At 37.5% G+C, this 72089-nt stretch overlaps 1 protein-coding gene across 1 annotated transcript; it reads right to left on the bottom strand.

Moving 5' to 3' along the window:
• Positions 1-32596: 32596 nt before the first annotated feature.
• Positions 32597-52777, bottom strand: LOC122023936 (annexin D3-like). The gene is made up of 6 exons (XM_042582379.1): positions 52503-52777; positions 52267-52412; positions 34809-35036; positions 34367-34579; positions 33031-33120; positions 32597-32962 (listed from the first exon to the last, which is right to left on the bottom strand). Exons 1-6 carry the CDS (start codon positions 52708-52710, stop codon positions 32756-32758), a joined length of 1092 nt encoding a protein of 363 aa, XP_042438313.1. The 5' UTR covers positions 52711-52777; the 3' UTR covers positions 32597-32755.
• Positions 52778-72089: the final 19312 nt, after the last annotated feature.

The following is a 72089-nucleotide window of genomic DNA, read 5'->3' as shown; positions in this document are numbered from 1 at the left end:
GCTGGCATCACTGTAACCCTTTACAGTTAGCTCATCATTGCCTCCATATATCAAGAAATATTCTTTAGTCCTTCGTAAGTACTTAAGAATATTCTTGACCGCTATCCAGTGACTTTCACCTGGATCTGACTGGTATCTGCTCGTCATGCTCAAAGTATACGAGACATTAGGTCGAGTACACAGCATGGCGTACATGATCGATCCTATGGCTGAGGCATAAGGGATCTGATCCATGCGGTCTCTCTCCTCTCTAGAAGAGGGACCTTGAGTCTTCGAAAGACTCACGCCATGTGACATCGGTAGAAATCCCTTCTTGGAGTTCTGCATGGCAAACCGAAGGAGTACCTTGTCAATATATGTACTCTGACTTAGGCCAAGCAATCTCTTAGATCTATCTCTATAGATCTGTATCCCTAGAATGCGGGATGCTTCACCTAAGTCCTTCATTAAGAAGCAACTCCCTAGCCAGGTCTTGACAGACTGAAGCATAGGGATGTCCTTCCCAATGAGTAGTATGTCATCCACATATAATATGAGGAAGACAACTATGTCCCCTACAACCTTCTTGTAGACACAAGCCTCATCTTCGTTCTTGATGAAACCAAACTGTTTGATCGCATCATCAAATCGAAGATTCCAGCTCCGAGAAGCTTGCTTTAGTCCATAAATAGACCTTTGCAGCTTGCATACTCTGCTAGTATGCTACAAACCCTCAGGTTGTGTCATGTACACATCCTCGAGTATGTTTCCATTCATAAACGCGGTTTTGACATCCATCTGCCATATCTCATAGTCATGGTAGGCTGCAATAGCAAGCATGATCCGAATGGACTTAAACATCGCCACTGGAGAAAAGGTTTCATCATAGTCAATACCATGAATCTGCTTGAAACCTTTAGCTACCAAGCGACCCTTATAGATAAGTCCATCCATGTCAGTCTTTCTCTTAAAGACCCACTTGCACTCAATGGGTTTTACCCCTTCAGGTGGATCAACCAAAGTCCATACTTGGTTGGTGTACATGGATTCTATCTCGGATCTCATGGCTTCTAGCCATTTCTCAGAATCTGGTCTCATCACAGCTTCTTGATAGGTGGTAGGCTCATCCTCTATGAGCACAATGTCATCATGGTCAGACAAGAGAAATGAGTATCTCTCAGGCTGACGACGTACCCTATCAGACCTGCGAAGAGGTATGTCTACATGAACCGGTTGTTGTTCCTCAACTCCTTGTGGAACAATATCATCCACAACACTTTGTGGTTCCAGTTCAATTTCCATCGTGGCATTAGTGCTATTGTTCACATCTAGAACTTCTTCAAGATCGAACGCGCTCCCACTAGTCTTTCTAGAAACAAAGTCCCTTTGTAGAAAGACCCTAGTCTTTGCCACAACGATCTTGTGCTGACTGGGAATGAAGAAGTAATATCCCTTAGTTTCCTTGGGATATCCGATGAAATAGCACTTGTCAGATTTGGGTCCTAATTTGTCTGAGACTTGACGTCGTACGTAAGCCTCACAACCCCAAATCCTCATGAAAGACACCTGGGCATCTCTCCCAGTCCATATCCTATATGGTGTCTTTATCACGGCCTTTGATGGAACTCGGTTGAGTATGAAAGCTGTCGTGTCTAGAGCATATCCCCATAGATATGTCGGAAGATCTGTGTGACTCATCATAGATCGTACCATATCTAATAAGGTACGATTCCTCCTTTCGGATACACCATTCCACTGTGGTGTTCCAGGAGGAGTGAGTTGAGATAAAATCCCACACTCAGCTAAGTAGTCACGAAACTCATGGCTTAAGTATTCACCACCTCGATCTGATCGAAGTACCTTAATACTCTTGCCAAGCTGGTTCTGTACTTCATTCTTGAATTCTTTGAACTTTTCAAAGGATTCAGACTTATGTGTCATCAAGTACACATAACCGTATCTACTAAAATCATCAGTAAATGTGATGAAGTATCTATAACCGCCTCTAGCAACAACATTGAAAGGGCCACATACATCACTATGTATGAGTTCTAACAAATCAGTTGCTCTCTCGCTATGCCCACTAAAGGGGGTCTTGGTCATCTTGCCTCGTAGGCATGACTCGCATATCTCATATGATTCTAAATCAAATGAGTCCAAGAAACCATCCTTATGGAGTGGATAAGCGCTTGTTTATATGACCTAAGCGACAGTGTCAGAGGTATGTTTGGTTCATGTCATTTGACTTGAACCTCTTGGTACTAATGTTATATATAGGGCTCTCAAGGTCTAGAATATAGAGTCCGTTTATTAGTGGTGCACTACAATAGAACATATCTTTCAAATAAACGAACAACATTTGTCTTTTATTATAAAGAGTATCCTTTCTTGTCTAAACAAGAAACTGAAACTATGTTCTTAGTAAGAGCAGGCACATAACAACAATCATCTAAATCTAGTACAAGCCTAGAGGGCAGAGATAGTGATAAGTTCCTACAGAACAACAGCAACCCGTGCTCCATTGCCTACTCGTAGGTCCACCTCGCCCTTTGCCAATGCTCTGCTATTTCTCAGCGCCGCACATCAGTACAAATGTGAGAAGCACATCCAGATCTAATACCCATGATGTAGAAATAGATAGATTGACTTCTATAACATATATACCTGAAGTGGAAGTCTCACTTCGCTTCTTTTAAGATCCTCCAAGTATACCTTGCAGTTCCTCTTCCAGTGCCTGGTCTGACCGCAGTGGAAGTAGGTAGCATCCTTGGCAACCCCTCCTTTCAGTTTCCCTTACCTTTGGGCTTGCCCTTGCCCTTGTGCTTCTGGACCATCAGAATGGGCTTAACCTTCTTAAGGTTAATCTCAGTAGTTCGTAACATACTAAGTAGCTCGGGCAGTGGCTTGTCAATCTCGTTCATGTTATAGTTGAGAACGAATTGATTATAGCTATCTGACAAGGACTGCAAGATCAAGTCAGTGGCCAGCTCTTGGCCAAGTGGGAACCCCAGTCTTTGTAGGTTCTCTATGTACCCAATCATCTTGAGTACATAAGGACCTACAGGAGCCCCGTCTAACATCTTGCACTGAAACAGTGCCTTCGAGATCTCAAATCTCTCATGCCTCGCTTGTCCCTGATATAGTTGGCGAAGATGCTCAACCATATCAAAAGCGCCCATCAACTCATGTTGCTTCTGAAGCTCTGAGTTCATGGTCGCGAGCATTAGACAGGACACATCTAATGCGTCGTCTTGATGCTTCTTGTAAGCATCTTTGTCGGCTCACGGGGCATTGGCAGGAGGAGCCTCCGGAATGGGCTGCTCCAGAACGTACAGCTTACGCTCCTGGGTGAGAACTATTCTCAAGTTCCTGTACCAGTCCAGGAAATTCGCTCCGTTGAGCTTGTCCTTCTCAAGGACAGATCGCAGGGAGAAGGAATTCGTGTTCGACGTCATGGTTATCTACAATAGAAAATTTGCAGAAATAAATATCATATTCTTTAAAATCATTTAATTAGGCCTTTAATTAAATGATGCTCCCATTGAATTCTATAATTCTTGTGGGACAAGATCCACATCATACTAACCCTTGAGTTAGCTTTGGCTAATACGCCCAAGGCTTAGTATGATCGGTAGGTAACGATTACCAATTACATCTCTATGCAACTCTTGTTTATAGAATCAATATCCGCATTTATATTAAAACTCGAGTTAGCTTTGGCTAATACGCCCGAGAGTTAATATAGATGTGATTTTGACCTATCTTTCCAACTATTGGAAGAATGCCTATAGTTGACTCGATCCAACCGAGTAACTATGAATACTCAATCTAATTGAGTTTGTATTCACCCATGCGTTGATAGACGGGACCAAGATTGTCCCTCCGTACCCTACCAAGATAATATGTATTGCTCTGCTTTGGCAGATTCAACAATACATGTGATCGAGGTAGTGATAGGTATCACGGCACGGTTAAGCATTTAGAGTTGAGTCGATTGAGATCTAATCTAATCGAAAGGGATGCATCTTGTGCACGACTTAGATCTAATCTAATCGCAAGGGTGCATCATGTGCACGACTTAGATCTAATCTAATCGTAAGGCACTAATTAATTAACTACTTATTAAATATGCATCACATACACAAGCAATTAATTAATCTATTTGTGATTTAGTCATGGCCCTACTACGATCTTCTCAAGCCAATGAGAAGATCGATTGGTCAACCTAGGGTCAACAGCTTCTTCAAGCTCCTCCCTTTGACCAGCTTGTGTTGCTCGTGCCCGCCTCGAAACTCCGTCTCGTGTGGACCCTCCACCACTCCAATTTGTACATTACAATTTGAAACTCGAGTTACATTCGAGTCTAAATCTAATTTATAACAAGAAAATAAGAGAAGGCACGACGCGCAGGTCGCGAATATAATACAACACTCGCAAACACATAACGGCACGCAGGCCGTATTATGAATTACAACACAACCAATCATATTGGGCTTTGGGCCATGACTATCACAAATTAATATATAATTCAAAATTATATATTTTTCATAATTTTCTATAATTTTAAAATAATTTTTACAATTTTTATGAATAAAATTTCTCGGCGGTCCCGTTAACCTGAATCAGGCGCAATCGCGGAACGGATCCCCTTGCGGGGCCCAGGGGCAGCGCCCCTACCCGCGATCTAACCATCGCGAGGGTTCCATTGCGATCCAACAGCGCCTAAACCCGCTGTCCCAAAAGGATTTGGGTCAAGACATTGCCGTTTCGGAAAAATCTTCCCGGCGGGTTCGTTTTTAGCGATTTCGGGTGCAATCGCGAAGCAAATTCCCTTGCGGGATTAGGGGCTATGCCCTACCCACGATCTAACCATCGTGAGTTGCTCCTTTGCGATCTAATGGCACCCGACCCCGCTGTCCCAAATGGATTTGGGGCAAGACGAAGCCGTTTAAAAGAAAACTTTCCGGTAGCCGAAGCCTACAAGTGCCGAGACACTTGTGCTTCGCTTCTACGGAAAAAGTACTCATAAAAACTCTAAAAACTCAATTTTTACAGAAAATTACAGAAGGTTTATTTTTCATAAAAAAACAAACGAACTCGTACAAGTCTTTGCACGTGGCTCTGATACCACTGTTGGGTTCGTCGGGCCGCGAAAACTACTTTTTTGCGTCGCGGAAATCCCGAGTCACCCAAAGCCGTAGATCCGTGCAAAGATTCGTAAACAAAAACTTTTCGAAAAACCTTTTCTTGTACGAGTTTGTAAAACCTTTAGATCTACACTAGATAAGGGTTATACCTTCGAAGCGTGTCTTTCGCTTATCCCGCTCGTCCAAGGGGTTGCCGGATCTCTAGACCGTCAAGCGCCGGTCCTCTAGAAGTATCCACACGGACACGTAGGTGGAGGAAAACCTCACACAAAGGTGTGCTAGCACCTTGGTGAGATTCGGCCAAGCAAGGAGGAGAGGGAGAGGGAGAGGGAGAGCTTGAGAGGAAGAAGGAGGAAGATTCACCACACTTGAATGAAAATGAATTCACCCACATTCACAAAGTGGCCGGCCACTTTCATCTAGAGTAACTCCCCATTAATTGCAATTAATGTGAAGTTAATAAGAAAATGGCTTTGTAACTTCCATGAGGTGGCATCCATGATGATGTGGAATATCATCATTGGTCCACCTAATGCCAACTCACCAATGAGGTGGCAAAAGGTCAAGTCAAAATTGACCTTTGGTCTTCCATCTCTAGTCAAGTCAAACTTGACCCAATCTCTACCATGGTTGATCTAATCCAACCATTTGATTCGAGCCAACCTAATATAATGAATCTAATTCATTAAATTAAATTGATTTAATAAGTCATAATCTAAATTAGACTCATTAAATACATGAATCAACTTAAGTCGAACTCAAGTTAGCCCAATTAGGATTACTCTTAATCCAATTTGATTCATCAAATGAATCTAATCCTCTTGGTTCATCATATGAATCTAATCTCCATCTAATTGTCCTAAGTGTGTGACCCTATAGGTTCTTGTAACGTTGGCAATGCCCTAAACCCATTTAGGAGCATAAGTAATGAGCGGTATCTAGCAACACATCATTACTACCCAAGTTACAAGAATGTCGAGATCCGACATCACCTTGTGACAACTAATTGTGACTCCTCACAAAATAATGACAAGTGTCCTTCTATCCGAGACATCTAGATTGATCAATATGAGGCATAGACCGTGTCATCCTCTAATCAATCTAAATCTTGAACTCCAAGTAGACTCACTCGATCAAATGAGTTCAACATCTAATGTTGACTCATTTGGGCATGGTCATGCGCTTAGTGGTCTCACTCTATCAAGAATAGCGATGTCGCTCCCGTCATATGGGAGGGATAGATCCCATCTACATCACTCATATCCCTCTGCATAATTCGTTACATACCCAGTAATCGCCTTTATAGTCCACCCAGTTACGGGTGACGTTTGACGAAACTAAAGTACGTAACTCCTTATGTAGGGATCCATGGTGACTTCAGGTCTAAGGACTAATAGTCATACTAATAGCCACATGAGAAAGTATATGACACTCATATAACGATCCATGATACTTTCTCATGGTGGGTCATTCAGTATACATTCTCTAATGCATACCCATGTGTCAGCTTGATATCTCTATATCCATGACTTGTGAGATCAAGTCATCGAGCTGACCTACATGCTAGTCTTATTGTATTAACATTGTCCCTGAATGCTAATACTCGACTAGGAATGATTTAGAGTAGTGTTCCCTATATCATCTCACTATCGATTCAACTAATCGATTGATATTGGTATGAACCTTCTACTCAAGGACGCTATTATACTTAGTCTATTTGGCACTAATATAAATATGTATAATAACCAAACAAATGCCTTTATTAATATACAAGAATATGATATACATGAGTCCATACAATCATCAAATGATTAGCTCTTGGGCTCTAACTAACAACTGGGAGCGAACAGAATACTTCTGTTCGTTCGGTCAGTGTGGAGCAGTCGACTGCTAGTTTTTGCAATCGACTGGTATCGAGCCGTTGAGATGTAACGGTCGAATTTCCACAGAGGGAAGTCGACTACATGTTTTGGCAATCGACTGGTAGGCGGGGTTTTCAACCCGCGGGCTATATAACCAAAGCTTGGGAGCTTGGTTTTAGTTGATGAAATTAGTGGTGATAAACCCTAATTAGTAGTCTACTTGTTCTCAAGTGTTTGTGAGTGTTGTGGTGAGGTTTCTCCACCCACAAGGAGCTACTTGTGATAGCCGGAGTGTGTCGGAGGCTAATCCACCGACGGATCGGGATCGTCCACCTCAAGGACACGCCGTGGAGTAGGAGCCCTAATCTCCGAACCACGTTAAACAAATGTGTTAGCGGTTTGCATTTCCTTTCTTAGTTTTAGTCTTTAGCTTGTTTGTTGTTTGTATTTCTGCTACGCAAGCTAACAAGTGTAGGAAGCAAGGATTTGGGGGTGTCGTCTATCCAACCCCCCTTCTAGCCGGCCACCAATCACCCAACACTAAACACCTATACCACAACATGGAAGAATTCTAGTCAATCAATTTGCATTTCATACATATACTATGCATTATTACGTTGTCAATCGTAGGAGTAAAGGTGTTCAATTTATAAAACTTATCAACCAAGGAATCATTGCCAACCAATACTGAATTAAAGAAAATACTGAAAATTAAATTTCTAAATAAACAAGAATAATCTAATTTATCCAAATAAGAAATTGAAATTAAATTCCATCAAAAAGACGATACAATAAATATATTTTCTAAATCCAAAAAAATATTGGTTCCTAAATAAAGCCTAAAAATGGCAATTAACTCGGCTTTAGTCTTCTTTCTATTTTCTATATAGATGTATCTTTCACCATCAAGCGGAAGTCGGCTCTTGAAAAATCCTGCATAGTGACACTTATGTGAGTAGTAGCATCGGTATCTATCCACCAAGTGTCAGTGGGTATAATAGCTATACTGACTTTCGAACAAGCAAAGTTGAGAAGTTTACCTTCCTTTACACGCCAGTTGGCATACTTAAGGCAGTATTTCTTCATATGACCTTTCTTCTTGTAAAAGAAACAAGTGGATAACTTATTCTGCTTCTTGTTCACTTTATGGCCATTACCTCTAGAATCTGCAGTTTTTTTTTCTTTTCTTTTATTATTGATCCTTTTTCATTTCTTGCTCACACTTTGAGAACCAGATGCTAAGTGAGCACTCTTAGATGTCTCAATCTTTAGTCTTTCTTCCTCTTGCACGTATTGAGCAATGAGCTCATTCAATGTCCATTTTCCCTTTTGAGTATTATACGATATCTTTGTTAGTTAGAGCCCTAGAGCCAATCATTTGATGATTGTATTATGGACTTATTGTATCATATTCTTATATAAATAAAGGCATTTGTTTTGGTTATTATACTTACTTGTATTGGTGTCAAATAAACTAAGTATAATAGCCTCCTTGAGTAGAAGGTTCTCACCTATATGAATCGGTTAGTTGAACCGATAGTGAGATGATATAGGGAACACTACTCTTAATCATTCCTAGTCGAGTATTAACATTCAGGGACAATGTTAATGCAATAAGACTAGCATGTAGGTCAACTCGATGACTTGATCTCATAAGTCATGGATATAGAGATATCAAGTTGACACATGAGTATGCATTGGAGAATGTATACTGAATGACCCGCCATGAGAAAGTATCATGGATTGTTATATGAGTGTCATATACTTTCTCATGTGGCTATTAGTATGACTACTAGTCCTTAGACCTGAAGTCACCATGGTTCCCTACATAAGGAGTTATGTACTTTGGTTTCGTCAAACGTCACCCGTAACTGGGTGGACTATAAAGGCGATTACTGAGTATGTAACGAATTATGCAGAGGGATGTGAGTGATGTAGATGAGATCTATCCCTCCTATATGACGGGAGAGACATCGATATTCTTGATAGAGTGAGACCACTAAATGCATGGTCATGCCCAAATGAGTCAATATGAGATATTGAGCTCATTTGATTTAGTGAGTCTACTTGTAGATCAAGATTTAGATTGGTCAGAGGATGACACGGTCTATGCCTCATATTGATCAATCTAGATGTCTAGGATAGAAGGACACTTGTCATATATTGTGAGGAGTCACAATTAGTAGTCACAAGGTGATGTTGGATCTCAACATTCTTGTAACTTGGGTAGTAATGATGTGTTGCTAGATACCGCTCATTACTTATGCTCCTAAATGGGTTTAGGGGCATTGCCAACATTACAAGAACCTATAGGGTCACACACTAAGGACAATTAGATGAAGATTAGGTTCATATGATGAACCAAGAGGATTAGATTCATTTGATGAATCAAATTGGATTAAGAGTAATCTTAATTAGGCTAATTGAGTTGGACTCAAGTTAATTCATGTGTTCAATGAGTCCAATTTAGATTATGACTCATTGAATCAATTTAATTAAATGAATTAGATTCATTATATTATATTGGCTTGAATTAAATGGTTGGATTAAATCAACCATGAGAGAGATTAAGTCAAGTTTGACTTGACTTGAGAGGAAGATGAAGAGTCAAGTTTGACTTGACTTTATGCCACCTCATTGGTGAGTTGGCAAGATGTGGACCAATGATGATGCTCCACATCATCATGGTTACTTAAGTGTGTGCCACATCATGGAGGTTACAAGCCTCCTTTCCTTTTAATGTGGCCGGCCACATTAATTGTATAGGAGTTAAAATTGTGGCCGGCCACACATAGTGAAGGGAATTCATTTTTTCTCATTCAAGGCTATTCACTTCTTCTTCCTCCTTGAGTTCTCTCTTCTTGCTCTCCCTCTCCTATCTTGGCCGAACACCCTAGGTGCTAGCACACCTTTGTTTGGTCCTTCTCCATCTAGTGTGTTCGTGTGGATACGTGTAGAGGATTGTCTACGTTGATAATCTTGAGATCCGGCAAGCCGTTGGACTAGCGGGATAGCGAAGGGCATCACATCGAGGGTAATACTCTTATCTAGTGTAGATCTAGAGTTTGTAAACTCACACTCGTATTTTATTTTATTTTTCTTTGCACGGATCCGGTGGCTGTGGCTTTCGGGGTTTCCGCGACGCGAAAACGCGGTTTCCGCGACGTGAAAACGCAGTTTTCGCGGCTCGAAAAATCCAACAGTGGTATCCGAGCCACGTGCAAAGACTTGTACGAGTTTATTTTTGAATTTTATGAAAAATATATCTTCTGTGATTTTCTGTAAATTTAGGTTTTTTATGGTTTTTATGAGTAATTTTCTCATAGAAATGAAGCACAAGTGTTTCGGCACTTGTAGGCTTCGGCTACCGGGAAGATTTTTCCAAAACGGCTTGGTTTCGTCCAAAAAATTTTGGGACAGCGGGCTAAGGCGCTGTAGGATCGCTAACGAACCCTCGCGATGGTTAGATCGCGGGTAGGGGCACTGCTCCTGGCCCCGCAAGGGGATTCGTTCCGCGATTGCGCCCGAAAACCGCTAAACGGGACCGTCGGGAATTTTTACTCATAAAAATTGTAAAAAAATTGGTATTAAAATTGTAGAAAATTATAGAAAATACATAATTTAGAATTATGTATAATTTGTGATAGTCATGGCCCAAAAAGACCCAATTGGATTGGTATAGTTTGTGTTGTAATTCATAATACGGCCTGCGTGCCGTCATGTGATTGTGTGTGCTGTATTTTTAATACGCGACCTGCGCGTCGTGCCTTTTTCTATTTATTCTTGTTGTAAATTAGTTTAGACTCAAATGTAACTCGAGTCTCAAAATTGTATTGTACAAAATTAGAACCGTGGAAGGTCCACTCGAGACGGAGTTACGAGGAGGGCGCGAGCAACACAAGGTGGTCAAAGGGAGGAGCTTGAGAAGCTGTTGATCTTAGGTTGACCATCCGATCTTCTCATTGGCTTGAGAAGATCATAGTAGGGCCATGACTAATCACAAATTAATTTAATTAATTGCTTGTGTATATGTGATTCATGATTAAGTAATTAATTAGTGCCTAACGATTAAATTAGATCTAAGTCGTGCACATGATGCACCCTTCGATTAGATTAGATCTATCGAGTATATGACACGCATCATCATTTAGATTAGATCTAAATCATGTCAACTCGAATGCCTACCGTGCCGTGATACCTATCACTACCTCGATCACATGTGTTGTTGAATCTGCCAAAGCAGAGCAACACATATTATCTTGGTAGGGTACGGAGGGACAATCTTGGTCCCGCTTATCAACGCATGGGCGAATATAAACTCAATTAGATTGAGTATTCCTAGTTAACTCGGTTGGATCGAGTATAACTATAGGAATTCTTCCAATGGTTGGAAAGATAGGACATAAATCACATTTATATTAATTCTTGGGCGTATTAGCCAAAGCTAACTCAAGTTTTAATATAACTGCGGATAATGATCCTATAAACAAGAGTTGCATAGAGATGTAATTGGTAAATCGTTACCTACCGATCATACTAAGTCTTGGGCATATTAGCCAAAGCTAACTCGAGGGTTAGTATGATGTGGATCTTGTCCCACATGAATTATAGAATTCAGTGGGAGCATCATTTAGTTAAAGGCCTAATTAAATGATATGATATTTATTTTCTGCATTTTTCTGTTGTAGATAACCATGACGTTGAATACGAACACTTTCTCCCTGCGATCTGTTCTTGAGAAGGACAAGCTCAACGGAGCAAATTTCCTGGACTAGTACAGGAACTTGAGAATAGTTCTCACCCAGGAACGTAAACTGTACGTTCTAAATTCCATCAAAAAGATGATACAATAAATATATTTTCTAAATCCAAAAAAATATTGGTTCCTAAATAAAGTCTAAAAATGGCAATTAACTCGGCTTTAGTATTCTTTCTATTTTCTATATAGATGTATCTTTCACCATCAAGCGGAAGTCGGCTCTTGAAAAATCCTGCATAGTGACACTTATGTGAGTAGTAGCATCGGTATTTATCCACCAAGTGTCAGTGGGTATAATAGCTATACTGACTTTTAAACAAGCAAAGTTGAGAAGTTTACCTTTCTTTACACGCCAGTTGGTATACTTAAGGCAGTATTTCTTCATATGACCTTTCTTCTTGTAAAAGAAACAAGTGGATTCCTTATTCTGCTTCTTGTTCTCTTTATGGCCGTTACCTCTAGAATCTGCAGTTTGTTTTTCTTTTCCTTTATTATTGATCCTTTTTCATTTCTTGCTCACACTTTGAGAACCAGATGCTAAGTGAGCACTCTTAGATGTCTCAATCTTTAGTCTTTCTTCCTCTTGCACACATTGAGCAATGAGCTCATTCAATGTCCATTTTCCCTTTTGAGTATTATACGATATCTTTGTTAGTTAGAGCCCTAGAGTCAATCATTTGATGATTGTATTATGGACTTATTGTATTATATTTTTATATAAATAAAGGTATTTGTTTTGGTTATTGTACTTACTTGTATTGGTGCCAAATAAACTAAGTATAATAGCGTCCTTGAGTAGAAGGTTCTCACCTATATCAATCGGTTAGTTGAACCGATAGTGAGATGATAAAGGGAACACTACTCTTAATCATTTCTAGTCGAGTATTAACATTCAGGGACAATGTTAATGCAATAAGACTAGCATGTAGGTCAACTCGATGACTTGATCTCACAAGTCATGGATATATAGATATCAAGTTGACACATGGGGTATGCATTGGAGAATGTATACTGAATGACCCGCCATGAGAAAGTATCATGGATCATTATATGAATTTCATACACTTTCTCATGTGGCTATTAGTATGACTACTAGTCCTTAGACCTGAAGTCACCATGGTTCCCTACATAAGGAGTTATGTACTTTGGTTTTGTCAAACGTCACCCGTAACTGGGTGGACTATAAAGGCGATTACTGGGTATGTAACGAATTATGCAAAGGGATGTGAGTGATGTAGATGGGGTCTATCCCTCCTATATGACGGGAGAGACATCGATATTCTTGATAGAGTGAGACCACGAAGTGCATGGCCATGCCCAAATGAGTTAATATGAGATATTGAGCTCATTTGATTTAGTGAGTCTACTTGGAGATCAAGATTTAAATTGGTCAGAGGATGACACGGTCTATGCCTCATATTGATCAATCTAGATGTCTAGGATAGAAGGGCACTTGTCATATATTGTGAGGAGTCATAATTAGTAGTCACAAGGTGATGTTGTATCTCAACATTCTTGTAACTTGGGTAGTAATGATGTGTTGCTAGATACCGCTCATTACTTATGCTCCTAAATGGGTTTAGGGGCATTGCCAACGTTACAAGAACCTATAGGGTCACACACTAAGGACAATTAGATGGAGATTAGGTTCATATGATGAACCAAGAGGATTAAATTCATTTGATGAATCAAATTGGATTAAGAGTAATCCTAATTAGGCTAATTGAGTTGGACTCAAGTTAATTCATGTGTTCAATGAGTCCAATTTAGATTATGACTCATTGAATCAATTTAATTAAATGAATTAGATTCATTATATTAAATTGGCTTGAATTAAATGGTTGGATTAAATCAACCATGAGAGAGATTAAGTCAAGTTTGACTTGACTTGAGAGGAAGATGAAGAGTCAAGTTTGACTTGACTTTATGCCACCTCATTGGTGAGTTGGCAAGATGTGGACCAATGATGATGCTCCACATCATCATGGTTACTTAAGTGTGTGCCACATCATGGAGGTTACAAGCCTCCTTTCCTTTTAATGTGGCCAGCCACATTAATTGTATAAGAGTTACAATATTGGTCGGCCACACATAGTGAAGGGAATTCATTTTTTTTTCATTCAAGGCTATTCACTTCTTCTTCCTCCTTGAGTTCTCTCTTCTTGCTCTCCCTCTCCTATCTTGGCCGAACACCCTAGGTGCTAGCACACCTTTGTTTGGTCCTTCTCCATCTAGTGTGTTCGTGTGGATACGTGTAGAGGATTGTCTACGTTGATAATCTTGAGATCCGGCAAGCCGTTGGACTAGCAGGATAGCGAAGGGCATCGCATCGAGGGTAATACTCTTATCTAGTGTAGATCTAGAGTTTGTAAACTCGTACTCGTATTTTATTTTATTTTTCTTTGTACGGATCCGGTGGCTGGGGCTTTCGGTGTTTCCGCGACGTGAAAACACGGTTTTCACTGCCCCAAAAACCCAACAATCTTAAAAGAAGTGAACCGTGCAGGCAGAGACTGTTGGTTAGTCCTAGGAAAACGTACCGATTCCACTGTACAAAAATTTTTGTACAAGTGTCGAACCTTTCCTTAAATAACCTATTGTGTTCTTTAGAAGTTTAATTAGGAATCGCAGATGGAACTTAACATCATTGATTCCAAATTTAACTTATATGTTCTTAATGGTTTAGATTTGAATCGCAAGCAGAACTTAACACTATTGATTCAAATCCACCTATGTTATTAATTCCATTAAATATTAATTTCCAAAATTGGCTTCCAAGACTGCATGGCGAGACACATGGCCTTCTTGGATATGGGAGCAACCACCACCGCCTAGTCAAAGCTTTTTAAGGAAAGCTAATATTTAATTTCCTTAAATAACTCTAGGTTAACCAAAAAGAACAATTGAATCACAAATTCGAAAAAGAAGAAAACATAAAATCGAAAAATAAATTCGATAAACTAGATCTAATTGCCTCTTGTATTTAGAATTCTTACAAAGAAAATAACTAGTATGATGCGGAAGAAAACTACTAGTTATACCTTCTCTTTGTAAGCTAATGATCTCAAGATCTTCTATCGTATTTCTCGCCTCGCCTTGGACGTTGTGTGGGCGACGATCCTCCAAGATGAACACCACCCAAAAGCTTCTTCCTCTTCTTCTAAAATCCGACCACCACCACCGCCAAGGAGAAGAGAGAAAAAGGGAAAAGAGAAGGGAGAGGGAGAGGGCCGGCTACTTGAGGTTCTCAAAGCACGAGAAGAAGAATTGTTATCTCATGAAGCCTCCTCACCCCTTCTTTTATATTAGTTGCCCAAGGCAAATAAGGGAAGAATTTTTACAAAAATTAAAATCTTCCTTTAGCTTTTCCTTTTCCCTTTTAATTTTTCTTTTCTTTCCTCTTGATTGAATCAATCACCAAATTAATTAGATGATGATTTATTTAATTTTAATTATGGCCGGCCACTTGCTTGGGCACCAAGCAAGGTGGCCGGCCACCTCATCAAGAGGAATAAGGAAAAAAAATATTTTTTAAAATTTTACAAGAAGTAATCCTCTTATAAAATTTACAAGCTCTCTTTCCTAAAGTAGGAGTTAAAAAAGGAAAGTTCTAAAAATTAAAACCATATTTTAAAATTTAAAATTTCTCTTATAAAATTTCCTTTTTTAACATGATGATAGAAAATTTTAATTTTAAAACTTATCTTCCTTTTTTTTCTTAAACCATGAGGATGGTTAAAAAAGAAAAGTTTTAAAACTTTTAGAACTCTCTATTAAAACATGTTGCCTAATTCAAATAAGGAAAGTTTTAAAAATTAAAATCTCTCTTTTAAAACTTATAATTTTCTACAAAGAGAATATTTTAAAAATTCAAAACAACCCTCCCTTTTTGAATTATTATGGTCGGCCCCTTCATGCTTGATCACCAAGCAAAGGGCAGGCCCCTATAGAAGAGGATGTGGTCGGCCCTTGCTTGGTCACCAAGCATTGGACCGGCCCCCTTCTTGGACACCAAGAAGAGCCTTACATTTGGATGGACTTGAGGCTATAATGAGGCTACGACAGGGACCTAGAGGAGAAATTAGTTTTGGCCTTCCGATGAGCTTGAGTATCCCGTGTTCGCCCCGAACACACAACTCAAGTTCATCGATAATAACTCATTCCACTAGAGAGTTATTATCGCACTACCGCACCAATCCCAAATTACATTATGGGCTCCTTCTTATCATGAGTGTGTTAGTCTCCCTGTGTTTAAGATAACGAATGTCCACTAATTAAGTAAGTTACTGACAACTCACTAAATTAATATCTAGCTCCAAGAGTAGTACCACTCAACTTCATTGTAATGTCGGACTAACTCCACCTGCAGGGTTTAACATGACAATCCTTATGAGCTCCTCTTGGGGACATTCTCAACCTAGATAACTAGGACACAGATTCCTTCTATAATGAACAACACACACTATAAGTAATATCATTTCCCAACTTATCGGGCATATTAATTTATTGAGCTAAACATCACCCTTTGATAAGTCAAAGAAATAAATATTAAATATATGTGCTTGTTATTATATTAGGATTAAAAGCACACACTTCCATAATAACTAAGGTCTAGTTCTTTTACTAAGTCAGTACAAAAAGAACTTACCTAAATGGTCCTACTCAATACACTTAGAGTGTACCAGTGTAATTTATTAATCAAGATAAACTAATACTTAATTACACTACGACTATTCCGATGGTTTGTTCCTTTTCATCTTAGTCGTGAGCAACTGTTTATAATTTATAAAGAACCGTCAACATGATCTTCTGTGTGTGACACCGCACACCATGTTGTCTACTACATAAATTAATTGAACAATTACATTTAACAAATAAATGTAGATATTGACCAATGTGATTCTTTTATTTCAAAAATAAATGTTTACAAAAGCTAGGCTTTTAGTATACACTCTAACAGAGACATCAAGATGAAATGCACTGACATACCCTCAGACATATCGAGTTTTAGTGCTTTCAAACTTATCATTATATTGGACATCTCTATAATTTACTCTCTTATATTTCCTTTACCATTGTACCGCATGGTTATCAACTTCATAATAAGTGTGGTTGTATCGACCTTTTCATTTGAGATGAATCAGTCTGCTAATTTGTCTAGGAAACTCCTAACATCTCCTCCTTCTGTTATTGATCCCTTTATTGGTGTCGGTATAGAAAACTTCATGATACTTAGACACATGCGATAGGATTTCTCCCACAGCTGAAATTCAACCCTCTGCTCTATAGTGCTAGCACTGGTCAGAGGTGCAGGACGATCATTCCTTAATGCATAGTCTAAGCCCATGCACCCAAAGACTACGATCACGTATTTTTTCCATTCAGCAAAATTTGAACTAGTTAATGTTGGGATGTTATTAATGTTAGCAGTTACTTATTGCACTGAAATTTAAAGAGAGTAATTTATTTAAACTCGCGATTTAATTAAAGCCAACAACATATAAGTAATATAAAATTATGCAAATAAAATAAAATTTTAAATACATATAAATGGGCTCTTTATAAGATTAGTGATACTCTTTAATATAACTCAAATTTTAATTAGCCACACAATATACCTTTCTTTGGGCTGACCCATTATACACATAATATGATACTTTATATGAGTTATATTTTGATTTATAGCTCACAATAACCTTAATCAGTCACATAATATGCCTTCCTTTGAGTGGACATATTTTCTACATAATCTAAATAAAATAATATTTTGTTCTATAGTTGTAAGCGACCTTGTGCATATATATATCTGGCATAAAAGTAACCTTCCTTTGGGTTGATTCCTTTTAACATAGATATACGTCTACCAACACAAAATACACTAAACCTACCTAAGGTGTCTTCCTTTGGGCCGACACATTAGTTCAACTTAGTAGCATGTTATGTAGATAGACTCAAGAAAATTCTAAGAACTTAATTCGAACAGAATTACTTAAGTAGCCTTAACAACGTAAAATTAGACTTATTAATCGATGGATACCTTATGGTAGTCATTAGTATGATCCAATTGATTCAAAAACCTATTATATACAACTATATGATTATATATAAAACCCTCCCATAAGAAGCTAAAACTTAAGTTCTATAATTAAATAGTATTATTTAATACAATTTAATTTCTTAATTATTCATGATAAAAAAAATTATTTAATGTATTTTTTTAATGTATGAAATAATTACATTTTTTTTCTTTTACGGTTTCAATGAAACAATATGTTTTTCCCTTTTACTATTTCAACAAAATAATATTTTTTTAAAAATACTATTTCAATTAAGTTTTTTTCCTTCTATGAAACATTAAGTTTACGATTTCATGAAGAAACGTTAAAAAAACTTAATCAATTAAAAAGTAATCTCAATCTATTAAAATCAAACTTAATCGATTAAAATTGACATAGTCACGAATTTAAGGCTATTAATCAACTGAATTTCAATTATTTATGTTCAAAATTTTAGACTTGACAATTGATTACTCGATCAAAGCAATCGATTGAACCATCATAATTTTACTTAAAATTAGGTTAAAGATTGACAATTTTTGTCGTTCTTCGTATTCTTCGTATTTAGAAACAAGAAAAACTTAAAAAATAGGTATATCCTAGTTTTCTCTTATATGATTTTCAATGATCAAAAATTTATATTAACTAGGAAAACTTGATCTAGCATATAAACACAAAATTGACAAAAAAAAAAAATTTAAACTTTATTGCCAATGAAAATAATGAAACAGAACCTTAGCTTCGATACCAATTGATAATTTCTTATAAAACCTAAGCCACATGGATTCTAAGAACTGTATAAGAATTCATATATAGGAAATACAAGAACATATGAGCATAAATCTTCGTTTCATCGAGAACATGGCATAACATAAGAAAATATAATAGACAAAGAACCTGATTGAAAAGTCATGTGTAAGGAACTAGGGCGCTAAACACGCGAAAACGCAACGGAAAACATCTAGTTCCTTATCAAGAGGATCCATGTGAAGGGAAGAATAAACAAGCATCTATACTAAGTTTCCTGATAGTTATACCTTTTTTGTGTGCCCTTCGCAATCCCGACAGCAACTTTTCTTTAGATGCAGATCTCAGTGCAATCAAGTGGTCGTGCCTCTATGGTATCCACACGAACATGTTCCGTTCATCACATGAACATGACTTCGAAGAAGAACCATCTTCTTGTGCTAGAAAGAAGAATGGTTCGGCCATGAGGAAGAAGAGGAGGAAGACAATGAAAATCTCTCCGTCAATGGCCAAAATTCCTCCTTTTGTACTCCCATGGAATACCAAAAGTCCAGTTGGCTCTTGATCTCCCTTTTGCCTTGTGATCTTCTTCATGAATTGACTCGTAGTCATCTTTCATGAAGAGTCTTTTGGTCAAGTCAAAATTGACCTTTCCTCTTCCCTTGTTGAATTCAGGTTCACCCAATAAGTCTAACTCATTAAACCATATCAATCCAAATTAGCTCCATGAACATTAATCCAAATTGACTTCATGAATCTAATTTTAATTAGACTCAATCTAATAATTGGATGCAATGGAGTCAAACTCAATGAGTTTAATTTGGATTAAATGTCTCTTTATTTTTCTCTTAATGGGTTGGATTATTATATTGGATTAACCATTAACCCAATAACTCATCTCTTTGTTTTCCTCTTAATGGGTTGGATTATTATATTGGATTAACCAATTAACCCAATAAGCCTAATCATCTTATAATTGACTCTTAGGGCTAATACTAACAATCTCCCACTAGCACTAGGTGTCAATCATTACAAAGATGACACAAACACTTTAGATTAACCCATTAATCTTAAGATCCTCAGTATTTTAGTCGAATTAAAATATCCATCTCCAAACCAGCATGCTCTTTGTGTGTGACCCAATGAGCTCTTGTAACATTGGCAATGTATCTAAAACCACTTTAGATACATAAGCAATGAGTGACATCTAGCAATGCATCATTGCTACCCAAGTGACGAGAAAGTCAAAATCTGACCTAACTTGTCCGTGGCTATTATCTTGTATTACACAGTCCCTCTATCTTTGATATCTAGATTGATCAATGAGGTATAGACTGTGTCATCCTCTTATCAATCTTTGTGTTTCTTGATCTCCAAGTAGACACACTCAAAACAAATAAGCTCAAGATCTCATATTGACTCATTTGAGCATGACCATGCATTCTTGTGTCCTACTAATCAAGTGGCTCACAGATATCACTTCCGTCATATGGAAGGGATAGATCTCATCTACATCACTCACATCCCTCCGCATAACTCATTGCATACCCAGTGATCGACTTTATAGTCCACCCTATTACAGGTGATGTTTGACGATACCAAAGTACACAACTTCTTATATAGGGAATCGTAGTGACTTCAGGTCTAAGGACTATTCATACCAATAACCACATGAGAATATTTATGACACTTATATAACGATCCATGAAACATTCTCATGGCGGGTCAATTCAGTACATATTCTGTAAGGAAATAGGTTGCTAAACACGCAAACGCGCAGCGGAAAAACCTATTTCCTCTAGAAGATCCATGCGAAGGGAGAATAAAAAAATACTAAGTTTACATAGGAACATGAGAGATTATACCTTTGTGGCGTGCTCACGGACTCTTGACAGCTCGGATCACAGCACGATCTCGCGTTCGCGCCTCTATGGTATCCACACGAACAAGCGTTCGTTTGTCTCACAAACCCACAAGATGGAGAAAGGTTGTGCTAGCAACCTATAGAGTGGATTTAAGCCAAGAGGAGAGGAGCAATGAGAATGAAGAGAATTAAGCCAAAATGAAGAGAAAAACACTTAAGTATTTTCATCCAATGAAAACACTTAATTAGCATTAATAGCCTTAATGAGTATTTACACTCTATTAAGGACCACACACTTATAACTCCTCATTTCAAATAACTCCTCATTTCAATTTCGAAAATTGAATCAAATGTATCATTGAATTTCAAAATTCAATGAATGTCTCATTAATTCTCACTTGAGTCTAACTCAAGTCTCCTCACTTGAGTCTAACTCAAGTCTAATTCACTTGAGTCTAACTCAAGTCTAATTCAATCGAGTCTTACTCAATTAATCTCATACAATTCAAATTCAATTAATCATATTTCATTAATTTGAATTGACTCCTTAAGTCTAGTTTGAATTGGACTTAATCCAACAATTAGATCCAATTGAGTCTAACTCAATAAGTCCAATTTGGATAAGACTTAATCCAATTATTCATCATATGAACCCATCTTCAAATCTACTCGTTCTTTGCGTGTGACCCAATAGGTTTTGTAACGTTGGTAATGTACCTAAATCAACATTTATATACATAAGCAATGAGTGACATCTAGCAAGGCATCATTGCTACCCAAGTGACAAGAAGGTCAAGATCCGACCTAACCTGCCCGTAGCTATTATCTTGTATGACTTGGTCCCTCTATCCTTGATATCTAGATTGATCAATGAGGCATAGACCGTATCATCCTCTTATCAACGTTTGTGTTTCTTGATCTCTAAGTAGACACACTCAATCAAATAAGCTCAATATCTCATATTGACTTATTTGAGCATGGTCATGCTTTCTTTGTGTCCTACTAATCAAGGGCCCACAGATGTCGCTTCTGTCATATGGAAGGGATAGATCTCATCTACATCACTCACATTCCTCCGCATAATTCATTGCATACCCAATGATCGACTTTATTGTCCACCTTGTTACAGGTGACGTTTGTCGATACCAAAGTACACAACTCCTTATGTAGGGTGTTGGTTAGTCCTAAGAAACCGTACCGGTTCCACTGTACAAAAAATTTTTTTTACAAGTGTCGAACCTTTCCTTAAATAACCTATTGTGTTCTTTAGAAGTTAAATTAGGAATCGCAGACAGAACTTAACATCATTGATTCCAAATTTAACTTATATGTTCTTAATGGTTTAGATTTGAATCGCAAGCGGAACTTAACACTATTGATTCAAATCTACCTAAGTTATTAATTCCATAAATATTAATTTTCAAAATTGGCTTCCAAGACTACATGGCGAGGCACATGGCCTTCTTGGATATGGGAGCAACCACCACCGCCTAGGCAAAGCCTTTTAAGGAAAGCTAATATTTATTTCCTTAAATAACTCTAGGTTAACCAAAAAGAACAATCGAATCACAAATTCAAAAAAGAAGAAAACACAAACTCAAAAAAACTATTTCAAAAACTCTAGCATCATATGCCTCTTGTGTTTGGTATTTCCATAAATAACTATACAAAGAAAACTAGTATGATACGGAAAACAATTACTAGTTATACCTTTCTTTGTAAGCAAAATAACCTCTTGATCTTCTACTGTATTCCTCTTTTTATATCGGACGTTGTGTGGGCAACGATCTTCCGAGACGAGAACCACCAAGCTCCTTCTCCTCCAAGCTAGATTCGGCCACCAAGAATTCTCCATGAGAAGTAGAGGTCCAGCCACCACCACCAAGCTCCAAGGGATGCAAGAAACAAAACCTCCTTTCTCTCCTTCTTCTCCTAGCTTGAACCGGCCACCATCAAGAGCTCCAAGAGGGGATAAAACCGGCCACTAGAGAAGAAGAGGAGAGGGAGAGCCTCTAAGGACCGGCCACACCAAGGAGAAAAAGAAAGGAAGAAAAGAATAGAGTTGTTAACCATGAAGGCACCTCTACCCCCTCTTTTATATTCCTTGGTCTTGGCAAATAAGGAAATTTTAATAAAAACTTCCTTAATTCCTTTGCCATGAAAAATAAATTTTAATTGATTTAAAATCAATTCCTTTTTCAATTTCAATGGCCGGCCACTTATTTCCCCAAAACAAGGAGAGTTTTAATTAAAAAAAAAATTAAAACTTCCTAATTTGTTTCCGGAAATTTATAAAAAAATTCTCCAATAATTTTTCCCTTCATGGTGGATTATAAAAAGGAAATTTTATAAATTAAAATCTTTCTTTTAAACATGTGGATAATTTTCAAAAAGGAAAGTTATCTTTAAAAATTAAAATCTCTTTTCAATCTACAAATAAGGAAAGATATCAAATCTTTTCTTAATCTTTTGTAGAAACTAATAAAAGAGAATATTTAATTTTTAAAACTCTCTTTTAAATTATGATCATGGTTAAAAAGGAAAGTTTTCTCAAAATTAAAATCTCCTTTCAATCTACAAATAAGGAAAGATTTCAAATATTTTTTTAATCTTTTGTAGAAAGCTATAAAAGGAAAGATTTAAATTTTAAACTCTCTTTTAAAATCATGATATCCACATAAGAAATAATTTTAATAAAAATACTTTTTAATATTCCAGTGGCCGGCCACCTAAGCTTGGGACCCAAGCTTTGGCCGGCCACCAACTTGGCTCATCCACTTAGTCTTGGCCGGCCCTAGCTTGGGTTCCAAGCTAGCTTGGTCGGCCCCATTAGGATGGGTAAGAAGGTGGGTATGTGTGAGTATAAATCTCTATATACAAGAGGCTACGATAGGGACTGAGAGGAAGAATTGGTTTTGGTCTCCCGATAAAATTAAGCTTCCCGTGTTCGCCCCGAACACACAACTTAATTCCATCAATAATAATTTATTCCACTAAAGAACTATTATTGAACTACCGCACCAATCCCAAATTACATTTTTTTTGGGCTCTTTCTTATTATAAGTGTGTTAGTCTCCCTGTGTTTAAGATGTCGAATGTCCACTAATTAAGTGAGTTACTGACAACTCATTTAATTAATATCTTAGTCCAAGAGTAGTACCACTCAACCTTATCGTCATGTCGGACTAAGTCCACCTGCAGGGTTTAACATGACAATCCTTATGAGCTCCTCTTGGGGACATTATCAACCTAGATTACTAGGACACAGTTTCCTTCTATAATCAACAACACACACTATAAGTGATATCATTTCCTAACTTATCGGGCTTATTGATTTATCGAACTAAATCTCACCCATTGATAAATTAAAGAAATAAATATCAAATATATGTGCTTATTATTATATTAGGATTAAGAGAACACACTTCCATAATAACTGAGGTCTTTGTTCCTTTATAAAGTCAGTATAAAAGAAACGACCTCTAAATGGTCCTGCTCAATACACTCTAAGTGTACTAGTGTAATTATATAGTTAAGATAAACTAATACTTAATTACACTACGACCTTCCAATGGTTTGTTCCTTTCCATCTTGGTCGTGAACTACTATTTTTAATTTATAAAGAACTGATAACACGATCTTCTGTGTGTGACACCACATACTATGTTATCTACAATATAAATTAATTGAACATCTACATTTGGTATATATAAATGTAGACACTTGACCAATGTGATTCTTATAAATGTTTATACAAAAGCTAGGCTTTTAGTATACACTCCAACATAGGGAACCGTAGTGACTTCAGGTCTAAGGACTATTCATACCAATAGTCACATGAGAATGTTTATGACACTCATATAACGATCCATGAAACATTCTCATGGCGGGTTATTCAGTATATATTCTCTAATATATTCTCATGTGTCAACCTAATATCTCATATCCATGACTTGTGAGATCAAGTCATCCGTTGACCTATATGTTAGTCTCAACACATTAATATTATCCTTATATATTAATGCTCGACTAGGAATAGTTAAGAGTAGTGTTCTCTACAATATCTCACTATCAATTCAACCAATTGGTATACTGTAGATAAGAATCTACTACTCAAGGATATTATTATACTTATTCAATTGGCACTGAACTGAAATAAATATAATAACCAACTTTACCTTTTATTAATAATGATATATGATACAAAATGAGCCATTTATAATCATCTCATAATTGATACTAGGGCTAATACTAACATATTCTTAAATATATGCTCATGTGTCAACCTGATATCTCATATCCATGACTTATGAGATTAGGTCATCCATTGACCTACATGTTAGTCTCGGCGGATTAATATTGTCCTTGTATATTAATGTTTGACTAGGAATAATTAAGAGTAGCGTTCTATATATCTATAATATTCCACTATCAATTCAACCAATTGATATGTTGTAGACTAAAACCTATTACCCTAGGACATTATTATATTTATTCATTCGGCACTAAACTGAAATAAATATAATAATCATAACCTTTGCCCTTTAATGAAATAATAAAATATGATACAAAATGTCCTAAGTTAATCAACTCTTGATTGTCTCTTAGGGCTTATACTAACATTCTCCTTATGTCACTAGTGGAAATCACTAAAATATCTAATATCCATTGACCTATTGTGACCATCATGCTTCCTCGGTGCCAAAGCTTTGGTCAAAGGATCTGTAATGTTAGCATTGTTCGATTCTCTACATATCCTCACATCTCATATATCGATGATCCCTCGAATGAGATGGAATCGTTGTAGTATCCAATACCCATGACCACTATTTAAGTAAAATACATACCCTAATTGTGATCTAGAATCATCCTTGTCAATTTGGAAGATTGCACCACTGTAACCCTTTACAGCAAGCTATTTATCACCTCCAAAGATCAACAAATAATCTTGAGTTCTTCTCAAGTACTTAAGAATATTCTTGACTGTTGTCCAGTGACCTTCAATTGGATCTGACTGGTATCTGCTTATTATGTTTAACGCATACGAGACATCTAAGCGAGTACAAAGTATGGTGTATATGATAGACCCTATAGCAGATGGCTAAGAAATCTAATCCATGCAGTCCCTTTCTTCCTTAGAAGAGGGGCGTTGAGTTTTCGAAAGACTCACACCATGTGACATTGGCAAGAATCCCTTCTCAGAATTCTGCATGGCAAAACATTTAAGCACCTTATCAATGTATGCACTCTGACTTATACTAATCAATCGCTTAGATATATCTCTATAGATCTTGATGCCTAAAATGTAGGATGCTTCACCTAAGTCCTTCATTGAGAAACAATTCCCAAGCCAAGTCTTCACTAACTGAAGAGAAGAGATATCATTTCTAATGAGAAGTATGTCATCTACATATAATATGAGAATGATGACTGTGCTCCCACTAACCTTCTTGTAGACACAAAGTTCATCTTCATTCTTGATAAAACCAAACGTTTTGATTGCATCATCGAATCGAAGATTCCAGCTTCTAGAAGCTTGCTTTAATCCATAAATGTATCTTTGCAACTTACAAACTTTTCCAACTTGTTTTGAATCTACAAAACCCTTAGGTTGTGTCATGTATACATCCTTGAGTAGATTTCCATTAAAAAATATGGTTTTGACATCCATCTGTCAGATCTCATATTCATAGTAAGCAGCAATAGCAAGCATGATCCGAATGGGTTTTAGCATCGCAACTGGTGAAAAGGTTTCATCATAGTCTATACCATGAATCTGCTTAAATCCTTTAACTATCAATCTACCTTTATAGGTATGCATATGACCATCCATGTTAGTCTTCACCTTGAAGACCCACTTACACCCAATCGGTTTGATCCCTTCAAGTGGATCAACCAAAGTCCATACTTGGTTAGTGTACATAGATTCCATTTCGGATCTCATGGCCTCTAGCCATTTCTCAGAATCTGGGCCCTATACAGCTTCCTGATAAGATGTAGGCTCATTAAAGCCAACTAGCACTACATTACCGTTGTCAGACAAGAGAAAAGAATATCTCTTAGGTTGACGATGGGTCCTATTAGATCTACGTAGAGCTTGTGCTATATGAATAGGTTGTTGCTCCACAACTTCTTGTGGTGTAACAACATCTTGTGGTTCCTGTTCAATTTCCATCAAGGTGTCAGTGCTAGTTTGTGCATCTTGAATTTCTTCAAGATCGACTTTACTCCCACTAGTTTTTCTAGAAACAAATTTCCTTTCTAGAAAGACACCAATTCTGGCAATAAACACCTTGCCTTGTGTGGGATTATAAAAAGTAGTATCCCTTTGTTTCCTTGGGATATCCTACAAAATAGCACTTGTCTGATTTTCATCCTAGTTTATCTGAGACTTGTCGTCAAACGTAAGCCTCACAACGCCAAATCTTCATGAAAGACAACTTCGGACTCTTCCTAGTCCATATTGTATATGGTGTCTTTATGACAACCTTAGATGGAAGCGGTTAAATGTGAAAGTAGCATCTCTAGAGCATGTCCCAAGAAGGAAGTAGGAAGATCTGTATGACTCATCATCGATCATACCATATCTAATAAAGTACGATTTCTCCTTTCTAATACATCATTCCATTGTAGTGTTCCAGGTGGAGTGAGTTGAGATATGATCTCACACTCAACGAGATGGTCATGAAACTCTTGGCTAAGGTATTCCCCACCTGGATCTGATCGAAGCATCTTAATACTCTTTCTAAGTTAATTTTGTACTTCATTCTTGAATTCTTTGAACTTTTCAAAGGATTCTGAGTTGTGTCTCATCAGATACACGTAGTCATACCTACTGTAATCATTAGTAAAAGTAATAAAGTAATGGTAGCCTCCTCTAGCTGCTATTCTGAAATGGCCACATACATTTGTATGTATGAGTCCTAACAAGTCATTTGCTCTTTCGCTATGTCCACTAAATAGAGTCTTTATCATCTTGCCTTGAAGACAAGATTCACATGTCTCATATGATTCAAAATCAAATGAGCCTAAAAGTTCATCCTTATGGAGTTGAAATATGCGACTCTCATTTATGTGACCCAAGCAACAATACCAGAGATATGTTTGGTTCAAATGGTTAAACTTGAACCATTTGGTATTTATGTTATAGATTGGGTTTTCAAAATCTAGAACATAGAGTCCATTTATTAAAGGTGCATTACAGTAGAGCATATCATTCAAATAAACGGAACAACATTTGTCCTTTATTATAAATGAAAAACCCTTCTTGTCTAAACAAGAAACAGATATAATGTTCTTAGTTAAAGCAGGCACATAACAACACTCTTCTAGTTCTAAAACAAGTCTAGTGGGTAAAGATAAGGAATATGTTCCTACAGCGACAACAGCAACTCTTGCACCATTGTCTACTCGTAGGTCCACTTTGCCCTTTATCAACATTCTACTATTTCTCAGCCCCTGCATATTAGTACAAATGTGAGATGCACATCCGGTATCTAATACCCATGAGGAAGAAATAGATAGATTGACTTCTATAATATATATACCTGAGGTAGAAGTATCACTTTTCTTCAGTTTCAGTTCCTCTAGATACACCTTGCAGTTCCTCTTCCAGTGTCTGATCTCACCGCAGTGGAAGCAGGTTCCTTCCTTAGCAACTCCACCTTTGGGTTTCAATGCTTGGGTCTTGCCCTTGCCTTTGGCTTGGGTCTTACCCTTACCTTTGGGCTTCCATTTGCCTTTACCCTTTTGTACCATCAAAATAGTACTAGACTTTGCCTTCTTAAGGTTGAGTTCAGCAGTTCTCAACATGCTCAATATCTCAGGCAATGGTTTGTCAATTTCATTCATGTTATAATTCATGACAAATTGATTGTAGCTCTCAGGCAATGACTGCAAGATAAGATCAGTGGCCAATTCTTGGCCTAATGGAAATCCCAATCATTATAGGTTTTTTGCATACCCAATCATTTTGAGTGCATATGGTCCTATAGGACTACCTTCTTGTATCCTGCATTGAAACAATGTCTTAGAGATCTCAAATTTCTCATGACTTGCTTGTCCTTGATATAGTTGTCTAAGATGTTCAACCATATCATAAGCATCAATGTTCTCATGTTGCTTCTGAAGCTCAGAGTTCATGGTGGCGAGCATAAGGCATAATACATCTAATGCATCATCTTGATGCTTCTTATAAGTATCTCTATCAGCTCTAGTGGCAGTAGTGGGTGGTGCTTCAGGAATAGGCTGCTCTAGGACGTATAGTTTTCATTCTTGCTTGAGAACTATTCTCAAGTTTCTGTACCAGTTCAGGAAATTAGCTTCATTGAGCTTGTCCTTATCAATGACAAATCACAGAAGAGAATGTTCAACGTATTTGATGACATGATAATCTACAACAACATAATGCAGAAAGAAGTATCATATATCAATCATTTAATTAGGCCTTTAATTAAATAATTCTCCCATTGAATTGTAAAGCTTGGTAGGAGCAAGTCATGGTTGTGGTTTTACCCACACTACTAGCTCCAAATCCAAATGTAATGACATTTATGTGGGCAAGATCCATATTATATCTCATCTTGAGTTAGCTTTGGCTAATCACCCAAGACTCGTATAATGTAGGTAGACATCATATACCAATTGCATCAAATGCAACTCTTGTATAGCTAGATAAACAATACTATTTGTTCATTTGCCCATCTTATGAAATCCATATTACCGCTCATCTTGAGTTAGATTCGGCTAATCGCCTAAGATTAGTATAATTTGAATTCCATCTTATGGGTTATGCCTCTAAGCTCTCAATCCAAGTGAGACAACTTAGTTAAGTCGCACTAAAAGTTTAATAGCCGGGCATCACAATTGTCCTGTCACACTCTAGCAAGATAAATCAAGTCACTTTTCTTTAGCAAAACCTGACTACAATTGATCGAGCTAGAAATGAGTATTAAACTTTGGTAGGCATATATTAAAAGGACATAATTATGTTTAAACTAAACATGTATCGAATACAATCAAAGCACACATCACATATATGCATAAATAAAACGTGACATGGTTATAACCCCCATAAACTACGATCTTCTCAAGCCAATGAGAGGAGTGATAAGTCAACCTAGGTCAAAGTAGCTTCTCCAAGCGCTTCCTTGGTTGTCATGTGTTGTTGTCCTTCCTTCCTTTTCACCCGTCGTCCAGTAGACTAACTCATTTCTAATTTGTACATTACAAAATCTAAAGAAACTCGAGTTACATTTGAGTGTAGTCAAATTACAATAAGAATGAGAAAGATAAAGGCACGACACGCAGACCGTATTATAAATTACAACATCACACACAATCACATTAGGGTTAAAGAGTCATAACCATGCACCATGTCATTTATATTCAAAATATCCTTATGATATAAATTTACTATGATTTCAACAACAAATTATGAACCCATGTTATTCACAACATTTTGGCCGAGACCACCTTGTTGCTCACAACTTCTCTTGGGTCGAAACCTTACAAGTATATATCTATCAAACGAAATAGGTTATAGCACTCGTTCATAACATATATGAAGATGTTATATCCTCTAGTTTGTCCATATACTTACTGTTTCATTCCCAACAGAGACAAAAACTCATAATCATGAAAACATAGCAAATCTATCATGCAAATTTCTATATCACACATATAAAAATTCTACAATTTAGTATATCCCTTCGCAAGTGTCTCTGATACCATTGTAAGGAACTAGGGCGCTAAACACGTGAAAGTGCAGCGAAAAACATCTAGTTCCTTATCAAGAGGATCCATGCGAAGGGAAGAATAAACAAGCATCTATACTAAGTTTCCTGATAGTTATACCTTTTTTGCATGCCCTTCGCAATCCCGACAGTAATTTTTCTTTAGATGCAGATCTTAGCGTGATCAAGTGGTCGCGCCTCTATGGTATCCACACGAACACATTCAATTCGTCACACAAACACGGCTTCGGAGAAGAACCATCTTCTTGTGCAAGCAAGAAGAATGGTTCAGCCATGAGGAAGAAGAGGAGGAAGACAATGAAAAATCTCTCCATCAATGGCCAAAATTCCTCCTTTTGTACTCCCATGGAATACCAAAAGTCCATTTGGCTCTTGATCTCCCTTTTTGCTCTTGATCTTCTTCATGAATTGACTCTTAGTATCTTTCATGAAGAGTCTTTTGGTCAAGTTAAAATTGACATTTCCTTTTCCCTTGTTAAATTCAAGTTCACCCAATGAGTCTAACTCATTGAAACATCACCCAATGAGTCTAACTCATTGAACCATATCAATTCAAATTGGTTCCATGAACATCAATCCAAATTGACTTCATGAATCTAATTCGAATTAGACTCAATCCAATAATTAGATCTAATTGAGTCTAACTCAATGAGTCTAATTTGGATTAAATGTCTCTTTATTTTCCTCTTAATGAGTTTGATTATTATATTGGATTAACCATTAACTCAATAACTCATCTCTTTGTTTTCCTCTTAATGGGTTGGATTATTATATTGGATTAATCCTTAACCCAATAACCCAATAAATCTAATCATCTTATAATTCGCTCTTAAGGCTAATACTAACACCATGTCCTTGTCTTTAGCATCGTCGTCTTGATCCCTATGGAAGAAGAAGCGGAAGCAAACGAGGAGTATCTTCCAAGGGGCTTAGGAGATAACGGCGCCGAAAAATTTATTGTCAATGGGGAATAAGAAACTAGGTCAAGATTATTCCCTAAACCCTTGAGGACCTCCCCTTATATAGGCAACTAATCTGTTATCAGCCCATAGATGATAACGAATCGGACTAAAGAGTTCTATATATTCAACCCACATCCAATTATCCGAAACCTATTAAACATAAGTTAGATCACTTTAAAGGGTTCGGATCGTATTCACATATGTAACTTATAAATAAATCTATCTAATAGAAATAATTATATCCGACGTAATAAAACAAACATTTTCTTTGTATGGATGAAACTCTTGGATCTATTGCACAACCTATCTAATGGCTAGTTTTCGAACAGATTTAGTAGAGTGAAATCCCAAGTCAGTCAACCAGAATTTGAAAATTATTCATAGTGTGTCAATGGTTCAATCGACTCAACCAAAGCTTTAGTCCTACTGAAATTCACTTTACTTGACTAGATTCTTTGCCGCTTAAAGCCAATAAAAAAGTATTCTACTTTAAGTAGAGAATTTACCGTTACCTCTGCGATTAACTTGACATTTCATATAAGTGGATCAACTATTAACCGACTTAACTTGCTTGAGAATTTTGACTTTACATTACTTACACCCCATAGTCCTACACATGAAAATATACAAATTTAACTTAAATTTTTTGTCCAACGTATCACAACACAACTAGTTGGATGATCTTTTTATATATATCAACTATCAAAATCTTACTATCCGACTAATTTTAATATAATGATCCGACCCCACATTTTATTCACCATGTAAATTGAAAAGTGCTCATGATTATTTATCTAAAACATTAGATATCTTATTAACTATTGAAATATCTAAGTGCTCCACCAAAATTCCAGGGACCAACTAGTTGGACGACTACATGCACGGGAGGTGGTTGAGTTTGGGTGAAGAGACTTTTCACCTTTACAAATGCATGAGACAATTTGAGTGCATTATTTATATTAATGTTAAGCGGAAGAATTCAATTTTTTTATTTGGTTACATAAAATGATATGACAATGCAATAATTTTAAGTTTGACATAAAATAGTTTTAGCTTAGTTTGGCTCATTCAATAACTTGATGATCGGGTCAAGCCCGTTGGTCCATTTGGCCTTTACTACCCACCCTACATTCCTCTGACTTGCTCCAAAGATAAACTCACACAATTCCCTTTAACTTGGTCCGAGGATAAACTCACAATTCCCTTGACTCATCCAATCTATATGTCCATCCGAACCATACTTCTCAGATCCATTCAATCAGTCCTAAACTTAGGCCAGTCAATGTTGTAAACATTGAATTGTATTTGACAATAAGTGTTAGACATTGTGCACAAATGAGAAAACAGCGGACGATTGTGAGAAAATATCATAATAAGGAAATTTTATATTCTAGTTAGCCCAAGAATATTCAACAATTACTGTGGTGATTGGCACCTAAAAAACTGAGAATAGCTCAATAAGCACTGAAGTTCAATACACAATTAACTTTTATTCCAAATGTCTAAAAAGTTTCTCACAACGTTGTCTATAAGCAAACCAATGATTCACACCTTATTTATTAACTAAGCATGTATGTACATCAAACTTCACATTTCTCTGAAACAAATCTTTTTTTTTTCTTTCTCATATGTCTTCAGAGCCAACCAAGGCAAGTAAGAACCTCATGTAATCCCCCGAGGTATCATCAATTACATCAGATTTTAAGGTGGTTTTATATTGGATCTTATACTCCTCTTTGATCTTCCTCAAATCAATTTCTGCTCGTGAAACGATAGCTCTCGTAAGAGAATCTTCATCAGTTCCAAGCCCGACAACTGATGTTCTCACAACCTGCACAGAATGCACATAGTTTAGCATCAACACTTTGAAGTGCTCCTATTGAGTGTAATTAGGTTTACCCGAGCAAAGTGTTTCTCTGGGGATGCAAGACACCAGATAGCAGTTTTCAGCACTCTTGCGAACTGACTTTTATCAATGACTTCAATGTCCTGTATCACAAACACCAGAAACAATTAATTGTATCAAACAAAAAAAGGAGCAGCTTTAAAAAAATGAAGCTCCCACTATAATGGGGTTCTGAAAAAAGGGCGGACCACATTGGATCTATTATACATAGTCTTATCTTACATTGCAAGAGGTTGTTTCTTTTAACTCAAGCTTTCTTTTTATAATCATTGCAAAATGACAAGGGCGATATACCAAAAAACACGGTTAATAATTAAGATTGACCAAAAAACACCAGACACCATGATAATTATTTTTTTTTATAAAAAATATCCTTGATTACAAGGAATAAGGGTGCTAGTTATTTTACAAAACCACTTGCAGTCAGATTTTTCAGACACAAGAAATTTTCGTTTCTGTACTTAAGGTATCTACAAGTTCATAATGGTTTTTTTTTAATGGACAAGCAAATCTGGTTGCTCTTGGAAATTTGGCACAAAATGGAGCACAAGCTCATCTAGGAAATAGAAATACCATTAATCTTGAAAAATGAACAAAATAATTTTAACAATTAATAATTGAGAATATCTAAGAACAAAAATAAAAAAGCATCTATCTCCTCAAAATCAAGTATATCTTAAATAGAACTAAAAATATTTCTTCCAAATAGAACTCAGAATATTACATCCAAATCATTTCAAAATGACAAGGATTTCTAAACAATTTGAGACTGATCACACCTACAGTTGATTAATTGAAACTGTGTTAGAAACAATTTGGTAAAATTTTCATAATGTATTTACATAAATTCTATCTGTTCAGATTAAACTAGACTACTAATTGTATCGTTTGCAACACAGGTGCAATTTTAAGATGAAAAATATATTGAAAAATCCATAACTGAAGGGATCATTTCTAAGGACCAAGTCTATGCATTCTTACCATAACCTATTATTCTGCTTCAACCACTTTACCAACTTAGTTAAATGACCATCTGAACCCCAAAATGTTCAATTTTATGATTAAAGAAAGACTTCAACATTGCATTCTGCCTGGTATGTCTGTATATTTTAATCAAAATTCTCAAGAGGGGGATTCTCCTAAATTAGAGGTTTTTCTGCTTCACTAATGTTGCATGGACCATGGAGCACAATGACAGAGAGAATGAAGAAAGCATCAAACTATATTGACAAATATACAGAGAATTCAAATCATTAACTACGAATGGTCTTATTGATGTGATAAAAAATCATATAAAGAGAACTAAGTTATTCTGTGTTTGATTAGTACCTCAACAATGTGTTTCCCATAATTCTCAATATAGTGCTTGAATGTTTCCACAAGTTGTGACTTGTTTCTTGTGCTAAGTATGCGAATAACGTCATCATTGCCTACTTGATTACTTTTGACTGCATCAGAGAGCTGAGCTGCTTCATGCTTAGCCAACTCGCTGTCGACATGATCACCAGGATACCTATAAGATGTAAGCAGACACACCAACAACTGCAGAAACAAAAATATTTGCCCAGTCAGAAATACAAACAATCACAAGCCACTAGTCCTAATTAGTCGAGATAAATTGCATGAATCTCATGTCGCCAATGAACCCAATGTACTACAATATTGCTTAACTTCTATGATGATACAGCCCGCCCAGATCAGAGATGTCAAATTATACATACTATCATTGATGATGTTTTCAAGAACTTCCTTGGATAAGATCAAATAGTACCTTGCTGAGAGGTTCTACCGTGGAGAACCTGTGAGCAACTTCTTCCTCGATGGAGGAAGAATAAAGAGAGCAATATGCCTTCCTCACAGCAATCAGATGGTCAGGTGATGAAGCACATGCAACCTCTATGATCACCCAAAGATGGCTGTCCCCTGTTCTTTTAAGTGCCCCATTTGTCAATTTGGCATCCCTTTCTGCAGGGTCCATCGTCCATAGCATCACTGCTTTCTGTAGAAAATAAAATAAATAAAAAGATAATTTGTTTGTATATATGGTTCACGAATTCTTTTTATCTGATTTTAGAATATTCTTAAGTTCACCAAATATTTTTTCAAGCCATGAGAAACTTCCATCCATTAAATAAAGTAGTTAAGAAATAAGTCCTATTATTAGTGATTGCCAGAATGAGAATTTGGTGTCGAAGTCTCGATTCAATACCTCTCAAATAATTGCTACTGTTGATAACCATGGCACAAAAAATGAATGATTTAGATTCTTGTTTAAGCATTGGAAGTACAAGTGGTATCAAATTGTTTGTTAAAAATCATCAATTATTAAGTCTAGTCAACCCTTCAAATGATAGTTCAAGAAATTAAACAGTTTTTTTTTAATGTTATGAATTTCAGAACAATTGCTTTTTTAAATTATCATTTGTAACATACTGCAGATGAGACCAAGATAGGCGGGACCAGATAGCGGGTGACTGAAAGGAGCATTAACATATTCAAGATACCAAAGATGCACACTAAACAACAAAATAAAGTCTTCCAAATAAATTCTAGTGGTGTTGCTTACATTTTGAAAAGATGTTCAATCAAAGCATAAGTCGCAAAACCAAGATATAAATTTGAATTAGATAAAGGATGTAGCACGTACAAAGCAAACTTGATGATGAATCAGGCATGAATAATCTTGACTACCTCAATGATGAAAGGCTATAAAGCGTATTATCTCAAATCAAAACTGTTTGAGATTTGTCAAGATGTTGAAGTTTGATGAAATTCAAATTGTAAGATTAATGAAAAATACATATATCAAAAATAATTGAATCTTTCAACACCATATTGTCATGGGGGCAAAGGTCAAACAAACCAAAACTAAATATGCACTAAGGTGGATTCCACCTTACCAATGTACTAAATGGAGAATTTTATCTATCCCTTTGGCCATTTATAGAGAGTTCTCATGAGATTCTCCCCTAATCCAATCTCACAAAGCTACAAAACCTGCATAGATATTTGAAGTCTATGGCATAGTTCAACCCTGAAAGAATTGTCCACAACCTGCTCAATTGATAACTTCTTCCTATACCCTCAACCTCATTACATATTGCCCAGCTCATGTGCCCCAAACATGCAAGCAATCATACTATTTAAGCATAGTACAGAAGGGGTCAACCATTGCAGAGCAATTGGGAATTTGGGTACAGTCAGCCTTCACCCTGCAACATGATCTCTATCTTATGACTGTAGGATAAAAGGGACCATGTACCCTACCTATAGAATTGTCAACTATAGGGGGTTAGGGAATCTTCATAACAATGTAAATATAATGTAGAAGCTAACACACCCTGGACATCTGATGTGTATCATAATTACTTAAGAGAGAGGAATGTTTGGAAATTCCAAAAATTGCTAATTAATAATTATGATCAGAAGTAGCAAGCTAATGATGAATCATGAATAGTTCAGTGATCTTAGAATTGTGAATTGTATCAAATCGTGAATCATAAGGATCATATTAAACATATAAATAAGTCAAAAAACATACCTATCTAAAACTTGTAAAACTATACTACTTAACATTATAATATGATTAGCATAGTGCCACAACCACACACAATGTTTTATAAAAAATGAAAGTATGAAAATGAAGTACTCAAACTTGGAAGCAACATAATCATTCATGAAAATAAGTCAAGCCTAATAACAAGTGAGAGTTACTAAACTACCAAAGATTAAATGCATACTGTTAGATTAATTTTCTCAAATCCAAAATATCTCCAAATTTTTTTTTCAATTTTCCACTATCTAAAGAAACAAAATAGAGTTGGATGAATCAATGTGGAAAGGATGAATTAAGTTTTCAATCTAGATTTTATCTGAACAATGAACACAACAATAACTTGCTGCCTGTCTAATGGTAATGAAATCTGAATATTCTGGTATTCTGGTAGTAATCTGGAAGTTGGAAACTGGATTTTCTAGTATTCTGGTTATGCTAAGTACATGCAGTGGAACTTGGATATTGGAGTGAAGACTATGATAAAATATGGATGCTGGAATGAGGATGCATGGTGGGTTGCTGATCTAGCAAAGGGATCTAGTTAAGGGCAGGTCCCTGGCATGTGGACATGCAGTCAGTTGTTGAAGACATACGAGGAAGGCAGCCAACTGCTGAGGGATGTCTGTTGCTTGAGCTAGAATCTGGAAAAGCAGAGTAGTCTACAATGAAGGTCGGAGTCGATGATCTAAGACATTCAACCACCTCAAGCTCGCCCGAGGAAGACGTCGCTGAGGAAGTCATCCACTAAGGATGAAGATGTTATCGACAAGCTGTGAGGATAGGAAGCTAATGGGCGATAGGTCAAAGAGGATGCTTCATCAAACACAAAACATCAATGAACTTTTTATCCCTTAGTGTGTTATCTAATATTTACTCATGGGTTTGCTTAGTCAATTCTGATTCAGATGCACAAGTTACCTCTGAATCTAATCAAATCAGACAATTCAAACTGCAAATCATTTGATTATGATAATCATCTTGTAAGAAAAAGTTTGAAGTCTAGACTAACCACCCTAGTTTGATTACAAATCTTGAGTAAACTAATCTTTTTGAAAGAGGATATATATTTTACATAAGGAATAAAGCTAAAGAAGCTACAAGTCTGCTAAGTGATGCTAGACTTAATGGAAATGTGAATGCAAATGACTCTAATGGAAAGGTTGAAAAGTCTCACAATTCAAAAATTAAGGCAAGTGGTTTAGTTTATATTGAATCACACCTTTCAGATCATGTGAGTACTATTGGACAGTACCACGTTTTGCTAATTTTTGAATTAACCTTTTCATCTGTTGCCTTAATTGACGTGTTAATGGCAAGTTAACGATCCGCTTCCTTAACAGATGTGTTAATGGTGAGTTGATGAGACTTTGATAATTAATGTCCAACCAAGTGATTGGAGAGCCATGGATATAAATTCACTTCCTCAATCTCCTTTTCCAGCAAGTAAGCAATCCTTCTTTTCTTGTTCCTCCTCCACCTTCCATGATAACAAATTAAAATAGCAATTTTTTATTGAGTGTTATAGGTGGTTTAGCCATTGATAATTATTCAAACTTCTAAGCTACCATAGAAGGGATAAATCTGTCTCAAGGAGACTATCATAAGCCTCGGTTCATCCAAGAAAAAGCTGCCCTTGCCGACATCCAGAAAGTCAGCGCTTGACGAACTATATTTCAATGTTGTTTAAACAATCTTAATATATACATTGAATTTTGTTCAGAGATGGCAACTAAAAGTTTTGAAAACCAGACTACTCAACCTATGCAAGTCCCTTCTGCCTTGGATATGGAAATTCCAATTAATCATGGGGATAAACCCATGGAGAGAAATTAGAGAACTTCAGAGGGTTAAATTTCAAATGGTCGCAATAGAAGATGCTCTTTTATCTCATCATGTTGAATCTAGTTGGGTTTTTGATGGAGGAAACTCCTAAACTGGCTGAAGGTGAAACTGATGTCCAAGCTGTCAATGTTGTGAACACATGGAAACACTTTGAGTTATTACTTTGGAACTACATTCTGATAGCTTTGCAGACTCGGTATACAATGTATATAGCACATTAAAGATGGCTAAGGAATTTTGAAAGTCTCTTGATTGAAAATACAAAACTGAGGATGTAAGAGCCAAGATGTTTGTTGTTGGCTATTCTTGGAATACAAAATGGTGGACTCTAAAACTGTTATTAGTCAAATTCAAGAGCTTCAAGTAATCTTGCATTAGATGTATGATGAGGACATGGTATTGAGTGAAACGTTTCAAGTTGCCACAGTCATTCAAAAATTGTCACCGCCTTGGAAGGATTTCAAAAAGCACTTGAAGCACAAGCGAAAGGAGATGAATGTCCTTGTGTTGTGGGCCAGTTCTTGAGGAAATTTCCGAGATGGAAAGCCCTCTGAGACATTGTCAATGGGTAGAGAGCGCCATGCAAATTCCAAACTCATGGCAATCACTAGATTGTCTTCAAATTTGAAACTAAAAAGCAAGGGGCGGAGTCTAATTGGGGATCCCTATGTTGTATTTGGCTATCCTATATGCTCTTGGTGCAATCAAGCTCTAGGGTTTTGATAGATGATAAATATATTTGATCAATATATTTGAGGGTGTAAGGTTGACATAGAGTTGGTTCAAGAAGACCAGCAGTGATCAAATGCTTGGAAATTGGTAAAAGTCCAAGTGAGTCAAGAGTGATCAAATGCGATGCTTGACAATAGTGGTAAAAGTTGTGGCAGGTAAGGGAGATCAGATGTTAGACAAGGCATAAAATCCAAGCGTCCAAGGGGGGCAAGATGATTGGAAAGAGAAAAACTATAGAGAAGTGACTCTAGGTAGAGAGAAGTCTTGGAAGAGTGAACTTTAAGCAAGAGAAAACCTAAAAGACGTGAAGTCTAAGTAACCCTAAAGGAGTGAACTCTAAGTAAAGAGAGTCTTGGAGGAGTGAACTTCCTGATAAGTCAGGTAGACTAAATACGAGGCGGACTTAGAAGGTCAGGTATGTTGGTGCAATTAGCCTCCAGAGTTTTGATGTTTAACGAGCAACATGAGTTGACCAAGTTAATAAAAGTGTCCAAAGCAAGTCAAGGTTAACTATATGTTTGAAGTAAATAAAAAGTCTAAGTAGGTTAGCAGTTTGGGAAGAAGTCCTGACAGGTCATGTGAGGTCTCGCGGGGGTTGAAATTGTTAATATGAAATTTCTGGGCTTCGAACGTTAAAATTAGGAATTTATTTATTTTATTTTTTAAAAAAAAAAAGAAATTAAATGTCAGCTTGATGTTCCGGTGAGAGTGTAATTGGGTGACTAAGAGAAAACTTAGCCCACAAACAAGGTTAAGTAATATATGTTTCATGTAAATGCTATTTAAAGGCTGAAGGTAAGGCATAAGTTTTAAAGAAATTAGGGACTCTATGTTAGTCAGAGCCCTAGAGCCAATCATTTGATGATTGTATGGACTCATGTATATCATATTCTTATATTAATAAAGGCAATAGTTTGGTTATTATGCTTACTTGTTTTAGTGCCAAATAAACTAAGTATAGTAACGTCCTTGAGTAGAGCGTTCTTACCTATATCAATCGATTGGTTGAATCGATAGTGAGATGATATAGGGAACACTACTCTTAATCATTCCTAGTCGAGTATTAACATTCAAGGACGATGTTAATGCAATAAGACTAACATGTAGGTCAACTCGATGACTTGATCTCACAAGTCATGGATATGGAGATATCAAGTTGACACATGGGTATATATTGGAGAATGTATACTGAATGACCCGCCATGAGAAAGTATCATGGATCGTTATATGAGTGTCATATACTTTCTCATGTGGCTATTAGTATGACTATTAGTCCTTAGACCTGAAGTCACCATGGATCCCTACATAAGGAGTTATGTACTTTGGTTTCGTCAAACGTCACCCGTAACTGGGTGGACTATAAAGGCGATTACTGGGTATATAACGAATTATGCAGAGGGATGTGAGTGATGTAGATGGGATCTATTCCTCCCATATGACGGGAGCGACATCGCTATTCTTGATAGAGTGAGACCACTAAGTGCATGGCCATGCCCAAATGAGTCAACATTAGATGTTGAGCTCATTTGATCGAGTGCGTCTACTTGGAGTTCAAGATTTAGATTGATTAGAGGATGACACGGTCTATGCCTCACATTGATCAATCTAGATGTCTAGGATAGAAGGACAATGTCACATATTGTGAGGAGTCACAATTAGTAGTCACAAGGTGATGTTGGATCTCAACATTTCTTGTAACTTGGGTAGCAATGATGTATTGCTAGATGCCGCTCATTGCTTATGTTTCTAAAAGAGTTTAGAAACATTGCCAACGTTACAAGAACCTATTGGGTCACACACAAAGAACATGTGGATGGAGATTAGGTTCATATGATGAACCAATAGGATTAGGTTCATATGATGAACCAAAGATTGGATTCGAATTAGACTTATTGAGTTAGATTCAATTAGATTCAATTGTTGAATGAGTCTAATTTACATTTGATTCATTGAGTCAATTTATATTAATGAATTGAGATTCATTAAATTAAAATTGACTTGAATCAAAGCTTGGATTTAACTCAACAAGGAAGAGATTGGGTCAAGTTTGACTTGATGCATTGCCACATCATGTAGGTTGACTCATCCTACATGGCATGACACATAGTTGCCACATCACCTCCACCTCATGCGGTGTGCCACCTCATTGGAGGTTACACTCTCCTTTCTTTAATGTGGCCGGCCACATTAATGAGAGGAGTTATGTGGCCGGCCACACTTAATGGTGTGGAGTTTTTTCATTTGTGTGTATTGATGTGGTTTTATTGTATCATCTTCCTTCTTGCTTCCTCTCTCCATGGCTGATTGTTGCCGTGCACTTCATTGGGAGGAGAGGTGTGAGTTAAGTCCAAGACAATAAGAGAGTGTGAAGGTCACAAAGGAGAAGACTACTAGAGGAGTGGTGAGATTCTTCTTGTTTTCTCTTCTTTCCAATCCCATCCGAGAGCATCTAGAGAGTGCTAGCACACTTGTGGTGCTCTCTCTTCCATCCTTGAGAGTTAGAGAACCCTCCTTGTTCGTGTGGATACCGAAAGAGGATTGTCTACGTTGACAATCTTGAGATCCGACGATTTTGGACCTTGCGGGATTGCGAAAGGCACGCTACAAGGGTAAACACATTTTCTCGTAGATCGTAGTAGTAGATCGGTTTTTGAACTCGTACAAGAAATAGTTTTTCGAATTTTGTATACGAATCTTTGCACGGATCTACGGCTTTGGGTCCTTCGGGGTTTCCGCGACGCGAAAAAGCGGTTTTCGCGGCCCGAAGAACCCAACACTCTAAAAGCATGAAAGAACCCTAATTTGGATACATGATCCTAGTCTTATGAGCCAGTTGATGGGTTTTGGGCTTACTATTAGAATTGAAGCCCAAATAGGGGATTTTGTAGAGCAAGGGCTTCCAACGGCATATGCAAATCCCCCTTGGACGAGAGCTTCCGACAGCGCAAGGCTCTCGATCCGTTCCTAAGCCAGGCTTGCTCCTCCAATCTGAACGAAAGGCAAGCATTATTCATCTGTTCTTTTTTTAAGCATGAAGCTATGGGGTAGGAGGGGAGGTTTCTTCGAATGGAGTGAGCGATTCTTTGCGAGGTTGTGCGGATTCAGATGCTTCGTTTGATGGCTTGATTGAGGACCTTGGGTGACATGGAGGAAAATCTTAGGGAGGAAAAGTCTTTTGGATCATACCTTGCTTCCCACCGGATTCTTGTTGTGATTCGCTGTTGTGATTTTCCTGCGATAATTCCAATGTGTGAATGCTTAATCATGTTGGATGGATATTTCGGATTTGATTCTGTGATTTTTTTTCTGCTGATGAATCCGGTGTGTGCTTGCTTAAGTCTTGTTGGCTTGGTATTTCAAATTTGATTTAGGGAATTCCTGCTGATTTCACCAAAGAGTTATTTAATTAATCATGCTAGCTTCGCATTTCTGTGGCCAAATTCTGGTAGAATGTGTTTTGGTTTTTGTAGAGCAAGGGCTTCCAACGGCAAATGCAAATCCCCCTTGGACGAGAGCTTCCGACAGCGCCGATGGGATTGAAGGCTCTCGATCCGTTCCTAAGCCAGGCTTGCTCCTCCAATCTGAACGAAAGGCAAGCATTATTCATCTGTTCTTTTTTTAAGCATGAAGCTATGGGGTAGGAGGGGAGGTTTCTTCGAATGGAGTGAGCGATTCTTTGCGAGGTTGTGCGGATTCAGATGCTTCGTTTGATGGCTTGACTGAGGACCTTGGGTGAGAAGGAGGAAAATCTTAGGGAGGAAAAGTCTTTTGGATCATACCTTGCTTCCCACCAGATTCTTGTTGTGATTCACTGTTGTGATTTTCCTGCGATAATTCCAATGTGTGAATGCTTAATCATGTTGGATGGATATTTCGGATTTGATTCTGTGATTTTTTTCTGCTGATGAATCCGGTGTGTGCTTGCTTAAGTCTTGTTGGTTTGGTATTTCAAATTTGATTTAGGGAATTCCTGCTGATTTCACCAAAGAGTTGTTTAATCATGCTAGCTTCGCATTTCGGTGGCTAAATTCTGGTAGAATGTGTTTTGGTTTTTTTAATGTTAATGCCCTTACCTAGTTCTTTGAGTTAGTTGTGGATTTCTGGGATAGGTTCCGTAGGTTTTAATGTGATTCCAATGTGGTTCATGCTTCCCAATGGTGCTTTCAAATTTCTGGACAGATTTGGTTGATTGGGAGTTGATTCGATGTTGTTCTTGATTCCTCAAGTCAGCTGTGGTTTCTAGACATATTTAGTAGGTTATAATGTGATTAATGAGGTTCTTGTTTCTTAAGATGGCTTCGGATTTTCTGGACAGATTTGAGGATGGTGAATTGTTTTTGATGTGTTCTTACTTCTTGTGACAACGTCGGATTTTCTGGACAGATTTGAAGATGGTGGATTGTTTTTGATGTGTTCTTGCTTCTTGTGATAGCTTTGGATTTTATTTACTGGACAGATTTGGTAGGTGATGGATCAATTTGGATGTTGTGCTCGCTTCTTCGTGCTAGCTTGAATCTTTGGGACAGATTTGGTAGAATAGGAATTGGCATAATTTAAGTAGTTGTTCTTCCCTTATTTTCTCAAGATACTTAGATTGTATAAGCACTGCTTGAAGTTTAAAGTAGTTTTTTTTTATGAAAGATAGTATAGGAACTATGCATGTTTACTTGCGAGGAATGATATGATTGAGTCATGTTCTTATATGGATAACTAGATGGATACATGCAAGTGTGGTGATAGTACATGATTGATGCCCCGGGATGAGCTCCAGGGAGGGTCTTTTAAACATGAATGATGATGCAATGAATGTTGGCTTCGGCTATATGATTATAAGTTCTCCTAAGAGATATCTCTAAAGTTTATGATCATGGATCAAATGAATATGCTCTAAAGATAGTTACCACATTTGTATCCTAATCATCTCCTACAAGGTTATGTATATGTTTTCCTCCATGCGTAAATAAGGTCATGTCCCATGTTTCTTTGCTTTATTATTCGTTTCATGTCCCCACTATTCGAATATGCTTGCCAGGTCGGTAGACTCACTATGTAGATGATGCAGGTGAGGAAGACGTCACCAAGGATATGATAGGAGATGCGGAGGTAGGGTAGCTGAGGAGATAGAAGCATGGCACAGTGTTCGTCATGTAATAATTGAGATTGGGATTAGTCTTTGGCTAAAGCTTGGTAGAAAATTCATGAACTTCCTTCGAGGGACAAATGTTAAGTGTTGAGATCTATAGGTTATGCAAATTTTTCCTTGAATCTGAATTGTTGAATCGAGACACACGTGAGAGGGAGGAGGTGATCTAGCCGCACCTTCCAGTACGGCTACCTTATTATGACTTCACTCCAGTCACTAGCCTCGCCTTCGGCATCCCCCTCCTTGCGATTAAGGTAAATAGGATTGGTAAGTAATACAACTCCCATACCCCCTAATAGAAGAAGAAATGCTACAAGAATATCATGTGTTGGTCTTGGTAAATCCATTACATATAAAATATCCACAAAAAAAATAAGTCAAATCATGACTTTACTAAATAGTCAAGGAAAAAGGTTTATCCAATTTATTGCACCAACATGAGTTTTCTGTTTTTTTTTATGGAATATAATGAAGTCATCTACCTGTGCTATGTGGGTATTGTATGTTCTGGTCATGAGTAAGGAGTCCGAGTTGTTTCAGTTGGTATCAGAGTCTGCCGTTCTAAAGGATAGTGTGTGCATGCAATCTCGTCAAGGACTCAGATACTTCCGCCTTCAAGTCTGTAAGATTTTTTTTTTTAAGTGATAGTTATAAATTCAACTATGTTTATGCTTACACGCAAGTTAGTGATATAGGTATTTTGGATATATAGAATTATGGATGCCAAAAGAAACTATGGTGATGTTGGTGGATAGAGCAATCAGTTTTTGGTTGGACTCATAGCACTCTTGCAAGAATAGAGTCGAATTCATAGGGAACAAATTCAACAACTGCTGCGAGTTAGGGAAAATGAGTCTACACTTGGCCGCCCTACTGCTAACCCAGCGTCCAGACAGTTCAGATATTTAGGACCGACAAAATTTAAAGGTACCACTGATCCGATAGTTGCTGAAGGGTGGATACGATCGTTGGAGATAATCTATGACTTTATGCAGCTCGTCGATATAGACAAAGTAAGGTGTGTGATATTCATGTTACGCGACAATGCTCATATTTGGTGGGAGGGTGCCCGTGTTGCCATGAACCTGGCTACTCTGACTTGGGCTGGTTTTAAAGAAGTATTCTATGGGAAGCATTTCACGACTGATAATAGAGCCAAATTAGCAAGAGAATTCCTAGAGTTTCGTTAGGGAAGCATAATTGTGGCGGATTATGTCAAGAAATCTAAGAGAGGGCGTTACTCTGTGTCCTTGATTGCGGAACATCCACAAGAGGAGTTGAAACATTCCATTGAAGGGTTGAGTGTCGTGATCCAACATGGCATTAGATTGAGCCGAGTTACCACCTTCAGGGAGGCAGTTGATCAAGCATTGATGTCTGAGAGAGAGAGAAATTAGATTATAAGAGAAGCACAGAATAAGAGAGCTTGCTATCAAGGAAGAGAACAGCAAGGGCCGAGTAGCAAGAGGACTTTCCCTACTCCGATTCAAGGGAAGCAGTAATAGAATCAGACTCAGCAACCGCAACGACCTCAAGGGACATGAGCAGCTATCGGCACTACCCCCAAGGCCGACAATAGGGTCCCATGTCCTAAGTGTGGAAAATCTCATCTTGGCCAGTGTCTGATAGGCTCAAATATTTGTTTATTGTGTAAGAAGTCAGGACACTATGTTAAAGATTGCGTACAGAACAAGGAACCAACTAAGGGAAGAGTGTTCACTATGACTCAGGAGCAGGTGGATCTGGATTCTGCCATCATCACAGGTATGATCTTTATTATTGACTTGCCTGCTCATGCACTAATAGATTTTGGAGTTACCCATTCTTTTATATCTGTGGCATATGTCACAAAGCTGGGCATTACACCTGATAGAATGGTTATGGGATATAGTGTTTCCTTACCTACGAGGGAAGAATTGTGCAGCAATAGTATGGTAAAGAATTGTAGGATGCTAATGTAGGGTCATACTATATACGCTAAATTTTTTGTCCTAAACATGACTGACTTTGATGTGATCTTAGGAATGGATTGGTTAACTCAGTACGAAGCTATCATCGATTGCAAATGGCGAACTGTCAAGTTGAAACTGCCCAACAATGCGTCCTTTGTGTTTGATGCAGCACCAAAACCAAATCTACCTTATATCATTACAGCATGTAAAGCCCAATGTATAATGAGTAAAGGGTGTGAGGGTTTTCTGGCAAACATCTTTGTCCATTCAGAGACAGACCGAGTCTGGATGAAGTAGAAGTGGCACGGGACTTTCCTGAGGTGTTTTCGGATGTCATTTTGAGGCTACAACCAATCAGAGAGGCGGAGTTTGGATCGAAGTAATGTCGAGAACTACTCTAATGTCTAAAGAACCATACAAGTTGGCACGTACAACAATGAAGGAGTTAAAAGAGCAACTGCAAGAGCTACTGGACAAGGGTTTTATCAGACCAAGTGTGTCACCATGGGGAGCACCGGTGTTGTTTGTTCATAAAAAGAATGGGAAAATGCACCGTGCATTGACTACCGAGAGCTGAATCGGATTATAAGTGAAGAATAAATACCCCCTTCCTTGATTTGAGGACGGGTTATCATTAGCTAAAGGTGAAAGACAATGACGTCTATTAAACTACATTTAGAACTCGTTATGGCCACTACAAGTTCCTAGTTATGTCATTTGGGCTAACCAATGCTCCAACAGCGTTTATGGACTTGATGAACTGGATTTTTCAGCTATACCTGGACCAATTTGTCATTGTCTTCATTGATGATATATTAATCCACTCAAATAGCCAGAAAGAGCATTGACAACAGTTAACTACGGTTCTGCAGATTCTGAAGGATAGACGCCTGTATGCGAAATTCAGTAAATGTGACTTCTAGTTAGAGCAGATTGTATTCTTAAGACACATCATTTCGAGAAAAGGTATAGAGGTGGATCCCACCAAAGTAGAAGCAATTCAGAACTCGACTACTCTAAGGAATGCTACTAAAATTTGACACTTCCTATGGCTGGCAAGTCATTACCGAAGGTTCATCCAGAACTTTTCATGAATTGTCTTGCCCCTGACATCTTTAACCAAGAAAGGGGTAAAGTTTCGATGGACTGGCCGATGTGGGAAGAGTTTTGAAGAGTTGAAAAAATAATTAATGATGGCGTCGGTGCTTGCAATTCCGAGTGGTACTCGGCGATTTGTAGTGTACACGAATGCATCCAAGAATAGTTTAGGAGCTGTGCTAATGCAGAATGATAAAGCAATCGCCTATGCTTCTCGTCAGTTGAAGGTACATGAGCAAAACTATCCTACGCATAACCTAGAATTAGTGGCAGCTGTCTTTGCATTAAAAATTTGGAGGCATTATCTTTATGGCGAATGTTGCGAGATCTTACCACAAAAGCTTAAAATATTTCTTCACGCAGAAGGAACTGAATATAAGACAGAGGTGATGGCTGGAATTGGTGGAGTATGATTGCGACATTAACTACCATCCGAGTAAGGCGAATGTAGTGCCAGACACTCTGAGCCGTAAGTTCGCGATGTTGTAGCAGTTGACAACCCAACACTAGTTGATATCAGAGTTTCAGCGGATGAGTCTAGAAGTGTTACGACCGAATGCACAATCCATCTTGGCAACACTGACAGTTACACCAAATCTACTCGACCAAATTCGGGTGGGTTAAGCATCTCATCAGCAGTTGGTCGAATGAAAACGCAGAGATGAGGCTAAGAGTCGTACCTTATACACGATCGTTGATGGAATTGTGCAAAATAAGGGTCGAACTTGGGTGCCAAAGTCAACTCACTTAGAGAAGACATTATGATTGAGGCACATACCACCCACTCTATTCACTCCGGGAGCACGAAGATGTATAAGGATTTGTAGTTATTGTATTGGTGGTCGGGAATGAAGAGAGACATACTCAAGCTAGTTCAAGAGTGCCTTACTTGCCAGCAGATGAAGGCAGAACATCAGAAGGGACTATTAACGTCACTTCTTATAAACCCTGTGGAAGTGGGAAGATATCACTACAGATTTTGTAGTAGGCTTACCAACCACTCCAAGGAGATCGAATGTCATTTAGGTTATTGTGGACAGACTGACGAAGTCAACCCACTTCCTACCAGTAAGGACAACCTTCACCATGACACGGTATATAGAATTATATATCAGAGACGATCTCCGATTGCATGGAATTCCAGCTCGAATTGTTTGACAGAGATCCAAAATTCACTTTCGGATTATGGGAAAGTTTGCATCGTGGGTTAGGTACGAAGTTCACTTTTAGTACCACTTTCCACCCAGTCAATCTGAACGAGTTATTTAGATTCTTGAGGATATCCTTCGAGCATGTGTGATTGATTTCCAGGGAAGTTGGGAGCCAAGATTGCCCCTGGTGGAGTTTGCCTACAACAACAACTATCAAGCTACTATAGATATGGCTCTGTATGAAGCATTATATGGGAGGTGTCGAACCGCACTACATTGGGGTGATGTAGGGGAGTGGGCGGTTTTGGGCAGACATCGTGACTCACACGGTGGGTCTAGTGGCTACGATTCGAGATAGCATGCAGGCAGCACAAAATCGCCAAAAGAGTTATGTTGACCAACGACAAAGAGACTTGGAGTTTGAAGTGGGAGACCATGTTTTCCTCAAGATGTCAACGATGAAAGGAGTGTTAAGATTCAGAAAGAAGGGAAAACCTAGTCCAAGGTATATTGGACCTTTTGAGATTCTGGACCTTATTGGAACTCGAGCATATCGAGTTACCTTACCACCAAACTTATCAAGAGTTCATAACGTGTTCCACGTTTTCATGCTTAGGAAGTACATTCCTAATCCTTCTCATGTGATTTGCCATGAGCCCATTCAGTGGACGCCCAATCTGTCTTATGAAGAAAAGCCAGTTCAAATCCTGGACAGGCTAAGTCCGAAAGTTAAGGAACAGAGAGATCAAAATAATAAAAGCTCTACGGGGAAATCAACTTATGGAGAAAGCTACTTGGGAGACTGAGTTAGACATGCGCAACCTTACCCCGAACTATTTGGTAAGTCAGATTTCGAGGACGAAATTCTTTTAAGGAGGGGAGAGTTGTGAGGTCTTGCGAGGGTTTAAATTGTTAATATGGAATTTTTGAGCTTCGAATGTTAAAATTAGGAATTTATTTTTTTAAAAAATAAATAAATAAATGTCAGCTCAATGTTCGGATGAGAATGTAATTGGGGTGACTAAGGGAAAACTAGGACTAGCCCACAAATAGGGTTAAGTAATATATGTTTCATGTAAATGCTATTTAAAGGCTAAAGGTAGGGCATAAGTTTTAAAGAAATTGAGGACTCTAAAAGCATGGAAGAACCCTAATTTGGATACATGCTCCTAGTCTTATGGGACAGTTGATGGGTTTTGGGCTTACTATCAGAACTGGAGCCCAAATATAAGGGGAGAAAAAGGGGGTTCTGCCCTAAGGCAAGGGGGGGGGGGGGGGGGGGGTGGGGGGGGGGGGGGGATTCGATTTCTTGGAGAAAGGGATCTCAACGGCAGACGCAAGTCCCCCTTGGACGAGAACTTTCGACAGTGTCGGTGGGATTGAAGCTCGATCCGTTCCGAAGTCGGGCTTGCTCCTCCAATCTGAATGAAAGGCAAGCATTATTCATCAGTTTTTTTTTTTTTTTTTGTAAGCATGAAGTTGTGGGGTAGGAGGGGAGGTGTATTCGAATGGAGTGAACGATTCTATGTGAGGTTGTGCGGATTCAAATGCTTCTTTTGATGGCTTGATTGAGGACCTTGGGTGAGATGAAGGAGGACAATCTTGGGGAGGAAAAGTCTTTTGGATCATACCTTGCTTCCCACCGGATTCTGGGATTTCTTGCTGTGATTTCCTGTTGTGATTTTCCTGCGATGATTCCAATGTGTGCATGTTTAATCATATTGGATGGGTATTTCGGATTTGATTCTGTGATTTTTTCTACTGATGAATCTGGTGTGTGCTTGCTTAAGTCTTGTTGGCTTGGTATTTCAAATTTGATTTGGGGAACTGATGAGTTGTTTAATCATGCTAGCTTCGCATTTCTGTGGCCAAATTCAGGTAGAATGTGTTTTGGTTTTTTTAATGTTAATGCCCTTACCTGGTTCTTTGAGTTAGCTGTGGATTTCTGGGATAGGTTCCATAGGTTTTAATGCGATTCCAATGTGGTTCATGCTTCCCCATGGTGTTTTCGAATTTCTAGGCAGATTTGGTTGATTGGAAGTTGATTCGATGTTGTTCTTAATTCCTCAAGTTAGCTATGGTTTCTAGACAGATTTAGTAGGTTGTAATGTGATTCCAATGTGGTTCTTGTTTCTTATGATGGCTTCAGATTTTCTAGACAAATTTGAGGATGGTGAATTTGTTGGAGCAATCTGGGTACCCTAGGTTTTGATGTTTGGGCAAAAGTTTAAGTTAGGTTTATTGTTGTATTTGATATGCATTGTGAGTGTGCAGGATATAGGTACAACAAGGAAAGTCCAAGGATGATCTTGGCAAAGGAGGAAAGTCCAAGGGTGAGTGTTGGTGGTGTAAGTCCAAGTATGTAGTCTTGATAATGCAAGTCCAAGTGTGACTTGACAAATGATGAAGTACCGGAGCGTGGCTCTTGGCAGTGAAGATCCAACAATGATGACAAGGCTAATGGAAGCTCCAGAAGGCAAGGCGTGAAGGATGGGGAGGCAAGCTAAAATAATGCTACCCAAATAATTATTCTTTACAAGTACAAGGATATGTAGCGCACTAGTACAATCAATGTCAAGCTTGAGTAGACGACACTGAAATTGATAGTAAAAGAAAGATGATTGACACATCTGTCCACATCATGACCTTCAATAAAGATTTCCTTTCAATTCATAACTTCCTTGACACTTTTTATTAGGCCCTAGGGTGGATGGACAACTGGAATGATGGAGGAGTTGGGTAAGTACTAGTTTCTTTTTTTCATTTTTTACTACAAAGGACAAATGAAGGGGAGGATAAGTTTCCAAAGTGACATAATTAATTAGCAGGTATTCCTTCAAAAATTTTACACACTTTTTGGCAGATTAGTAATGAGAAAAAGGAGGTTCATGAATCCATTTATTTTTCATTGCCTCCTACTTTTCCTTCCAATTGGCTAGAGGAAACTTTCCTTCAGTTATTATCCTTCCACTTCCCATCCTTCCAGGTTTTTCTTGCCAAAGAGATGTACTCTAGAACTCTTAAATTCAATTGCACTGTCTGAAAAAGAGATAGTATTATAACAAAGCTTACAAATTATTTCTTTCCAACAATAAATGCACAAACTTCATAAGAAATAGTACGGATTAAAGTAATCGGAGGCAACAAAGGTTCCACTTTCCATCTGTTGTGAAGGATTCAGGAGTTTAAAATGCTGTGGCATGATCAGAATGCTGGAAAATCTCAATGAGGGAAAATGCTACTTGATAAAGTATCGATTTGCTCTACAGATATTTGTATGTAAAAGCACCCGTTCAATAATTTATAGGAAGAAGACAAAAATAGTGAAAGAATGCATTCTCTGAATCCTTGCGTTCTAAATCCTAGTTGTTTCATTCCTGCTTCCTCTCGGTCTAAGTTCAGTTGTTCGACATCCTATAAAAATTTTAAAAATAGAAAATAAAATTTAAGAGAGAGAGAGAGAAAACTAGAAGGTTTAATCTACAAGGACATTCTTGAACGCAAGTAAACTAATAGTCAAGAGAAAAAAAAACTAAAGAATACGAAAAGAGGAACAGAGAGACGTTAGCACACAAAGTACAAAGAAAAATCAGGATCAAAATTAAGTCTCTTCAAAGAAATCAATTTTCTTTTATGTAAGAATTACTCAAAAAGAGAGACTCCGTATGAGTAGATGACGCTAGATCAGACATGAACCTAATTTCATGCTATCAACAAGCAAAACAACTACATGTTGGAAGAGTAGAACCAGTTACCCTGAAGTCTCCAGAGAGTTCGGAATGGAGGCGCTCGAGTAGTGACTCCCCATAAAGGCGAGCGTAAGCCTCAGCTATCGCCAATCGCTGTGCGGCGTTGCGATGACTTAATACCTCAATAATCGTCTTCTCGTCCGTCCCCCATCCTATTGTTTGAAGGCATATATTAAAGATGCATATGAACACACAAATCTCAGTCCATTTTAGCAGTAGAAGAGCAAGAAACGTTTTGGTACCTTGGAAGGCTCTTCTTAGCTTGTTGGCGTCCTCATCAGGGGAAGGGGAAGAAGCAGGAACAGTGATGGTGGACATTTCTTCTCCACCAAGTCGCTGGGCGCCTGCTAGATTGAACAAATGGAGAAAGGGATTGAATCTGTCGAGGAAAAGATGCAACGATGGAGCGTACTCGAGCACGCAGCAACCGCAGCCGCAGCTCTCAGGCATCAATCCGCTCTCTCTCCTCTCTCTCTCTCTCACTCTATATGCCCGGAGTCATCAATAAATGCAGATTAACTCCCGAATTTACAAAATGAGAGCTTTTAAATTTATTGACAATTAATGTTTTCACTCCGTGTTATTTCTTCACTGTTATGTATTGCTAATCGATTCGTTACTTTTAAATTTCTTTTTTGAAATTTTAATTTTTATTCTTAATAATATAGCCTATTTTTTAATTTAGTATGTTCTTAACACACTGTTCCATTCTCACCTAGAAATTGAAATGAAAATAAAAATCATAATTTTATCAAATAAGAATGGATATAAATATGGATATAATTCTTAAAAATAATATTTAATTAGTTAAATATTTTTTATCAGAATAAATTAAATTTTTTTCTCTAATAAGAGAGAAAACTTAGATGTAAAAAAAAATGAATGTGAGAGAAAAATATGATAAGGAAATGATGAGAGAGAAAATATGATGGGAAAGAATAAAGAGAAAAAAAATGTGATGAGAGAACACAAGAAAAAAGAGTGTGATAGAATATAGCATAATGAGAGAAAACGAGGAGAGAGAAAATATAATAGAAAAAATGAGATGGGAGAGAATGAAAAAAGAGAATGTGTAACGAATGAAAATGAGAAAAGAGAAAGTGTGATAGAAGAGATTGAGAAGAGAGAAATTATGATAAAAAAAAACATGATAAAGAAAGTGTAATGAGAAAAAAAAAAAAATGTGATAGGAGAAAAAGCATGATGAGAGAGTGAGGAGAGAGAAAGTATAATGAAAGAGAAAGTATGATTGAAGAGAATGAAAAGAGAGAAAATGAGATGAGAGAAAATGAAGAGAAAGTGTGTATGATGGGAGAGATTGAGAAAAAAAATATAATGAGAAAGTATGATGGATGATAGAGTGAGGAGAGAGAAAGTATGTGGAGAGAACAAGAACAAACAAAATGATATGAAAGAAAAATTGAATAAATATATTAAAGGTATTTTCTTCTAAAATTTAATTTTTATTTTCATTCTCATCAAACCTTAAGTAAGGAGGTGAGTTTTATCAATATACAAGTTTTTATATTTCATTCCAAAATTTTAATTTTATTTATATCAACTAAATATAATATTTGAGAATAAATCCATTTCCTTGTTCCTAAACCTTAAACTAAACCTCACCTAAATAATTTTTTATAAATTTTCAAACAATTTTATTTTAAATTGGATATTGAAATCTACTCGTTTTAATGAGTTTCACATGAATTATTTTACAATTGTAAAATTGAATGTATCATGTGGAGTAAAATAAATGAACTGGATTTGCTTTTAAAAAATATCAATAAATAACAATAATTAAATGTTATTCCACTGAATGAGTCGATTATATAGATCATTTAGCTCTATCATATATTCTATATATCATCATTTATATTTAAATAAATATTATTTTATTTTATTACTGTTAATAAGTCTTGGGCTTCATCGTTTGATGTTTATATTTATCATAATTTCATATCGTGTAATTTAAGTATTTATTGATTTTCTACATACATATTCTTATCATTTTAAACGTGTCTTTCGATGTTTTCCCTCAATATGTGTAACCTTGACTTTTTCTCTAATATTTTCATATTTTATCTTATTCATCCTTTTATATCTGCAGATCCACCTTAATATCCTCATTAGGGATGACAATTTCCTCTGAATTATTTGGAAATTCCGACATCCGACTCGAATTGAGGAGGATATGGAGGGAAGTTTTATACTCGATAATAGTAATCGGGTAATCAGATGTGGGTATTTTCGGGTATGGGCTAAAGTTTTTTCTTTGCCAATATATATATATATATATATATATATATATATATATATATATATATATATATAATTGGAAAAGAAAAAACTTTAGCCCGCTTCCTGTCTTGAAAAAGAAACATAATTTATCTCTTTATCCGGTCACTAACACATATCTCATCTTCTTTTCCACAAGAAATGTTTACACGATAAAAGGAGCACGAGACAAGGAAGAACATACAAATACATTGAAATAATTTATATTTTTTTAAAAAAATGAGAGAATAGTAGGTAGTAATAGGATGATGGGTACGATAAGGATATCCGATCCTCCGATGGATATGAGAATGGGTATGAAAGTTAAATACCCATTGGATATGAGGATAGGTATAAGTATGAATATAATAAATGGGGATGGGTACGGAGAAGATGAAATTCTATCCAAATCCTACTCATTGTTATCCTTAATCCTCATGTATGTAACTCTCATCTTTTGACAATATGCTCGAGCCATAGCTCAACATTCAACTACATATAACGTAGTAGATTTAATTATCATTTTGTAAAACTTTCTGTTTAGTCTTAAAGGTATTTTATTATCACAAAAAAAAAACCTGATCCTCTCATCTATTTTAATCATACTACTTAAAACGTTCAGTTACAAATAATTCGTCATCTCATATTTTAACAATTAGATTTAATAAAAAAAATTATGGCATACTTAATAATTAAAAATTTTGTCATTTAAAAATTATTAAAATAACATTTCACCTATATTTTTTATATAAAAAAAATACTCTATACTATATTTTAAAAGTTATTTTGATAATTTTTAAAAAAAATAATTCCAAAGTGGAACCAATAGGAGTATTTTAGATTAAAAATACATTTAGATAAATGACTGTTGTAATATATTTTTTAAAAAAATATATAAAGAAGTGTCCTTTTAATTTTATGTCCAATTGTTTCCGAATCATAAAAATTTTCAGCACTAGAGTGAGTGCAAACTTGTTTTTAATAATACAAATTATTTTTTAAAAATGGAAATTAGTATTTTAAAAATTGTGAGAAACTTAGTTCACCACCAAACTCAAGAAACACTATTTGAATCAATAATAGTAAGTTCCATTTTAAAATAAATAAATAAAAAAATTAAAAATCAAACAAAATTATGAAATAGATGATGAGGTGAACTGGGATGTATAGCCTAGACTTTTCTTTTTTTGCGGGTGTGCAAACATATTTATTTCAGCATGGCCCAATGTTGTGATATGATTGAAGAAAACTTAATTGTGATAATGACATCTTACATTACTATAATTTAATCTAGCGTTCCCACTACCACTGACATGATGACTTGTTCCCATGCAATGATTAAATGTTAATTGGGGCACGCCGCCATGTGAATCACGTTTATTGATTTACAATGCGACAAGGAGTGATTATTCAATTAGGAGGGCATCCTCAAAATAAATAATGTCACAACCACTCTCATATCCAAAATTAGCCAAAACGACTTTCATATTCAAAATTAGCCAAATAAAAACTTACTATAAGACTTTAAAGTACTAGAAGAGAATGAATAATGGTCATAGATTTTTTATATTTTTATTAAAAATTATCAGAGTAAATGTAACAGAAATAAAGATGTAAAGGAAGAATAATAGAAATCAAGTTAACACTTTTTGTTTTACTCGCTTCAGAGTCTATGACGATTCCTACTTCAAGGTCTACGATCGTCAAGTACTTTTGTTGGACAATTCACTAATAATTCGATTGATTACAGAGAACTTCACAAAACAAATGATTACAAGTTTGTGTAATTTAAATTATATCGATAATATAGAAGTTCGGTGTAGAGTGCAGTTGTCGGAGCAGTGTCACAGTGTTGTAGTCGGAAGTTGGAGTAGCACGACATGCATTTGAGAGTAGAAGTTGTAGCTTCATTCTCTTGAAGTTCTGTGCAAAGAGCTACTCGAACAACTCTTTTATAAAGCATTGAGGGTGCCCCTAATACTATCCAAGGCGTCTCCAACTGCAGATTTTATCCCTTTAGCTTTGAACTTAATAAACTCCGCAACCTGCACTTTTTATCCACTAGAGGCCGCCTTCCCGGCGCCTCGAGGTGCCTCTGCGCCAAGCTCCTGGGCTCCTCCATCTATTTGGGAGGTGCTTCCATGCCTTTTCGTGCGGAATCTTCAACCAAAGCATCTGAAGTGCCTCCAACAACATAGGAAGCACTTTAATCAGTATTCACCCAAGCTATTCTTTGAGTTTTTTTACTTGTACAAGTTTATGTTAGCCCAATAAAGAGTAACCTACAAAACAAAGTTAGGATAATATAAAATAATATTTATTAATTAATTTCACAGTCTCGGGACTATCTGGTTTTGACTTTCAGATTTCTTATGAAACCCTAGGTTCAATTAACGTCTATTGTTCCTTCAACAGAGAACACATCCTCACCTACACTTCTCAAGAAAGTTTATCTGATGCCAAACTGGTCCTTCAAATCATTTAAACTTTTGTTCAGCATCTGAGACTTCAGGACTTTCCACTAGACGCCCGATCCTCGACTCGTCCAATCTTCCGCCCGGTGTCTGTGACCTCTAGGACTTTCACCTACTATCCTCAACTCATAGGATTTTTCGCTTGATGTACTTGACCTGCTAAGACTTCCGTCCAGTCTCTCAAACTATAACTTCCTTGCCTAGCCACAATTAAGACTTTCCACCTGCCTAGTATTCACTAGGACTTTTACCTTACCTAAGCTTACTTAGGACTTTTCTACACACTCAGTCAGACTTGTTAGAACCATAATAACCATTAACTTTGAACCCTTTGCCATTATCAAAACTTATGTTCGATCATCTGGTGCTTTCTGTATCAACAATCTTCCCTTTTTTGATTATGACAATATGGTTTAAAGTTAAGTTAAGTATAAAGATAACATTTCAATAAGTTAAGAACAAATATAAATTTTTACAAGTAAGAATTTTTAAAGTATAGAAAAATACTTTTTCAAAGTAAGAATTTCTCAAGATTTTCAATATATGAACATCTTTTATCATAGTTCCTCCTCCTGAAAAATACTTTTAGTTTTTGAAATTTTGCTTTTGAAGGTTTAAAAAGCTCTCCTTGAAAAGTAGCACATGCCTTTGAAAAAACTTTGAAAAAAAACATCTAACTTTTAAAATCTTTTCAAAAAAAAAACTTAACTTTAAAAATGCTTAGTTTTTAAAAAAAAAATTCGAAAAATATATTTAATTATCTTTGAAAATGCTTAGTTTTTGAAAAAGAACTTAGCTTTTGAAAAAACTTAACTTGAAGGAACACTTAACTTTTTTAAAAAAAAATTATTACTTTACTTTTAAAATACTTTAAATTTTACTTTTGAAAATACTTAATTTTTAACCTCCTTTTACTTTAAACTTTTCTTTTGAAAATACTTAACATTTAACCTCTTTTTTTTTCCTCTTTGACATATATCAAAAAAATAATTTAAAAAAAATTATAAAGAGCTCCCTCTTTATTAGCCTTAAATTATAAAAAATATGAAGAGAAAAAAGTATTTTGTTTGAGGGAAAAAAATCAAAATTAAATACTAGGTAAACATTCAGAGCATGAGTATAGCCCTAGAATTCTAACATGCAAAAATCAAAGTCATTTTTGTTAAAAAAAATATTTAAAATAACCATCTACTTTCTTTAAAAAAATACTTATCCCTTAGTTACTAGCTAGATATCAGAAGATAATAGTATTCACTGATTAGTCAAGTTATGTAAGTAATCCAACCAGTTTAACTAAGAAGGATAACTTAACTTGATTAACTTGAATTGATATTTTTTGCCCAGACTTATGTTGATGCACTGACGTAAACATTCTGAAGTTCAGGCAAGGTCTTAAGTATCTCACACCATTCTAATTATTTTCAATCACAAACAAGCTAATCCTAGGATGCTTGTGAGAAGTTGGCTGCTTAACTCTATAGGTATATGCTTTCTAGAGAAAAACCTAGTCTAAGTCTGTAGCTCAATTTAAAAATTAATTTTGAAAAGATAGGATTTAAATTTAAAAACATATTAATTTTAAAAACTAGGAATTTTGAAAATAGATTTTTAAAGTAGAAATTAGAAACTTAAAGATAAGTAAGCAACCTATTATATTGTGTACATTCCTAACTGTCTTCTAAGTATACTAAACTCAAATTCAGGTAAGGATTTAGTGAAGATATCTGCTAGATTTGACTTGAACTCAATATAATCGAGTATAATATCATCCCTAACTATATGATCCTTTACAAAGTAATGTTTGACTTTTATATGTTTAGTTCTTGGATGGTGTGTAAGAATTTTTTATTAAGTTGATTGAACTTATGTTATTAATTGAAACTTTTATATTTTTATATTCTAATTGATAATATTTTAAAGTGTGCATTATCCATAAAAGTTGAGTTACACATTCTCCCATAGCTATGTACTCTGCTTTAGTAGTGGATAAAGTAATACAGTGTTGCTTTTTACTACACCAACTTACTAGGCACAGACCTAGAAATTGACAACTTCCACTTGTAATTTTTGTATCTAGTTTATACTCAGCATAATCTAAATTATAGTACTCAACTAAGCCAAATGGGTTAGTCCTAGGGTATCAAAGTCCTACACTTAGTGTGACCTTAATATACCTAAGTATTCTTTTTACATTTGTTAAATGTGATTCTTTTACACATGATTAGTACCTAGCACACATACCAACTGTAAATAAAATATCAAATTAACTCACAGTTAAGTATAATATGCTCCTTATTGCACATCTATAATACTTTAAGTCTACTGACACTACAAAAAATTGGGATTTTACAACACTTAAAGGATAATATTTTTTTTAAAAAGCGTTATCCTTTTTTTTAACAACTCTTTTAGTGGAAAGCGTTGTCTCTTTCTTTATTTTCTTACTAATAGACAACGTTTTTTTAAAAATCGTTGTCTATTAGTAATTTTTATGGGTTAAACACAATGCTTTTTGAAAAGTGTTGTCTATTAGCATTTTTTTAATGTCTATGATAATGATTTTTAAAAAGCATTGTCTATTGTCAAGCTCTCATCTAAATCTGGGAAGATTTAAATCGTTGGATGCAACTAAGGAGTAGAAAAAACCTAGGTTTCACTGTGGCACCCACCTTTCTCCCGAATCTCTGTAACACTCGTAAATTTTCTCTGTTCAAAAAGGCAAAAAGAACTAGAAGAAGAGAAAAAGAAATAAAAAAAAATAGATTTAAAAATAGCCTTAGGTAGGATTGAACCCAAGACCTCTTATATATGATTGGTTAGAGTTTCCATTAGGGTGGTGGTAAATCATCACACTAGCAATAGGAAACAATTCCTTATAAGCAGATTTTGGGAGAAAAGATGCTTCAACTTCCACTTAGTATAAAAGGTGAGGGATGAGATCAAAACCTAAATCTCTTCATTTTCCCTTCTCCCATACCTAGCCGAAACTCCTTCCCTCATCTTCTCTTGTAGTTTTGGCCAAGAACTCTAGGGTTCCAAGGTTCTAGGTTCTTCAAGAAGAGAATCTAGAGGGGAGTTTTCATCAGGATTTGTACGTACGAGGTGGGTGGTTTGGAGATCAAGGCATACAAAAGAGAGTGTTGCTTTTCTTACACCCTATAAGAGTAAGATCTAGCAAAAGGATGTAAGTACTCCTCACCTGCAGTATAAGTTGTTTCGATTATGCATGAAGGAACCTATTTGTGGTAGGTTTGTATGGTTGTATGCATGATTAAGAAATTTTATGTTAAGTGCATGTTAAAGAAGATATAATGCATGATATGTAAAGATGTCCCTCTAAGTTTTGGAATTAAGAGCATGTGAGTACTTTGATTTGCTTCCCATTAAGTTTCTAGGACTAAGAAGCATAATCAAGTGCCCTAAGATGCTTCCCTATATGTGTGGGGGATTAAGTGCACATAAGGTGTTTGTCGAAATGATAACAAGTGCAATTATAAGAAAGTATTGAGTAGAAGAAAGTATTTTACTTTAAAATGGCATGTACTGGACACAAGGTCCATGGGATGGGCTCCTAGATTGCCTCTAGGCATAAGTTCGCCTAGTAGTACCTTAATAGGTTCGGGATTAGCTACCTCAAATTTTATTAAGGATGCGCGCAAGTGGTACATTATCGGGCCCGAGAAAGTTGATTATTAGGTTCACTAATATGTATGATAAAGTTTTCAAAGTGCATTGGTTTGTCGAAGTGAAACCATCATTAAGTGGAGAACTTGAGTTATAAAGTGTAGTGTTGGTGAACTCTATAATATGCCAAGATTTCGGTTTTCATTACATTACTAGCAAGGTTTAAGTTGGTGTTTAACATTTCTAAAACTATTTAAAAATACATATCATGTGCATATTTACAAAGCATATGTTTTAGCGTGAACTATACTCGAGTGCATGTTTTGTTGTTTTCTTCTCAAGCAGTTTTACAATAAAAAGACATGTTCTCTTTAATGCGTAGTTTTGTGAGTAGATGGTACTTACTAAGCTTTTGCTTATAGTTTGCATTTCCTTATACTGCAGATAAAGGTAGGGGAAAGCTGGAGTAAGAAGGGGCAGCAGGAGCAATGTTTGATGGTATGGGTGACAGAACAATGGGAAGCGATCCTGGAATTTGCTAATATCTGACCATGTTAGATTTTGGTGCTGATGGACATATGTTCTTATCTCCGCGAAGTATAAAAGTACTATTAAGAATGGTGTACAATGAATTTACGGTTTGGTAGTAGTTGAAGTGTCAAATATTCTCCCTAAGGTTGTAGGATAAAATGATAAGTCAAGAAGGAGTACAAAGGGGGGAGAACCACTCCTCTTTGGGTGCAGGGCGTGACCCCCACACGGCCGTGACACGACCGTGTGGAGTCACATGACCCCAACCCTCTCCCTCTCGGCCAGGGTTGCACGGCCGTGTGCCACACACGGCCATGCAAGGCTTAGCCTCTGGAAAGGTTGCACAGCCATGTGCCACACACGGCCATGCACCTCTCCTCCTCGGGAAAAATGACACGGCCGTGTGGATTCACACGGCCGTGCACCCCTTTGACTCAGCCGAGGTGACACGACCGTGTGAGCCACACGACCATGCCCCTCTTCGTTACGGCCAAGGTGACACGACCGTGTGGAAGCCACACTGTCGTGCCCTTCTTCAGCAGGGAGGACCTTACACGGCCGTGTGGCACACATGGCTGTGCCCTGCTCGAGCAGGGAGGACCTTACACGGCCGTGTGGCACACACGGCCGTGCCCAAACTAAGGCTCAGTAAGGCTACACGGTCAGTCATCACCACGCGGCCCAGATCCTCAAGCAGTTCTAAACTTCATCTTAGCTCTATTTCGCTCCCAAAATAAGACTTAACAGTCGAAACAAGTTCAGAGTAGATCTCTGAACTGAACAGTGTACATACAATAATGTCCTTAGTAGTATAAAAAGGAGTAACATCCATGGCTTGGGTCAGGGTAAAGAAGTGCGGTCGTTACAATATGGTATCAAAGCAATTCCATCCTTCCGCCACCCACACATCAAGCATTGATCCTGTAGCTTCCAAGTAAGAAAGTATCTTTTCTTCATGTACATACTTACTGTTATATTTAGTAAGAAATTCTTGTTAAGTTTTAGCATGCTCATATGTGAGTAGAAATGATAGCAAGTAGGGATGATGAGTGGCTGATGTATGTTTTCACTAGTTTTGACTTATGATATGTAGAATGGCTAGAGGAAGACCAGCTAGATAGCCGAGGGTTAATGAACCTCAACCAGGGGAAAATGAGTCAGCACCACAGCCCAACCTTTTAGAAGTAGTAGCTCAACTACAGAGATAAGTGGCTGAGCAGCAGCAGGTTATTGCTTCTCTAACTGCTAACCAGCAAGCTTCCCCTGTAGTCCCACAGGAAGTCAATATGGTAACACCTACTATAGCTGAAGCACCATCAGTTACCCTTGTAGCCCCAACAAAGGTGGTGAGGCAAGAAGCATACCTGATCCAGTGGCAGAAACTGAAGCTAGAGAGTTTCTCTGGTACAAATGAACCATGGGATGCTCAGGCATGGTTTAAAACTTTGGAGAGTATAATGGAGCTACTGGACTGGCCGGAGGTAGAAAAGATTAAGTGTGTCTCCTTCTGCCTCACCGGTGATGCAAGAATGTGGTGGGAACGGGTCAAGGCAAAATGAAAAGTAGATTAAATGACCTGGTCTGACTTCGAGATTGAGTTCTTCGAAGAATTTCTCCATATGCGAGTCACAAATAAACATTATGACGAGTTCATGGAATTTCGACAAGGAGATTTATCAGTGGATGAAGCTGTGAAGAAATTTAATAGGCTGGCTCGCCTATGCCCTGAGCTGGTCAGCACTGAAAGAGACAGGGTGAGGCTAATGCTCAAGATGTTGAGGCCAGAGAAAGCTCTAAATGTAGCTGGCGGAATTAATAGACCGTAGACTGCAGAAGAGCTGATTAGTAGTGCCCTGATCATAGAGCATTATCAGAACAGTATCAAGCAGCAGAAGCTAGTACTAATGGAGAACAAAGGTCAAGGAAGTTCCGGCACTCAGAAATCCCATAGTTATGGGTCAACCTGGAAAGGGAACTCTAAGAGGAAGTAGTAGAGTAATAAGAAGGGAGGATCCGTAAACAAGCAAACTAAGTATGCCACATGTTTCATCTGCGGAAGGATGCACTCTGGAATCTGTCGCAAGGGCACGAGTGACTGTTATACATGTGGTCAAGAGGGGCATATGGCCAAGAATTGCCCGACCAAGATCAATCTTCCTCCTGCACAACCTGTGCAATATAAAAGCAAGCAGGCACAGCTACACCAGATGCAGGCCGCGTTGGAGGGTCCTCACATTAGTCAAGGTAGACTGGAAGCTCCACCAAGTTCTACAACTGCTCGAGTTTTCTCCCTTACCAGAGAGGAGGTAGCAAACGCCTCCACCGTTGTCACAGGTCATATATGCATTTTCAATCAATATGCAACTATGCTATTTGATACTGGGGCAACCCCATTCGTTTGTCTTCATAGTATTTGCTGAAAGAATAGGTATACCCCCGGAAGTCCTAAGCAGACAATTTTTGACGACACTACCCTCGGGAGAGATAATGACATCTACACACTGGCTGCGAGCTGTGCCAGTCAAAATTTCAGACAGAGAACTGTACAGTGATATGATCTTGCTGAACATGTCTGATTACGATGTTATTTTTGGGATGGACTTCCTGAGCAAGTATGATGCTTCCATCGAGTGCCATAAGCGAAGGGTTCTATTCCAACTTGAGGCAAAGTCTAAGTTTGAGTTCATCGGAGATTCGAAGAAGAAAACCCAGAAATTTTTATTAGCCATGAAGGCTCAGAAAATGTTAGTCGATGGATGTACTAGATTTCTAGCTCATGTGGTTAATACCCAGCAAGAAAGAGATCACGAGCTAGGGGAAGTTAGAGTTGTACGTGACTACCCAGAAGTGTTCCCGGAAGAGTTGCCATGGATAGCTCCGGATAGGGAAATTGAATTTGAGATTGAACTAATTCCTGGTACCCATCCAATCTCAAAGGCACCCTACCGAATGGCTCCGGCAGAATTGAAAGAACTTCAGGGACAATTACAGGAGCTACTCGACAAGAACTTCATTTGCCCTAGTCACTCACCCTGGGGAGCTCCGGTGTTGTTCATAAAGAAGAAGGACGGGTCCATGCGAATGTGCATGGACTACCGAGCGCTGAATAAGGTGACAATCAAGAATCGGTATCCCTTGCCGAGAATTGATGACCTATTTGATCAGTTAAAAGGGGCTACAGTCTTTTCTAAGATAGACTTGCGGTCCGTGTTGGTTAATCTTAGGAAAACGTACCGGTTCCACTGTACAAAATTTTTTGTACAAGTGTCGAACCTTTCCTTAAATAACTTATTGTGTTCTTTAGAAGTTAAATTAGGAATCGCAGACAGAACTTAACATCATTGATTCCAAATTTAACTTATTTGTTCTTAATGGTTTAGATTTGAATCACAAGCGGAACTTAACACTATTGATTCAAATCTACCTAGGTTATTAATTCCATAAATATTAATTTCCAAAATTGGCTTCCAGGACTGCATGGTGAGGCACATGACCTTCTTGGATATAGGAGCAACCACCACCACCTAGGCAAAGCCTTTTAAGGAAAGCTAATATTTATTTCCTTAAATAACTCTAGGTTAACCAAAAGGAACAATCGAATCACAAGTTCGAAAAAGAAGAAAAACATAAACTCAAAAAATAAATTCGAAAAACTAGATCTAATTGCCTCTTGTATTTAGAATTCTTACAAAGAAAATAACTAGTATGATGTGGAAGAAAATTACTAGTTATACCTTCTCTTTGTAAGCTAATGACCGTGAGATCTTCTGCCGTATTCCTCGCCTCGCCTTGGACGTCGTGTGGGCGACGATCCTCCAAGATGAACACCACCCAAAAGAGTCCTTCCTCTTCCTCTAAGATTCGGCCACCACCACCACCAAGGAGAAGAGAGCAAAGGGAAAGGGAGAAGGGAGAGGGCCGACCACCAAAAGACCTCCAAGCAATAGAATAAGAGTTGTATCCCATGAAGCCCCCTCACCCCTTCTTTTATATTACTTGCCCAAGGCAAATAAGGAAAAACCTTTTACAAAAAATAAAATCATCCAAGAGTTTTTCCTTTTTCCTTTTTATTTTTCCTTTTCTTTCCTCTTGATTGAATCAATCACCAATCAATGGTTGTGATCAATCCTATATGGTTTAGGATTAAGTTTGGCCGGCCCCTTGCTTGGGCACTAAGCAAGGTGGCCGACCATCATATTTAGGAAAGGAATAATAATTTTTTCTATAAAGTTTTACAAGAAAAAACTCTTATAAAATTTTACAAGCTCTCTTTCCTAAAGTAGGAGTTAAAAAAGGAAAGTTTCTAAAAATTAAAGCTATGTTTTAAATTTAAAAACTCTCTTATAAAATTTCCTTTTTTAACATGATGATAGAAAATTTTAATTTTAAAACTCATCTCCCTTTTTCTTAAACCATGAGGATGGTTAAAAAAGGAAAGTTTTAAAACTTTTAAAACTCTCTATTAAAACATGTGGCCAAATTCAAATAAGGAAAATTTTTAAAAAATTAAAATCTCTCTTTTAAGACTTATAGTTTTCTACAAAGAGAAGATTTTAAAAATTCAAAAATAACCCTCCTTGTTTGAATATTGTGGCCGACCCCTTCATGCTTGGTCACCAAGCAAAGGGTCGGCCCCTATAGGAGAGGATGTGGCCGGCCCTTGCTTGGTCACCAAGCATTGGACCGACCCACTTCTTGTTGGGTTTTTCGGGCCGCGAAAACCGCTTTTTCGCATCGCAGAAACCTCGACACCCTACCACTGGATCCGTGCGAAGAATAAAACTTTCAAAAAACTACAAGTAAGAGTTTACCAACCTATTGATCTACAATAGAACTATATGTTAAAGAGTTTTACCCTCGTAGCGTGCCTTTCACGACTCCCGCTTGTCCAAGGAGATGCCGGATCTCAAGTTGTCAAGGTAGACAACTCTCTATGCGTATCCACATGAACTAATTAGGTGGAGAAGACCAAACAATAGGTGTGCTAGCACCTAGGTGGTTCGGCCAAGGAGAAGAGGGAGAGGAGAAGGAGAGCTTGAGGAGGAAGATTGAATGAATGAGAATTACTCACAAAATAAAAACCCCTCTCATAGCATTAGTGTGGCCGGCCACAATTGTAACTCATTCTCATTTAATGTGGCCGACCATATTAAATGGAAGGAGACTTGTAACCTCCATGAGATGGCACACACATATGCTAGCTTTGATTATGTGGCACATCATCATTGGTTCTCCTAATGTCAACTCACAAATGATGTGGCATAAAGTCAAGTCAAACTTGACTCTTCCTCTTCCTCTCAAGTCAAGTCAAACTTGACTTAATCTCTCTCATGATTGATCTAATCCAACCATTTAATTCAAACCAATTTAATATAATGAATCTAATTTATTTAATTAAATTGATTCAATGAGTCATAATCTAAATTAGACTCATGGAACACATGAATCAACTTGAGTCCAACTCAATTAGCCCAATTAGGATTACTCTTAATCCAATTTGATTCATCACATAAATCTAATCCTCTTGGTTCATCATATGAACCTAATCTCCATCTAATTGTCCTTAGTGTGTGACCCTATAGGTTCTTGTAACGTTGGCAATGCCCCTAAACCCATTTAGGAGCATAAGTAATGAGCGGTATCTAGCAACACATCATTACTACCCAAGTTACAAGAATGTTGAGATCCAACATCACCTTGTGACTACTAATTGTGACTCCTCACAAAATATGAAAAGTGTTCTTCTATCCTAGACATCTAGATTGATCAATGTGAGGCATAAACCGTGTCATCCTCTAATCAATCTAAATCTTGAACTCCAAGTAGACTCACTAAATCAAATGAGCTCAATATCTGATATTGACTCATTTGGGCATGGCCATGCACTTCGTGGTCTCACTCTATCAAGAATATCGATGACTCTCCCATCATATAGGAGGGAGAGATCCCATCTACATCACTCACATCCCTCTGCATAATTCGTTACATACCCAGTAATCGCCTTTATAGTCCACCCAGTTACGGGTGACGTTTGACGAAACCAAAGTACATAACACCTTATGTAGGGGTCCATGGTAACTTCAAGTCTAAGGACTAGTAGTCATACTAATAGCTACATGAGAAAGTATATGACACTCATATAATGATCCATGATACTTTCTCATGGCGGGTCATTCAGTATACATTCTCCAATGCATACCCATGTGTCAACTTGATATCTCTATATCCATGACTTGTGAGATCAAGTCATCGAGTTGACCAACATGCTAGTCTCGTTACATTAACATTATCCCTGAATGTTAATACTCGACTAGGAATTATTAAGAGTAGTGTTCTCTATATCATCTCACTATCGATTCTACCAATCGATTGATATAGGTAAGAACCTTCTACTTAAGGACGTTATTATACTTAGTTTATTTGGCACCAATACAAGTAAGTATAATAACCAAAACAAAAGCCTTTATTTATATAAGAATATGATACAACAAGTCCATAATACAATCATCAAATGATTGGCTCTAGGATTCTAACTAACAATCTCCCACTAGCACTAGTGCCAATCAGTGTAGGCTCTAAGCCCCAATGACCTAGTGTGACCATCATTCTTCCTCTGTGCCAAAGCCTTAGTCAAGGGATCTGCGATGATAGCCTCTCTAAGTACTCTGCAAATCTTCACATCTCCTCTCTCGATAATCTCTCGAATGAGATGGAAGCGACGTAGTATGTGTTTAGTCCACTGGTGTGAGCGAGGTTCCTTAGCCTGTGCTATAGCTCCATTGTTGTCACAATAGAGCTCAATAGGGTCAGCGATACTAGGAACCACCCCAAGTTCAGTGATGAACTTGCGGATCCAAACTGCCTCGTTTGCTGCCTCTAATGCAGCAATGTACTCGGCCTCTGTCGTAGAATCAGTGACTGTGTCCTGCTTCGAACTCTTCCAGCTCACAGCACCACCATTAATGCAAAACACGAACCCTGACTGCGATCGATAATCATCCTGGTAGGTCTGGAAGCTAGCATCACTGTAACCCTTTATAGCTAGCTCGTCATTGCCTCCATATATCAAGAAATATTCTTTAGTCCTTCTTAAGTACTTAAGAATATTCTTGACCGCTATCCAGTGACTTTCACCTGGATCTGATTGGTATCTGCTCGTCATGCTCAAAGCATACGAGACCTCAGGATGAGTACATAGCATGGCGTACATGATAGATCCTATGGCTGAGGCATAAGGGATCTGATCCATGCGGTCTCTCTCCTCTCTAGAAGAGGGGCCTTGAGTCTTCGAAAGACTCACGCCATGTGACATCAGCAGAAATCCCTTCTTGGAGTTCCGCATGGCAAACCGAAGGAGTACCTTGTCAATGTATGTACTCTGACTTAGGCCAAGCAATCTCTTATATCTATCCCTATAGATCTGTATCCCTAGAATGCGGGATGCCTCACCTAAGTCCTTCATTAAGAAACATGTCCCTAGCCAAGTCTTGACAGACTGTAGCAAAGGGATGTCTTTCCTAATGAGTAGTATGTCATCCACATACAATATGACGAAGACAACTATGTCCCCTACAACCTTCTTGTAGACACAAGGTTTATCTTCATTCTTGATGAAACCAAACTGTTTGATCGCATCATCAAATCGAAGATTCCAGCTCCGAGAAGCTTGATTTAGTCCATAAATGGACCTATGCAGCTTGCATACTCTGCTAGTATGTTGTGGATCTACAAAACCCACAGGTTGTGTCATGTACACATTCTCGAGCAGGTTTCCATTCAGAAACGCGGTTTTAGCATCCATCTGCCATATCTCATAGTCATGGTATGCTGCAATAGCAAGCATGATCTGAATGGACTTAAACATCGCTACTACAGAAAAGGTTTCATCATAGTCAATACCATGAATCTGCTTGAAACCTTTAGCTACCAAGCGACCCTTATAGATAAGTCCATCCATGTCAGTCTTTCTCTTAAAGACCCACTTACACCCTATGGGTTTTACCCCTTCAGGTGGATCAACCAAAGTCTAGACTTGGTTGGTGTACATGGATTCCATTTTGGATCTCATGGCCTCTAGCCATTTCTCGGAATCTGGTCTCATCACAGCTTCCTGATAGGTGGTAGGCTCATCCTCTATGAGCACAACGTCATCATGGTCAGACAAGAGAAATGAGTATCTCTCAGGCTGACGACGTACCCTATTAGACCTACGAAGAGGTATGTCTACTTTAACTGGCTGTTGTTCCTCAACTCTTTGTGGAACAACATCATCCACAACACTTTGTGATTCCAGTTCAACTTCCATCGAGGCTTCAGTGCTATGGTCCAGATCTTGAACTTCTTCAAGATTGAACGTACTCCCACTAGTCTTTCTAGAAACAAAGTCCCTTTCTAGAAAGACCCCAGTCTTTGCCACAACTACCTTGTGCTGACTGGGAACGTAGAAGTAATATCCCTTAGTTTCCTTGGGATATCCAATAAAGTAGCACTTATCGGATTTGAGTCCTAATTTGTCTGAGACTTGACGTCGAACGTAAGCCTCACAACCCAAATCCTCATAAAAGACACCTGGGCATCTCTCCCAGTCCATATCCTATATGATGTCTTTATCACGGCCTTGGATGGAACTCGGTTGAGTATAAAAGCTGCCGTATCTAGAGCATAGCCCCAAAGGAATGTCGGAAGATCTGTGTGACTCATCATAGACCGTACCATATCTAATAAGGTACGATTCCTCCTTTCAGTTACACCATTCCACTTTGGTATTCCAGGAGGAGTGAGTTGGGATAGGATCCCACACTCAGCTAGATAGTCACGAAACTCATGGCTAAGGTATTCTCCACCTCGATTTGATCGAAGTATCTTAATACTTTTGCCAAGCTGGTTCTGTACTTCATTCTTGAATTTCTTGAACTTTTCAAAGGATTCTGACTTATGTGTCATTAAGTACACATAACCATATCTACTGAAGTCATCAGTAAATGTGATGAAGTACCTATAACTACCTCGATATTGAAAGGGCCACATACATCACTATGTATAAGTCCTAACAAATCAGTCGCTCTTTCGCTGTGCCCACTAAAGGGAGTCTTGGTCATCTTGCCTAGTAGGCATGACTCGCACGTCTCATAAGATTCAAAATCAAATGAGTCCAGCAAACTATCCTTATGGAGCTAGGATAAGCGCTTGTCATTTATATGACCTAAGCGACAGTGCCAGAGATAGGTTTGATTCAAATCATTTGACTTGAACCTCTTGGTATTTATTTTATAGATAGGGCTTTCAAGGTCTAGAATGTAGAGTCCGTTCATCAGAGGTGCACTACAATAGAACATATTTTTTAAATAAACAGAACAACATTTGTCCTTTATAATAAAAGAGAAACCTTTCTTGTCCAAACAAGAAACTGAAATTATGTTCTTAGTTAAAGCAGGCACATAACAACATTAATCTAATTCTAATACAACCCCAGAGGGCAGAGATAGATGATAAGTTCCTACAGCAACAGCAGCAACCCGTGCTCCATTGCCTACTCGTGGGTCCACCTCGCCCTTCGCCAATGCCCTGTTATTTCTCAACGCATGCACATTAGTACAAATGTGAGAAGTACATCCGGTATCTAATACCCATGATGAAGAAATAGATAGATTGACTTCTATAACATATATACCTGAAGTGGAAGTCTCACTTCGCTTCTTCTTAAGATTTTCCAGGTACACCTTGCAGTTCCTCTTCCAGTGCCCGGTCTGACCGCAGTGGAAGCAGGTAGCATCCTTGGCGACCCCTCCTTTAGGCTTCAGTGTCTTGCCTTTGTCCTTGGCTTGGGACTTTCCTTTGCCTTTGGGCTTGCCCTTGCCCTTGTGTTTCTTAACCATCAGAACAGAGTGAGGCTTTGCCTTCTTAAGATTCAGCTCAGTAGTTCTCAACATGCTAAGCAGCTCGGGCAGTGGCTTGTCAATTTCGTTCATATTGTAGTTTAGAACGAATTAACTATAGCTATCTAGCAAGGATTAAAAGATCAGGTCAGTGGCCAGCTCTTGGCCAAGCGGGAATCCCAACCTCTGTATGTTTTCTATGTACCCAATCATTTTGAGTACATATGGGCCTATGGGAGCCCCATCTAACATCTTGCACTGAAATAGTGCCCTTGAGATCTCAAATCTCTCATGCCTCGCTTGTCCTTGATACAGTTGACAAAGATGTTCAACCATATCGTAAGCGCCCATCAACTAGTGTTGCTTCTAAAGCTCAGAGTTCATGGTCACGAGCATTAGACAGGACACATCTAATGTGTCATTTTGATGCTTCTTGTAAGCATCTTTGTCTGCTCGCGTGGCATTGGCAGGAGGAGTCTCCGGAATGGGCTGCTCCAGAATGTACAGTTTACGTTCCTGGGTGAGAACTATTGTAACACCCATAGGATCCTTAGCAAAATTCTAGAATATTCTATCATGAATAAAGAATAAAGAAAAATATATATGCTTTAGTTGATTTTTTGCTCCTAGCCAAACACTTAAATAAATAAAATAGAAATAAAAATACATAAGGTCTAGGACTTGAACTCTAGATCTCTCATTAGATACCTGAATAAGATAACCACTATACCAAGAGAAATTATTGTAAGGAAAGAGAGGGAAACCATAATTAAATGTAAGAAGAAAAGACTCTTCTCTTAGAAGGAGAAGTGAGAGTTGTCTTCTCCCTCTCTAATGAAGAGATGCTCTAGAATATTCCTTTCTTACTCACCAAGAAGGGATGTATCTAGACTTTTCTCTTAATTATGAAGAGAGTAAAAGAAATTAAAAGGAGGAAATTAAATAATGAATAAAAGGAGGAAATTAAAGATGAGTTGTCATTTGCTCTCATTCTCCTCCTACTCTCCCTCACCGTGACCTCTCTCTCCCTCTCATCCTCTTGCCGAGACCA

Source organism: Zingiber officinale, chromosome 9B, assembly GCF_018446385.1.
Source record: "Zingiber officinale cultivar Zhangliang chromosome 9B, Zo_v1.1, whole genome shotgun sequence".
NCBI lineage: Eukaryota > Viridiplantae > Streptophyta > Magnoliopsida > Zingiberales > Zingiberaceae > Zingiber > Zingiber officinale.
The sequence above is the reverse complement of the archived record's forward strand: the minus strand, read 5'-3'. Positions and strand labels throughout refer to the sequence as shown.

Bases quoted from the DNA above. Each gene is read 5' to 3' on its own strand.
- LOC122023936 (XM_042582379.1), bottom strand. From the start codon at position 52,710: ATGCCTGAGAGCTGCGGCTGCGGTTGCTGCGTGCTCGAGTACGCTCCA. The intron at 52,413-52,502 runs GTACCAAAACGT...TTCAAACAATAG, and splicing joins GCTAAGAAGAGCCTTCCAAG to GATGGGGGACGGACGAGAAG. The intron at 35,037-52,266 runs GTAACTGGTTCT...TATTTTCTACAG, and splicing joins AACTCTCTGGAGACTTCAGG to AAAGCAGTGATGCTATGGAC.